A 72089-nucleotide genomic window follows, 5' to 3' on the forward strand; every position below is an offset into this window, starting at 1 on the left:
TATATATATATATATATATATATATATATATATTACAAAGTGATAAAATATAATATAAATTTAGATTTAAAACGATTTGTTATAAAGACTTAATATATTATTAAATGTATTTTAATAAATAACGAGAAGGTAATTTAAAGAAGCAAATGACCAAAACACTCGAACGTACAAGATACATTTCGGGTAATATGGTTATTGGTAATGTAAGTCTATATTTTGACAAAGGTACGAGTCACGAAACGTAAAGTACAAGTTTTCTTAGCGTACGAAAGGATGTTCGAAAAACCGGAACCGGGATATAAACCGGGCATCAACGTACAAGACAACGGAGCAATTGTTACAAGTCAACTATGCACGAGAATAGAATATAATATATAATTAATTAAAATAAATTATATATATATTATATATAAATATAAAATTATGTCAACAAGCTAGTGAACAAAAATGTGTGAGCTGAAAATGCGCACCTTCGCGATCGCGGAGCTGTAAGGCACAAAAACTCCACGATCGCGGAGCTGTAAAAATCAGAAAAAGCCTATAAAAGGCATGAGCCTCTGCTCTCGATTCATTCTTCAATCTATCTATCCATTCTTACTCTGTATTATAATTATATTTATATTATTATTATTATTATTATTATTATTATTATTATTATTATTATTATTATTATTATTATTATTATTAAGAATAATATTATTATTAATCTTATAGTTAGGAGTATTATTATACATAAAATATTACGACGAGGTTATGCCCAAACGATTTCGAAACAAGCTTTTCAAGCGGGATAGAACTAAGGAAAATATGGGTTATAGCTATGGAGGTTATGGGTAATGTTCGTGGGTATTGTTCGCAAGTCAAACCTAGTGTTTATCATCTCCGTTGCATCTACGTACTTTCCTGCAATATTGAATCACAATATTGATACGTGAGCATTCATATCTTATCTTTTATATATTAATAGTGTATCAATGTCTAGTGCTCGAGTATATATGTTTATGCATGCTTGTATGCTTTAATTTTGTCGTTAGACAGTTTATGATGAATCACGAATTTGATACATATGCTACTGATATAAAGTATATGATATGCATGTCGTTGGAAAGCTATCGGAAAATTAATAATTTTTCATTTAGAAATCGCGTGATTTCGATGAACGGATTAAAAGATATGGTCAACTGAATTATGTTTGACGTTAATTGAAATTGTGTTTGAAACTGTAAATTAATATTTAAACAACTTGTCTATGAGATTGATAAATTGAATTTTTAGATATTACTAATCGAGTAAATGAATTCTTATATAAGACACGTCTCGTTTTGTTGAACAATTGTCAAAGTTGACTGTCTTATCATGTTTTAAAGCTTTATAAACACTATAATCTGATTTTACAAGTATTGGAAAACTATGTGAAATAATAAAACATTTTCGATTGCCGTGATAATTCAAATATAATATAGCTCCTGAAATAAATACTATTTTGAGTTTGATAAACTATAAATTCGTTCAATTATCAAGACTTATATTATGTTAATATAATAAACATGTATAGATTTAAAGATCATATTGGGTCAGGTGACTTTTGAGATGACTTTTGTTAACTTTTGCATGTCGGTCTCGAGCATTAGGATTGTGATACACTATGACCCGACCTAGCTTGTTAGACATGTATTGACCAACATATGTTCTCTAGGTTGAGATCTACGGTTATTTTGCATTCCGAGTTTCGGTCACATTTTGTAACACCCTGTTTTTTTTTAAATCACAGCGGAAGTCTTAATTCACATAAATACCCTTAGTTAATTACGAACATGATTATCACAAATCATTAGCTAGTTACTTATTACAAACAACCGGTGTTACATTAAACAACTAGTTACATATTTATAAAAGTTAAGACATCAGAGTTCGTCTTGTCAAACATATCGTCAAACCCAACTCCCGTCCCTACCAGCACTAAGATCGAAAACCTGCAAGGGATGAGGTGAGGGGGGTTAGCACGAGGCTAAGTGAATAGAATCATCTAACAGATCTAGCATACAGTACCAACTTGTACAACTACAGCAACTACAACAATCCATAACAGGCAACTGACAACTAATAACTAGCAACTATCAACTGGCAACAATCAACTAGCAACTATGCTCCAACTAGAGACTCGGCAGCTTGTACGAGCACACGACCACTAGCTGATCAGTCTAGCGTCTACCGAAAGTCCTTACTACTGAATCCCCAGTATAGTAAATCCACACGCAGGTGATGCGTCATTCAGCACTATACTCAACAAACAGTAGCCAACTGGACCCAACCACAACAAGGTTGACCTCCCTGAGCTGAACCTAACAACAATAGGTTCCAACAGGCAACTACAATTTGTGCACACAACTGTTAAGCAACTACCATTATGAACAACTGTTCCTACGACTAGCATGGCAACTCTACGATGATCATTATTACAACATATCTACTAAACATAGAAACTATAACAGTATAATATAGTAGCACAACTTGCTACTCTATACTACACCCGGAGATAATCCCACTCACCGATTACCAGCTACAGCTCAGTTATCTTACTTCTGAGCTTCTTCCTTGTTCTTATCACCTGAGAACAACACAACGAAGTCAATATACATATCTCAATCAATAGTATAATCAAATCATACTATAAACTAGGTCATAACACCATATATTCATAATTTTATGAGTCTACATCATGACTCCATTCAATAATGGCATACAGGTGCGTGCAAAACACGACATACACACTAAAACTCCTTTTCCGACCCAAAAACAGTTTGATCTAGTTTCTTAAAAGTTCACCATTGAAAAGTATTCTTTATTACGATTCTAACGATAGTTTATTCATCAAAAACGGAGTTACGGTTTGAAAGTTACGCCCGTTTCAATTTCATAAAAAGTACTGTAGCAAATAGTGATTTCCGAACACTGCAGCAATTCGGTACTGTAGCAACACGGTACTGTAGCAACTCGGGGTTACTGTAGCAACTCGGCACTGTAGCAACTCGGGTACTGTAGCAAAATACTGTAGCAACTGGTTCGAACACATTCGCTGATTTCGTATTTTTTTTCCCCAAAAACTCGATTTCTAAGTGTTTTTGACCAAATTTTAAGCACAAGAAAGTTACTAAACATATATACAACCTATTTCTAACATCAATTAAGCATAACTAACACAATTCATGAAGATTCAAGCTAAAAATCACACTTTTGCTCAAGAACACAAAAACCCAATTTACACAAGATTCAAGCAATGATTCAAGCATGCTAACCTGGTTTGATGATTACAAAGATGATATAAATCAGTTCCTAAAGCTCCACAAACCAATTTCAGGCTTGGATCAAGTTAGGGTTTCAAGGTGAAAGAGTTTAGGTACGGTGTGTATATTTTTTCAATTAGGAAAATGATCAAGAAGTGTCCAGAACATACATATAAATGGGTTATAAACCCATACCTCATAACACACGGGTATTTACCAGTTATCTAATATCTTTCGTACATCGTTAGGAGGCCCTAACGGAGTCCAAATTCAACAAACGAACCTGTTCTGTGACCCTTGTCACAAACTGGTCTCAACTAAATAACCAAATAATTATAAACATATAATTATTAAAATCACTAATTACACCATACCCTAAGGGTACAATGGTCATTTCATCTAGGCCCAAAACGCGGGTGTTACACATTTCGGTGAATGACCTTATGTGCTGCTAAGGTGAGTTTCATTTGCTCCCTTTTTAATTGCTTTTGCAATCTATATTTTTGAGCTGCGAATACATGCACTTTATTTTAAACACAATGGACACAAGTAAATACTTAATTCTACACTGAGTTTGAACCGAAAATCTCTTAGCTTTGGTAACTAGTAACTGCCGGTTATAAGAACTGGTGGGCGCGAGTAGTTATATATGGATCCATAGGGCTTGACATCCCCGTCTGTTTCAGGTATAGAAACCCTAGCCTGAACTATAAAACAGACGTATGCTATTTGAGTTTAGTACACGTTGGTTTGCGTGTATTGTACATGTTGGTTGCATGTATGTTAAAACAGGGGTACTTATTATAACGTTAAAGTTTAGTTACCAGGCTGCTCAATTTCGTAGAATATTTTGATAAACGTTTCTGGATGAAACAACTGAAATCTTGTGATCCACCTTTATATACAGATTATGCGCAACATTAAAACTATGAACTCACCAACCTTTGTGTTGACACTTTTAAGCGTGTTTATTCTCAGGTTCCTAGAAGTCTTCCGCTATTTGCTTATACGTTATACAAGCTATGTGCATGGAGTCATACATGCTTTATTCGAGAAAACTTTGCATTCACAAAATCATCACCATGTATCTTATTTGACTGTATTATCAACGGATGTATTGTTAAAAACTATTATATACGGTGATTGTCTATACGTAGAAATTATCAGATGTCGAAAACCTTGGATTTATATATTCATTTATGATGTGCCTTTTCAAAAGAATGCAATGTTTACAAAACGTATCATATAGAGGTCAAAACCTCACTATGAAATCAATGAATGATGTATTCGTCAAAATGAATTTGGACGGGTCAACACAGAAATGTACATGAAGTTTAGCTTTCGCAAATGAAAAAGCCTTTATGAATTCTCAAAGCTCCCACTGACATGACGCCACGAGCTCTGTGATGCTACCAATCATGGCTTCATCTCCATGACACATATTAGGTAATTAATTTTGCCGCAAGGATGTATATCTCTTGTAAACTTGCACATTATAAAACCTTGCAGGTAGAGATAATAGTGTAACAACATTGTACACTTTTAAGTGTCGGAGGGGATCCATCCACCCACCCTCATCAAGGCCCATCCTTAACAGCAAAAGTATGTTTCCTATGTTATGTCTAAGCTGTTTAGCATAAAATGCAATCACAATTCGCTTCGACATATGGTCACAACAACCAAATAAGTACAAACGTGTTGGTTAGCATGCCCCCAAAGGGAATGCATTCTAACTACCAATTGGCATATATCCGCCCTCAATCATTGTAAACTGCTTGGGTGAGACCAATTATATTTGTTACATTTAGGGTCGTCATGTTAATTTTAAGGGCCCTGTTCAATGACCAAAATAATGCTCTTTTGCATACGAAAGTTTTTTATATATATAAGATTAAGTTTAATAATATTGAAAAATGTAATAAGTACTAGCATCGATAAAAACAACGATTGCAAAAAAACGTTATATATTTAAAACCTTATAAATAAATGTAGCATATATATATATATATATATATATATATATATATATATATATATATATATATATATATATATATATATATATATATATATATATATATATATATATATATTGTTGGGTTATATTTTTAAGCCCATTCATATCTTGAACCATATGCAATTACACACATCAAAATCCGGCTCTGACTTAGACCGAGTTGTGACTCCATCACATACCAACTCATAATCTAGTCTAGAATCTCCAATATTCATGACATAAAAGATTAAAAACAAAAGATACAAAGTGACAACACTTGCTAAAGTTACCGAACTTATTACAGGCTTGAGTGTAAAACACTCAACGAATATATACGATATATATCAAAGGGCTTATGGCTTAGCATTATCGAGGTAACTCATCAACTTTCAGGTTGGTGTGAGTTCGATTTCTGTAGACTAGCTAATGGGTGTGTGTTTGTCGTTCAAAAATATAAAATGAAAGATCTGATAAATAATAGGGATTATCACTTAAATGCCCATTTTTCTATCTTTTTTTTTTTTTTACCTCAAAACCCTAAAAAAAAGTTAACAATTTGCCCTCGCAAGGCGCAAAGTCGCAAGCTGTCTCTTTGCAACTTTGCTCCCTGGTGGAAGGAAGGACTCAAGATGCCCCTTGCTACCTTGCTCCCCGGTGTAAGCAAGGACGCAAGGTGCCTCTTGCTCCTACCTGCATATCATACTCAATGTTTTCCTTCAGACATTTCATCAAACACCTTACGTGCACCTTAGGTGCTTAATGGCATTGTCGAACAATGTACATAAGAATGACCTGATTTTAGTTTTTGTTTTGGTTTTTGCACGTGTTAGATCTAAAAAGACATGTTAAATGGATTGAAAGTCGTTCAAAATATATTCTCAATACAAAGAGAAAATAGTGTTTGGAATGGTTGAAATAGTGCACGTAAGGTGTTTGATGAAATGTATGAAAGAAAACATTGATTATGATACGCAGGCAGGCAAGAGGCACATTGCATCTTTGCTCCTTGGTGGAAGGAAGGTCGCAAGAGGCACCTTGCGTCCTTGCTTCCACCGTGGAGCAAGGTCGGAAAGAGAGACTCCTTGCGCCTTGCGCGGGCAAATTGTCAATATTTTTTTTTATGGTTTCTGAGGCAAAAAAGGTAGAAAAAATAGGCATTTAGGTAATAATTCCTAAATACTATTGTGGTTTCGGAGAAGTTGCGATTTCGGTGGTTTAGTGAATTGAGTCATGCCATCGCAAAATGATAAACTCAATGTGATACTTGAAAAGGCTATCATACATAGCTGGAGGGGAGGGGAGGGAAGGGGAGGGGAGGGATGATGTACTACCCGAAACCACAAAAGCATAACATTAGTCTAAGATTTCCATATGGGAAGTGTTGTTATTCCCAATAACACTACTGGAAAATTCACACACATCACATGAATATTCTGCAAACCAATTTGCCAGTGACAGGAAGAAACTTAATCATCACAACTTCATAAATAACTTCCTCATCAACTAAGAATCTTAATTTAGACCAAAAAAACGTTATTAACATGTCAAGAGGCATTTTTTTCCTTAACAGAACAAAGCAATGTTAACTCACAAAACTCGACTGACTGAATAAGACAAGTTTCAAAAACTAGAGCAAGGGGTGAGAAAGGTTCGCTTGACAATGTATCATACAACCGAGAAAGATCCATGCTTCACCATGTTCACAGATCATTCAGTTACCGCTGCACGAGAACCTGCAGTAGAAGGAAACAATTACCTGATCAGAGTGGATAATATAATAACAAACAGCAGGTTTAAGATCTAGTTGGTAAGTCCAAAAATACAGAGCATCTGAACAGTTATTACATGAGATACTAATATGTGATTGAGAATGTCCGGTCAAGTATGCATCGAGTGACGTTTGCTTTTGTCAACTAAACAAGTATACATTGCTCATGAGTCATGAGACATTATGTTATTTTAATCACTAATGTCAGTATATATCATATAACTTCCACGAAATATCCAGTTCAATACTCAATAAGTATGTCAAGCAATATATAATTGCCAACAAAAATAGATATATGAATATATCCGTGTACACTCCAATGGAAGCAAAGCTGCAAAAAAAAGTATAAAATCCCATCTAAAAATGTGTAGCGTCAGGCTCATTTCACACCTTAACAAAAATATACAAATTATCAGGCAGATGATCAGCGAACGTGTTTCAATTTATGGTCAATGTATCATTTAGAAAACCAAACAAAGTTTTGTACGTTTTTTGTAAGCCTAAGAAGGACATCAGAAACTATGGAGTTACAATATGCTATGTATTATCCTAAATTAGTTTGTGAATGTATAATATGAGTGCCTTATAAGTTCTTAGCAGAGGCAAATAAATAATTCCTTACAGGTGAATGTTAGGCTCTAAACATCACAGCAGTAACTCACTAGCTAATACCTATCAAAACGAGATGACAGTAGGCCAAGTTTCTGATATCTACGTATTGACAATGGATTTCAATGGCCTAACTAAAAAAAATAGCAATATAGATAAGGGGAAATTAGTTGTAGTTAATAGTAAAGTTTGATTACAAAACATCTGCATATGCTAACAGCAAAGTTACATGCTTGTTTCTTGGATAGATAGTTGGCCAAGGTGCATTTAAGTAGCTAGCTAGTAAACTTTCTGTTTCACACAAACAAAACAAATAACGACATGAGTAGACCTAGATGTATTACTGTTCTCACCTCTTCTTTTAGTTCGGCCAACAGCAGAACTGGCCTCAGCAAAACCAGTACTGCTTGTACAACCAGGAAATCCATTAAGTAACGCATTTTGAGTGCCCATGCAATGCAGATTCTCAAACTCACAGCCATTAAGAGGAGCTGGATCAAGTATCGATGCACCTTCCCCAGTTTTCCCATCTACATTCGGATGAAGACAATACACTTGATCCCCACACTGCATATTGCAAGGATTCATCACGTACCCACCCGTCATACTAGCGTTCACTATGTTTTGATTAGCCGTCGGCTGCTTCTGATAAGGAAATGACCCAATTTCACCTTCGATTCTCCCTCTAATATCCACAAGCAAGCACTTCAATCTTGCCACCTCAGCCTCTAACCCTGCTTGGCTCTGTATCCTCTTCATTAACTGTTGATTCAATGCCCGTAGTCTAACAACTTCATCCTCTAGTGAAGCAGCACGTGCCTTCTTCTTCTCACGATACTTTCTAACCGCTTCACGATTCCCTAATGGACGTCTTTTACCATTCTTCTCCTCAGACTCAGCATTGTCATCTGTAGGTGTCTTGTCATCATCACCGGTCACAGTGGGTACGATCTTAGTATGCACATGATAACAAGTGTGCGTGTGTGAAGAATCAGGGCCCGGTGGGTTACATGTATGTGTGTGGGTACATGCATGTGTATCCTTGAAAATATCATCAAAGAAACTATCAATTGAATCGTTGTTAGGCATATCAACCATATTTGCATCCGTAAACATCTCGTGGTTCGAGAAATCAAGTTCTCCGTCCTCCATTGGCAACACTATTAGCTACAAGTATCTTTACTGATACTGGATACGATTATCTTGTTATAACTTTCGTAACAGCTTTAACCTATGGTCTCCAATCAACTTGGCTTCTTCCTGTTTATCACAAAAATAACAATAATAATTCGTTAGTTCAACCAAATGCACGAAAATATTTAAATTTTTACATAAATTCGTCCAAACCCTAATCAAGACTTAACCTTCAGGCAATTAGCTTATCATCCATAACTATAAAGCAGAATAACTAAATAAATTCCATTTACCAGAAACCCTGAATATTTGAATTGAAAAAATAAAAATTCAAAATTTTATATTATATATAGAAAAAGACCTTCGACAATTGTCCGGGTAAGCAGTACAACCTGAAAACAGGGATAGTAAGTTTCCATACATACAATCATACATATACATACAAAAGAGAGATGTATACGCATATACTTAAAATTAGCAAACCAAATGATCAAAGAAGCATAATTTATAAGCGAATTCTACTGATCGGACTGCAATTAATTAAATACTTGAAATATTGGTACACAATTGAGATAACTGAAAGAAAAAGAAAAAAAATCACCTTACGGGAAGGCCCTAAATTTGTTGAATTGCTCTCAATTAAGGTGTAAAACCTGAAAGCAGAGAATGTAAGTTTGGAGAGAAAAAAACAAAAGAAACCCTAGAAGAAGAGGAAGTGACAGGAATTGGGGAGATTAAAATGATTGAAGGGCCATTCGTATAATATGGATTTTTTTGTTATCATTGATTTCATGTCAATTTATACTTGACTTGAGTGGTTCCCATGTAGTACGGAGCAATTTCTTTTTTTTATTTTTTTTTTTTTCTTTTTTTTTTTGCCAGGAAAACACTTGGACTATTTATAGCAGCGTAGAGAAACGCCAGATTGTATCGATGTGGAGCGAATGAAACGCCACCTTGTAGCCTAGTGGTGCGTTTCTTCCAGGCGTTTCATACGCTCCCGTTCGATTCCAACGTTTGAAGAAATTTGCGTTTCTTTGTTTATATATATATATATATATATATATATATATATATATATATATATATATATATATATATATATATATATATATATATATATATTTGTATCTCTTTTTTAATATTTACCCAATTATATTTTAATATATCATCACAATACTCGTAACAAACACCAAAAACCAACATCACCACTACTCCACCCAAAAAAGAAACACGTCATTGTCACCAAAAAAAAAATGCAAAAAGCAAGAAGCATGAATAAGAAACGCCACTTACCACTACAAATGGTCTTAGAGTGCTCCCAACCAACATACAATTTCTCCCCAGGACTAGCAGCCACATCAGCGTCATATCAACATTTTCTTTCCAGGACTAAACACTACCAACAGTGACATAGTTCCTTAAATAAATTGGGATCCACTTAAATTATGTAATTAAAGATGTTTACATGCTTTAATGCTAATAGTACAAGTAATATATATACATTTACATCTGTCCCTCCGTCCATAAATCTTTCAAGAAAGCACGAGCAACGGAACGAAGAGGAGGGTGGCTAGCTGGGCGGCATGTTGGGCGCACCGATGCCATCGGTGCCCTCCTGGGCGAATGGGTGGGCGAGCCTCAAGACAGAGACGTTGGGAGCACTCTTACCAAACACGATTTGATCATCTGAAGGTAACCGGATGTCAATGACCTTTTGATAGTTCATTAAAGTTAAATTTCTCATAAATAACGTAAATTGTACTCTTTACATCATAAATTTCATTTTATTACTTTTATACTTATCTTATACTTGTAATATAATATATGATGATGATTACGTAGGGTTTACTGATGTGTGCAGCGGTATATACAAAATACTATTTTTTTTTTACGAAATACGATACAAATTACACAAGTTTTAATTATTTATTTACAAATGGGATATACCTAAACTCTGCTACAACACTATAGGCAGTGCACCTAATCGTAGAGTAGTATAGTTTTTTAGTAAGTCCGGTTCGTTCCACAGGGAGACGGCTTATTTTACACTATATTTTAAACAATTATATTTGTACAAAATATATATATATATATATATATATATATATATATATATATATATTACAATTATTATTATTATAAAAGGGGGTTTTACCGTTTAATGACTGGTTTGTCTTTTTAGCTTTTTCTTTTTAATTTAAACAATAAGATAATAAATTTAAACTAGATTATAGCAATGAAGTAAATAAAAATTACTGCGGTAAATAAATATTACTTTAACTAAACGAGATGAAGATACAATAAAAGAGTATTATGCTTATTTAACTTCCGTAGTTACGATGTTTGACTTTTACTTTTTTTTTACCCTGGGTTAATTTTCCTTGCACCCGTAGAATATTTAAGACGTCTACCTGAAGTTATCCAGCGCAGTCTTATAATTACAAGCATCAAATGCGAGTGTCCTCGTCATTCTATCATGTAACCACAGTTAAATATTCTAACTAATTACTATTTAGATGATTTGACGCGGTTGTCACGTATGTCAATAATTACACCAGTTGTCACTGAATGTAACCCACCTTAATTTTAACTAGTCTTTTAACCATTAACCCATTCACGTGTCCGTTTCAATGAATAATTTACCATATATATAAATAACCCGTCTTCCGTATCCGGTCAACGCATGTGATTATTTATACATATAGTAAATTATAAATAGTGGTAATTTAACAAGTTGTCACTCAATTATTTTACCATACCCATTAATAGTTAAAACCTCAATCTCTCTTAAGGTCGTTCTTTATCTAAATATTAATCGTTGTACAAATTAAATCGACCCATTTTCTATTTTTAGTCAAACATAATAACTACTTTGGTTAAATAAGCATAATAACAACTTAGTTACGATACATAAATTTAAAAAGGAGAATTTAACTTATAATGATTATTAATCGCATAGCGTTAAACGGACAGAGTTCCGACTTTAAAACCCGTAAAATAACCGTTACATTACCAAAACTAACTAATATAAAACTAAACTAATATATATATATATATATATATATATATATATATATATATATATATATATATATATATATATATATATATATATATATATATATATATTATATAGAGGGAGAGTAATATGATTTTTTGGTCTCTCCATTTCTTCAATACGTAGTACTATATATAGTACTTGAAATGCACTGTTGTTGAGTGGAAAGGTAGTTGATACCATTTGGTGAGAATTGATGCAGTAGTGTTGAAAGCATTTTCAATCAACAAGTTGTAGATTATGGAACGTGATGTTTTCATTTTTTTAATATTATTATTATTATATTATTATTATTTTAGCCACCGGTTATTATTATTATTATATTATATTTATTATTAAATTATATTATTATTATGAATTATATATATTATATTATATTCTTGTGCATAGTTGACTTGTAATTTTAGCTCCGTTGACTTGTACGTTGATGCTCGATTTATGTCTCGGTTCCGGATTTTCAAACGTCCTTTCGTACGCTTAGATATCTTGTACTTTGCGTTCCGCGACTTGTACTCTTATCAATTTTTTAGACGTTAACCATCAATAAATTGAACCACCTGGAGTTTAACTTGTACGTTTGAGCATTTTGGACGTTTTCATTTTCGTCTTCCTTCTTCGCACTTATTTAATATAAACGATTATAACTTAAAAATAGAACAATTACAACTAAAAAATTTACATATTGGAAGGATATTGTGACTAATTATATGATTATTTGGAGCACTATCAAATATCCCCACACTTGAACGTTGCTTGTCCTCAAGCAATACAGAACTTGAAATTAAATCACAGTTCACTCGAATCACTTTTTTATTCTCACACTTTATACATCAGTGATTTTGATACGGCGGTATAAACAATGATAGTAACAATGAGGTTTACAGTCCCACATGACTATGAAAATTTAGATCCTTTAAGGAAATTGGATCTTTATGAAAACATTTGATCTTTTGAAAATTTATTCTAGCTTTTACCCTAGATAAGTTTTCCGGAATAACTCTTCACCGGTGTTTGCAAAATATTTTTGTGGATTTTGTGGGTTTCAGATTTTAAAATTTTAGCTCAAAACTTGCGATTTTTGTGTCACCCACTTGCTAACCTTGTATTAGGAAAGCACACGTCCAGTTTACTTGTCCCGTATATTACCTTTCAGTAAACTACCGTCCGGTTATAAAGGAAAGCGTTGAACAAGCAACTGTTAAGGCAATGTCTAATGACATGCAGATAATCATGGTTCAAAAACGTGTCGGATGCAATTACTATCCTTTGTAGGAGAAATAGTAAAGATCACCCTATAGTTTTTCGGTCTGGCACAAGGTCCTGTCTTCGACCATGCTATGCAACCACCGTTCTCACAGTTGACATCTGATAATACTAAAAACGAACATATATTTCATAGCATTATTCCTCAAGAAAGACAAGCTTTTAGTTGCAATTGTTCTATTTACAAGTGATATTCGTTTAAATAATAAAAGGTGAAGACAAAAGACAGATTCGACGAATTGAAGACGCAAACGACCAAAAAGCTCAAAAGTACAAAAGACAATCAAAGAGGTTCCAGTTATTGATAAGAAACGTCTTGAAATTACAAGAGTACAAGATTCAAAACGCAAAGTACAAGATATTAAATTGTACGCAAGGACGTTCGAAAATCCGGAACCGGGACCAGAGTCAACTCTCAACGCTCGACGCAACAGACTAAAAATTACAAGTTAACTATGTATATAAATATAATATAATATATAATTAATTATATAAATTATATATATATATATATTATATTTATATAAGAAACCGTCGGTAAACAAAGAGCCAAAATGGAGTGAGCTGTAATTACAAACTCCGCGACTCGCGGAGTTTGAAGAAGGAATGGGCCGCGAGTCGCGGAGCCCCAAAAACTGAAACTCCCTATAAAGCCCAACGAATTCTGATCAATTTTTCATCCAATATCCATCAATCTCTCTATCTATATACGTAATATTTATATTTATAATTTATATTTTAATTTTAATTTTAATTTTAATCCTAATAATAAGGGTATGTTAGCGAATGTTGTAAGGGTGTAAGTCGAAATTCTGTCCATGTAACGCTACGCTATTTTTAATCATTGTAAGTTATGTTCAACCTTTTTAATTTAATGTCTCGTAGCTAAGTTATTATTATGCTTATTTAATACCGAAGTAATCATGATGTTGGGCTAATTACTAAAATTGAGTAATTGGGCTTTGTACCATAATTGGGGTTTGGATAAAAGAACGACACTTATGGAAATTAGACTATGGGCTATTAATGGGTTTTATATTAACTAAACAATACCTTGTTAATTTAATATACAAACTTATAATTCGACGTATTTATATATAACCACATACGCTTGACTGGGTACGGTGAACGGGATATCTATAAATACCAATAATTATTCATTTTACCGGATACGGAACTGGATTAATAGTTAATAGACTTGTTGAAACAGGGGTGAATTACATTCAAGGGTAATTGGTGTAATTGTTAACAAAGTAGTAAAACCTTGGTTTACACGCAGTCGATAACCTGGTGTATTCATTAAACAAAGTATTAAAACCTTGTTACAATTCGAATCCCCAATTAGTTGGAATATTTGACTTCGGGAATAAGAATAATTTGACGAAGGCTTTCGCTCTTTATATTTATGACTGATGGACTATTATGGACAAAATCCGTATGGACATATTAAATAATCCAGGACAAAGGACAATTAACCCATGGGCATAAAACTAAAATCAACACGTCAAACATCATGATTACGGAAGTTTAAATAAGCATAATTCTTTTATTTCATATTTAATTTTCTTTATTTAATATTTAATTGCACTTCTAATTATAGCACTTTTATTTATTGTTATTATATTTAATTGCACTTTTAATTATCGTACTTTTTAATTATCGCAAGTTTATTTTATCGCACTTTTATTATTCGCAATTTCATGATCGTTATTTACTTTACGCTTTAAATTAAGTCTTGTATTTATTTATTATTTTACATTTGGTTTTAACTGCGACTAAAGTTTTAAAATCGACAAACCGGTCATTAAACGGTAAAAACCCCCCTTTATAATAATAATATTACTTATATATATATATTTGTATTTTTATAAATTTAAACTAATATAGCGTTAAGCTTTGTGAAAAAGATTTCATGTGAAACGAACCGGACTTACTAAAAACTACACTACTGTACGATTAGGTACACTGCCTATAAGTGTTGTAGCAAGGTTTAATTATATCCATTCTATAAATAAATAAATATCTTGTATAAAATTGTATCGTATTTAATAGTATTTCCTGCTAAAATTTAAAAGCTATTTTATATACACCTCGCATAATATCAAGTATTTTTGGTGCCGCTGCCGGGGATTCTCTTAAAAGCCGGAAGCGCAACGCTAATATAAAAAAAAGATTTTTATTTTTAGTTTACTTTTATAAAAATACGTTTTTGTAAAAAATACGTTTTTAATTATTCGAAAATATAAAAAGAAAACAAAAATATAAATATTTTTAAGAGTTTGTTAAATATTTAAGTTTTATAAAGTTTCTTTATTTTTATTTTATAAAAATATAAGTTTTATTTAAATATTTTATGTTTATTTAGAACATAAAAAAAACCGAAAAAAAAAATTTAATATATATATAAATCTATTTTTAAGATATTTTTAAAATTATAAAGTAGTTCTATTTTTATTTTAGTTTTTAAATATAAGTTTTTATTATATAAATATTTTGATTTAAACAGAAAATATAAAACAAAAAAAAAATGCGTCGAATTTTAAACTGTACCTGAGTTGAAAATTGGAACCCCGCGACTCGCGGAGTTTGCAGCCTCGAATACCGCGACTCGCGGAGCCTCCCTGACACACGTGATAGAACCCTAATTTCGCATTAATTACGGATTTTATTATTATTATTATTAATAAACCCTAATTACTTAATTATTATTATAATTAGTTTAAGTTTTTAAATTAAATTGTATTTTAAATTTTAATTAGTTTTATTATATATAAAAGTAATAGTTTTATAAAATAAATAATATAAAAATAATATTTTTATAAAAATTGTACTTTTTACAACTTTTAGTATATTTTTATATTTTGTCCCTTTTTAATTATTTTAGCGTAATATTTGTATTCTTCGCTAGTATTTAGTTTTAAACTTAGTATTTTCCATAGTTATTTTTACTTCTAGATTTTTAGGCTTTGCCGTAAAATCTCTTATGTACTTTTTCTTTAGACTAAGATTTAGGTACTTTAGAATTTTGCGACGCCTTTTTAAGTTTTAGTTTCTTTTTAAGTTATTGCCATTTGGGATTTAGTTTTTCCTGTAAGCTTTAATATTTTTAGACAACTTTTACCTATGTATCAATTATCATTCCAATTAATAATCTCAATTTGCGATTATAATTTTAAGTTAGTTGTGGTAATAAGGTTAGGTTAGTCGAGTGTTTTTTAAGTCATTTTTTTTCTTTTTCTTATTTTTCGACGCCTTTTATTTTTCACCCCTTCTCTTTTTCGATCTTTTTCGACGCGCTCTTTTTCTTTCTTATTTCTCGCTATTCTAGTTTTTAGGACATAGATTTTTATTCTACTTCTTATCTAAATTTCTTAAAATTACGAAAATTTATTTTAAGTGGTTAAATTGATAGACATCAAAATTTTCTGGTTCGTAGTAATAGTTGGATTTGTACGTGGACCGGGTTATTGGAGCCAAACCGTCCTCAATTATATTGAGACCAAACGAATCCTGCCCCTCTGCTGCATCTTTTGGCTATTCGAAACGTGGGCAAAATCAGAAAAGTCTATTAATTGGATAACTTATATAATTTTTTTTTAAAAAAAAAAACTAATAGGATATTCAGTGAATGCACCGAGCAAGACGTTCACCACATTTTGTACGTTCACCACCTGTAACTAGATCAAGACATTTAGCAAATATTACCGCCGTTGATTTTTCTTTAGAATCGTCATCCAGTCGACCAAGTACTCCAGTTCAAATTTTCGATAATCCATTTTTTGAACCCGACCTCACAATTGAGAATCCGGAGAATATTCAGGGACGATTCGTAGATCCTGAACCATTAAATTTTCCTCCGGAACCACCAATCATTCAAACAGAGATTGTTGAGGAACGAACCATTAAATCAGAATCCTCTAGTGATTCCGATTCAACAAATTCAATTATGGAGAATCTGGAACCTTTAAGTATGAAAGACCGAATGAGAGCTAAACGCACTGGCCAAGGTCACGCAATTACTCATCCAGACATTAATGCGCTAGATTATGAAATCAAAGGACAAATTCTACACATGGTGACTAATCAATGCCAATTTAGTGGTGCGCCGAAGGAAGATCCAAATGAACATCTTCGTACCTTTAATAGGATCTGCACACTATTTAAAATCCGAGAAGTGGAGGATGAACAGATATATCTCATGTTATTTCCCTGGACTTTAAAGGGAGAAGCCAAAGATTGGTTGGAATCGTTACCTGAAGGGGCGATTGATACATGGGATGTTTTAGTTGAAAAATTTCTTAAACAATTCTTTCCGGCATCTAAAGCCGTAAGACTTCAAGCAGAAATTGTTACGTTTACACAGAAGCCAAATGAAACTCTATATGAGGCGTGGACAAGATTTAGAAAGTTATTAAGAGGATGTCCGCAACATGGTTTAGACACCTGTCAAATAGTACAAATATTCTACCAAGGATGCGACATCACTACAAGGAAAGACATAGATATAGTAGCTGGTGGTTCTATTATGAAGAAAACCGAAACTGATGCTTATAAAATTATTTATAACACTGCTTCCCACTCACATGAGTGGCACCAAGAAAAAGATATCGTTAGATCATTTAAAGCAGCTAGAGCCGATTCTAGCCATGACTTAGATTCCATTTCCGCAAAAATAGATGCTGTTGAGAGACGAATGGAAAAGATGACTAAAGATATTCACTCAATACGAATTAGTTGTGAGCAGTGTGGAGGACCACATTTGACAAAAGATTGTCTCAGTATTGAACTAACAATGGAACAAAGAGAGAACATTTCATACATAAACCAAAGGCCTGGAAATAATTATCAGAATAATTATCAACCGCCAAGACCTATTTACAATCAAAACCAGAACTATAACAGAAATATTCCATACAACAACCAACAAGGTCCTAGCAATCAACAAGTATCCAATAATAATTACAATCAGCAAAGACCTAATTTTCAAAACAAACCACCACAACAAACCGATGATAAAAAGCCGAATTTAGAAGATATGATGACGAAGCTAGTTGAAACTCAAACGCAGTTTTTCACATCTCAGAAACAAACTAATGAACAAAATGCTCAAGCATTTAGAAATCAACAAGCTTCTATTCAAAATCTGGAACAAGAAGTAAGTAACCTAGCAAGGTTAATAGGTGAAAGAAAACCGGGAAGTCTACCTAGTGATACAAATGCTAACCCCCGGAATGAAACAGCTAAAGCCATTACCACAAGAAGTGGTACAACACTTAAACCACCTGAAATACCTGTAACTTCTGATGAAGCTATTCCTACTCCACAAGAACCACAACCTAATCAAGATAAGGAAAAAGAACCGGTAGTTGAAAAGGTTAATGAAGATAACACAGTTAAGGCTAAACCTTATGTTAAACCATACCAACCACCACTTCCTTACTCGAGTAAAATGAAGAAAGAGAAACTTGAAGCCGAGCAATCCAAATTCTTGGATATGTTTAAACAGATAAATGTAAATCTTCCTTTCATTGATGTGATTTCAGGAATGCCTAGATATGCTAAATTCTTGAAAGATCTAATCTCAAATAGAAAGAAAATGGAAGAACTCTCGGCTGTTACCATGAATGCTAATTGTTCAGCAGTGCTGTTGAATAAGATACCAGAAAAACTATCTGATCCAGGAAGTTTCACAATTCCATGTTTTCTGGGTAGTCTTAGTTCAATAAAAGCATTGGCAGACTTAGGTGCTAGTATAAATCTAATGCCATATTCACTATACGCTAAACTAGACCTTGGAGAATTGAAACCAACCAGAATAAGCATACAACTAGCCGATAGATCAATAAAATATCCTAGAGGGATAATGGAGAACATGCTAGTTAAAGTTGGTACTTTAGTATTTCCAGTAGATTTTGTTGTTCTGGACATGGAAGAAGATTCTCAAGTTCCTCTCATATTAGGAAGACCATTCTTAAACACGGCTAAAGCAATGATAGACGTGTTCGGTAAGAAATTGACCCTAAGTATAGAGGATGAGAGTGTTACCTTTTCAGTTGATAGAGCAATGCAACAACCATAATCTGCAGATGATACATGTTATTATATTCAAACTATAGATGCACATGCAGAATTATTAGAAGAATTTCCAGAATTACAAGGAACAGGAGAATGTTCTTTAGGAGAAGGAACAGAAGAAATTGATGAAGCTGAAATGTTAGCTACACTTATAGCTAATGGATATGAACCAACAACAGAAGAAATTCAAATGCTAAAAGAAGAAGACAGATATCGATATAAATCATCGATAGAAGAACCACCGAAATTAGAGTTAAAGCCACTTCCAAACCATTTGGAATACGCTTATTTACATGGTGAATCTGAATTACCTGTAATAATATCATCTTCTCTTACTAAAAATGAGAAATCACAACTCATTTCTGTGTTGAAAGCTCATAAACCAGCCATTGCATGGAAGATTCATGATATTAAAGGAATAAGTCCTTCGTATTGCACACATAAAATCCTTATGGAAGAAGGTCATAAAACGTATGTGCAACGCCAACGAAGACTAAATCCTAATATGCAAGATGTAGTTAAAAAATAAATTATTAAACTGCTAGACGCAGGTCTAATTTATCCAATTTCTGATAGTCCATGGGTAAGCCCAGTTCAATGCGTGCCTAAGAAGGGTGGCATGACTGTCATTACAAATGAGAAAAATGAGCTTATTCCTACTAGGACTGTAACAGGATGGCGTGTATGTATTGATTATAGAAAATTAAATGACGCCACCAGAAAAGATCACTTTCCCTTACCTTTCATTGATCAAATGTTGGAAAGATTAGCCGGAAATAGTTACTATTGTTTTCTAGATGGATTTTCCGGATATTTTCAAATTCCAATAGCACCCGAGGACCAAGAGAAAACCCCATTCACGTGCCCTTATGGTACTTTTGCTTACAAACGCATGCCATTTGGACTTTGCAACGCCCGTGCAACCTTTCAAAGGTGTATGATGGCGATTTTTCATGACATGATAGAAGAATGCATGGAAGTTTTCATGGATGACTTTTCAGTCTTCGGTGATACATTTGAAACATGTCTAGCTAATCTTGAACGAATGCTTATTAGATGCGAACAATCAAATCTAGTACTTAATTGGGAGAAATGCCATTTCATGGTTAAAGAGGGCATCGTTCTTGGACATAAAATTTCAAAAGAAGGAATTGAAGTGGATAGAGCTAAAGTAGATGTAATTGCTAAACTTCCACATCCCACCAATGTTAGAGGAGTTAGGAGTTTTTTAGGGCATGCCGGTTTTTACCGACGTTTCATAAAAGATTTTTCTAAAATTGCCACTCCTGTGAATAAACTCCTAGAAAAGGATGCTCCATTCATCTTTTCAGATGAGTGTATCAAATCTTTTAATATTCTTAAAGAGAAACTCACTAATGCGCCGATCATGATAACACCAAATTGGAATCTACCATTTGAACTAATGTGCGATGCAAGTGATTTTGCAATGGGAGCTGTTTTAGGACAAAGGATTGAAAAACGATTTCAACCTATATATTATGCTAGTAAGACGTTACAAGGAGCACAAACGAACTATATAACTACTGAAAAAGAACTCCTTGCTATTGTCTTTGCTTTTGACAAATTTCGATCATATCTCGTTCTAGCAAAAACGGTGGTCTATACCGACCATTCTGCTCTTAGATACCTATTTTCAAAACAAGATGCTAAACCAAGATTAATCCGTTGGATCTTACTCTTACAAGAGTTTGATATTGAAATCCGCGATAAAAGAGGAGCAGAAAATCTCGCCACTGATCATCTTTCTCGTCTTGAAAATTCCGAATTAGAAGTTCTAAATGAATCGGCCATACAAGACAACTTTCCTGATGAATATCTATTGAAGATAGATTATAAAGAAATTCCATGGTTTGCAGACTATGCAAACTACTTAGTTTGTGGATTCCTTGAAAAAGGATTATCGTACCAAAAACGAAAGAAATTCTTCAGTGATATAAAATACTATTTTTGGGAAGATCCACATCTGTTTAAAAGTTGTCCCGATGGAATAATACGCCGATGTGTATTTGGAGATGAAGCTAGTAAAATTTTAGACCATTGTCACACAGGACCAACAGGAGGGCATTATGGGCCTCAACTAACAGCAAGAAAAGTTTATGATGCTGGATTCTATTGGCCTACAATTTACAAAGACGCACACCTTCTTTGCAAATCCTGTGATGCTTGTCAAAGGGCCGAAAAAATAAGTCAACGTGATGAAATGCCACAAAATATCATCCAAGTATGTGAAGTATTTGACATTTGGGGTATTGACTTTATGGGTCCATTTCCAAAATCTCATAATAATCTATATATACTCGTAGCCATTGATTATGTATCTAAATGGGCGGAAGCACAAGCTCTCCCAACTAACGATGCACGAGTTGTAGTCAACTTTTTAAAACGTCTTTTTGCAAGGTTTGGAACACCGAAAGCTTTAATAAGTGATCGGGGTACTCATTTCTGTAATAATCAACTTGAGAAAGTTCTTAAAAGATATGGAGTAACTCATAAAATCTCCACCGCATATCATCCACAAACAAGTGGACAAGTTGAAAATACCAACCGAGCTTTAAAATGTATTCTAGAGAAAACCGTAGGATCAAATTCGAAGGAATGGTCCATTAAATTAGAGGATGAACTCTGGGCTTTTAGAACAGCCTACAAAACTCCAAATGGAACCACACCTTTTAGACTTGTTTATGAAAAAGTATGTCATCTTCCAGTAGAAATTGAACACAAAGCATTTTGGGCTTTGAAGACATGTAATCTTGATTTACATGAAGCCGGACGTCTACGATTAAGTCAACTAAACGAATTAGAAGAATTAAGACATGAAGCATACGAAAATTCGTTAATCTATAAAGAAAGAACGAAGAAATGACATGATAAAAGAATCAGAAGTTTAAAAGAATTTAAAGAAGGAGACAGAGTTCTTCTTTTCAATTCACGATTCAAGCTATTTCCTGGAAAATTGAAATCAAGATGGTCTGGACCATTCATAGTCAAAAGAGTTTTCCCATACGGAACGATAGAATTAATAAATTCAAATGGGATTGAATTTAAAGTTAATGGTCACAGAGTTAAACATTACATACATGGTCCGATGGAAGAAGACAATGAAGTTAATCACAATTTCGATACCACAGCTAACTAAGTATAGGGGGTTTATGTATTTCTGTTAGAGTTAGATTGTCTGTTTTCATATAGTTCTCGAAAATGGAACCCGAACGGTCTTTCCCTAGCAGACCCTAAAGAACTAGTCTTCTCTCCCCATTCTGAATTTTTATTTTTTTTAGGAAATGAAGACTGCCTGTGAACTAAACCATGGTCTAATGCTACACGCTTTGATCACTAAACGTAATAATGACACACTTCCGAGTGAAATAGTATCAGTAATCAGAGAAAGATTGGACGGAGTTAGAAAAGAATCCAGATGCGAAGATAATAAGTTACAATTTGGTAAAGGAAAATCAAAATCCGCAGCGAAAAGAAGAGCACGACACCTAGAAAGATGTCACAAATGCGGAAAATGGTCACATGGAGGTAAATGTTCAAAAAATCAAATCTATTCAAACACCGAATTTGTTACTTTATGCAGAGACGGACCGTTCATATGTTTAGAAGAAAAAACACTGAATGCTCGAGGTTACGCCTATGTAGCCATGGAAAACCAATTAAACCGACTATCTTATGAATGGGATAGATCATATAACTAAGAAATCTATTTCACAGGTATGTTTGTACAGTTTTTATTTTTTTTATTTTTATTTTTAACCTTTTGATAATAAACGCTAATTTGTTCGCTATAAAGTATTAAATTGGTATTGAATAAAATTAGGTTTGGCGACCGAAATTATTGATATCATTCAAAAATTTATTACATCACTGCGAAATTTAACGTTTATTCTTAAGGTATAAATATCTTTAATCAATCAACCCAAAATATTTCAAAAATTCGTCATGAGTTAAATTAGGTCATGGAACCGAAATTACTTTACCGAAAAGAGGGCGCATATTTTTGATAATATTTGATTGATTAAAGTGGGATAAAAAGCCAAAAAGATTTTTAATTTTATTTTTACCATGTTTTTAAAATTAATATATAAATCTTAAATTAATATTGTAAACTTTGTAAAATCAATATATTTAAAATTGTAAATATTTGAAAAATTAATATAAGTTTGGTGTGAATTTATAATATGAATTTTTAAATTAAGTTTGGTGTGAATTTTTAATTTTTAAAATATGAATTTTTAATTTTATGCATTTCAAATTTTAAGTTTGGTGTGAATTTTTAATATTAATTTTGAATTTTATATTTAAGTTGTGTGAATTTAAAAACAAAAATTTACTTTATCTCATTAAGTTAAAAATATGATTTTTAAAATTCGTCGTAAGTTGAAGACTAGGTCGTTGAACCGAAATTGCTTTACCCGAGGGAGGGACGAGAACTTTTATTATCATTATTTTTAATCTTATTGAATTAAAGTATGCCAAAAACATTAAAAAACTAAAAAAAAATCTAAGCTTTTAAAACAATCGCTTGAAAAAGACAAATTTTAAAATTTTGTCGAAGGACGGACTAGGACATCGATCCGAAACGACCTCGTCCTAAAACAAAGGAAAACAAAATTTTAAATTTATTTTATATTTGTTTTACAAGTTAAGGTTTGTGTAAAAAAAAAAAATAATACAAACTCCTTGACTCGCGGAGTTTGAAAGGGAAAAACACCGCGACTCGCGGAGTTCCAAAAATACCGAAAAAAATAAAAGGGGCAGAACTGATCAGTCCACAACCCACACCCACGAAAACACTGCGATAAAACCCGCAAAAACCCGAAAAAACACCCCCAAATTCACAATTTTTGACCGTTAATCATCAAATCTTTTACTAAAATCATGTTGAGAAGGATGCTATCAAGGAATTACTCAAGAAAAACGGTAAATTTCTACACCTAAACAACATTTAATCCGAAAATTAGTGTTCTTGAGCAATTTTTTTCCCAATTTGATTTTGATGCTTTTTAGTGTAATTATGCTTAAATTGTTTATGTATTATGCTTGTATAACCTAGATTGATGCTATTTAACATGATTAGAAGCCTTAAACTTCAAATTTTGAGTAATCTAGGGTTTGTGTTCTTGAGCAATTTGGGGCTTTTTGATATAAACAGGTTATGGCCGATTTTTGTCATGAATTGTTGCTAAATTAAGTAGTGTAACATGTTTAGGTAGTTAAATGATCCAAACTTTGAGCCGAAACATGATTTTGAGAATTAAAGTGGACTTTTTCAAGTCTAAAATTCATGAACTTGATTTTTGAGAGATAATGCCATTTGAAACTTGTTTAATTGCTAATAATGATTATTTTGACATGTTATTTGAGTTGAATGCTTATGAACTTGGCGAACATTTTCGTATATGCTTATTTGAAAAAGTGTAGATTTGATGAAAATATGAAAATGAGCTTAAGTTTGATATAAATTGATCATGTCATTGTAATTATTTTGATTGATGATTTTGTTGACACTAATGCATATTTGGATGCACAAAAATTGTGTTTGATGTGTTTTGCAGACTGAAAGGGGTGAATCTTCATCCCAAGCTCGCAATGCTCCTGCTGAGAATGCGGAACAACAGGAGGTGGATAACTACTACAAACAAGATATACCTCATCCAGTCATTACATTTTCTGATATGCACTTGGAAGATTTGCACCCGAACCTGAAATTTGACAGACTTTGGATAGATTATCAAAAATACCAAAGGGGTTTGCATACTCTTCATTCTAAAGTTGTTGAGGTACTTAGGGTCATAGAATGGGGACCATTAGAAGCTGTAGAATTGGCCGGGCCAATTAGGGAATTACTTGCACAGAGGTATGGTAATTCTACTTTTAATGACTGGGTATGTTTATTCACCATGCGTAGACCTGTATATAAAGTATGGTGTGAAAATTGTTGTGTAGTATAGAATTAAATGATCGGGTAGCTAGTTTAACCGATTGATCTTTTATTAGATTTTTGTTAGGAGGTTCGATGCGCCACATGTCTTTACTAGACATGGCTCAGGCTTTACGTATATATACGCCTGAGGAGTTAGCATATGCCGATTGTAGAGGGTTGATACTAAATGGTAGAAAGATAGATGAAAATTTTGATACACATGGTGTATGGAGTCAAATGACAAGCCATCACCGATTCAAAGGGGGAAATTACTCTTATTTGGATATAGATAGAGCTGAATTAAGAGTAATTCATAGGTTTTTAGCTAATTCGATTACACAAAGAGGTAAGAACAAGGAAAACGTAAATGAACAGGATTTGTTTTACCATATGTGTATTCGAGACCCACAAAATGCTGTAAGTATACCTTATTGTGTGGGTTATTATTTATCAGCTATGGTTAGGGGGATGAGACCGCATAGCATAATAGGAGGTGGTATATTTATTACTTTGATTGCTGAATATCTCGGTGTGGATATAAGTCGGGGGGGATTATTAGTCGAAGAACCAGAACCCCGCGATACAATAGGTTTAAATGTATACCATGGTGCGAAAGTTTTGAAGAGGCGAAATAATGCCGCAGTACAATACCATGGTAGACATCCACAAGTTGAGAGAAACCAACAACAAGGTAATGTAGGAGGGGGAAATGAAATGCAAGAAATGCAAAGGTTTATAGCTTCACAGGAGTACGAAAATGCTAGACATAGAGCATTTTAAGATTGACAAGTTTATCAAAACCAAATAATAGCTTATTGCCAACATATAGGTAGAAACTATATTCCTACTCCATCGCCCATATTCCCTCCCTGGTCTATAGAGATTCAACCACCGTATCCTACGTATAATCCAGCCGAAGCATTTTATAGCACCTATGGTTATGCATGGAACCCCTACTGGTATCAGTATCATCCCTAGTCTACTTAGTTTTATTTATTTTGTAATTTGTAATGTTGATACGTTTAATACTTATTTAATATTGTAATAGTTTTTATAATTTTCTAACTTTTATTCTTAGATTTTAATAATTTTTGAATGTGGGGTAATATACCAAACTTCAAAAATATGTATATATGTATGCAGTTTATCTTATGTACACAACAGGGTAAAACAACGCATTTTCAAAGACTGGCATTAAGTTCAGCAATAGCAACTAATTTTGACGATAAGATGCAAAATATATGTGAAATAACAACAAGACGGAATGAACAAATGATGTGCACCATTTATCATTCAGCAAACAAACACAAATATGTTTGGAAACTTTGGTAAAATTTAATCATTTTCACACAAATCACCCTCAATAATTTAAATTGTTACTGATTTCTTGCAAATGAGGGCATTGCAAGATCTTAAGTGTGGGAAGGGGTTAAATTCTTTCGGATTTTAAAATTTTTACTTTATACACTTGGTTACCATTAGAAATACTAGTAAAGTAGTAGTTGTATTAGAATCTAGTGCTCTCTGATAATAAAGAACAGCCCTAGTATTATATACTGACTACCCAATTCTAGTAAAATTTTTCAAAATTTTCAATTAAATGAACTCAAAATCATGTTTATACATATTTATGAATGATAAAACTAGGTTTTAACACCGAAATTATTGTTACCTCGAAAAGGACATAAATTGAGAAACAAACCAAAATGTTAAAATTCATTTAAAATGGAATAGAGGACAATAAAAAGGAAAATAAAAGCCAAGTGTGGGAAAATTTACCAAGATATTTTAAACATATGTCACATATTTTTGTACAAATAACTGAAAATACTTTTGCTTTGGACTAAACTAAACTGTTTTACCCGATGAAAGAAAAGAAGAGATGGATCTACACGATGAATCAATTCCATCATTAAAAGGAAGTAAAATCTTCAGAAAAAGAAACACGCTTCTTGATTTAGGTCAGGAAGTTGTCATCCAGACCAACTGTAGGTTGACGAAAAACCTAGAAAAGTCATCACTAAAATCAGCAGGAAATCCATGGACCTCAGCATTAAACAGGGTCGCCAAGTGGTCAGATTTATCCTAACCATGAGAAGGATTTATCTCGTACAATGGGGGGACACCATGCAAATTAGCTGGATAAGACTAATGAATCAGATCCCCAGAAAGGATAATCTCCTTAAAAGATCAAAAATCAGCTTTTAAGCCTGATATTACTCAATTCTTGAGATTGACCTTAAAGATTGAGAATTACAAACTCATGGAATTCAATGATATCTAAACTCGAGCCTGAACGAGAAAATATTTTGATCAAAATTACAAACCGATTTGTTTTCTAAAAATCCATTTTCAATGCGTTCATTACTATTGAACGTAAAATCCTAGGAATTCACCTGGAATTCATTAGGTCACCTGAACCAAATCGGGTGTCAACCGTAAGAACGGTGGTTGCATAGTGGTCAAAGACAGGACCTTGTGCCAAACCTACAAATTGTAAGGGTGAGCTTTACTATTGCTCCTACTAAGGATAGTAATTGCGTCTGACACGTTATAGACCATAATTAAAAGCATGTCAGGGAACATTGCCTTCACAGTTGCTTGTTCAACGCTTTTCTTTACAACCGGACGGTAGTTTACCGAAAGGTAATATACGGGACAAGTAAACTGGACGTGTTGCTTTCCAAATACAAGGTTAGCAAGTGGGTGACACAAAACCATAAGTTTTGAGCTAAAATTTTCAAATCTGAAACCCACCAAACCCACAAAAATATTTTGCAAACACCGGTGAAGGGTTATTCCGGAAAAATTATCTAGGGTAAAAACTAGATTAAATTTTCAAAAGATCAAATGTTTTCATAAAGATCCAATTTCCTTAAAGGATCTAAATTTTTATAGTCATGTGGGACTGTAAACCATATCGTTACTACCATTGTTTATACCGCCGTATAGAAATCACTGATGTACAAAGTGTGAAGAATAAAGAAGTGATTCTAGTATTTCAAGACGATATTGCTTGAGGACAAGCAACGCCCAAGTGTGGGAATATTTGATAATGCTAAAAACGAACATGTATTTCATAGCATAATTCCTCAAGAAAGATAAGCTTTTAGTTGCAATTGTTCTATTTACAAGTGATATTCGTTTAAATAATAAAAGGTGAAGACAAAAGACAGATTCGACGAATTGTAGACGCAAACGACCAAAAAGCTCAAAAGTACAAAAGACAATCAAAGAGGTTCCAATTATTGATAAGAAACGTCTTGAAATTACAAGAGTACAAGATTCAAAACGCAAAGTACAAGATATTAAATTGTACGCAAGGACGTTCGAAAATCCGGAACCGGGACCAGAGTCAACTCTCAACGCTCGACGCAACGGACTAAAAATTACAAGTTAACTATGTATATAAATATAATATAATATATAATTAATTATATAAATTATATATATATATATTATATTTATATAATAAACCGTCGGTAAACAAAGAGCCAAAATGGAGTGAGCTGTAATTACAAACTCCGCGACTCGCGGAGTTTGAAGAAGGAATGGGCCGCGAGTCGCGGAGCCCCAAAAACTGAAACTCCCTATAAAGCCCAACGAATTCTGATCAATTTTTCATCCAATATCCATCAATCTCTCTATCTATATACGTAATATTTATATTTATAATTTATATATTAATTTTAATTTTAATTTTAATCCTAATAATAAGGGTATGTTAGCGAATGTTGTAAGGGTGTAAGTCGAAATTCTGTCCGTGTAACGCTACGCTATTTTTAATCATTATAAGTTATGTTCAACCTTTTTAATTTAATGTCTCGTAGCTAAGTTATTATTATGCTTATTTAATACCGAAGTAATCATGATGTTGGGCTAATTACTAAAATTGGGTAATTGGGCTTTGTACCATAATTGGAGTTTGGATAAAAGAACGACACTTATGGAAATTAGACTATGGGCTATTAATGAGTTTTATATTAACTAAACAATACCTTGTTAATTTAATATACAAACTTATAATTTGACGTATTTATATATAACCACATACGCTTGACTGGGTACGGTGGGCGGGATATCTATAAATACCAATAATTATTCATTTTACCGGATACGGAATTGGATTAATAGTTAATAGACTTGTTGAAACATGGGTGAATTACATTCAAGGGTAATTGGTGTAATTGTTAACAAAGTAGTAAAACCTTGGTTTACACGCAGTCGATAACCTGGTGTATTCATTAAACAAAGTATTAAAACCTTGTTACAATTCGAATCCCCAATTAGTTGGAATATTTGACTTCGGGAATAAGAATAATTTGACGAAGGCTTTCGCTCTTTATATTTATGACTGATGGACTATTATGGACAAAATCCGTATGGACATATTAAATAATCCAGGACAAAGGACAATTAACCCATGGACATAAAACTAAAATCAACACGTCAAACATCATGATTACGGAAGTTTAAATAAGCATAATTCTTTTATTTCATATTTAATTTCCTTTATTTAATATTTAATTGCACTTCTAATTATAGCACTTTTATTTATTGTTATTATATTTAATTGCACTTTTAATTATCGTACTTTTTAATTATCGCAAGTTTATTTTATCGCACTTTTATTATTCGCAATTTCATGATCGTTATTTACTTTACGCTTTAAATTAAGTCTTGTATTTATTTATTATTTTACATTTGGTTTTAACTGCGACTAAAGTTTTAAAATCGACAAACCGGTCATTAAACGGTAAAAACCCCCCTTTATAATAATAATATTACTTATATATATATATTTGTATTTTTATAAATTTAAACTAATATAGCGTTAAGCTTTGTGAAAAAGATTCCCTGTGGAACGAACCGGACTTACTAAAAACTACACTACTGTACGATTAGGTACACTGCCTATAAGTGTTGTAGCAAGGTTTAAGTATATCTATTCTATAAATAAATAAATATCTTGTATAAAATTGTATCGTATTTAATAGTATTTCTTGCTAAAATTTAAAAGCTATTTTATATACACCTCGCATAATATCAACATCCGATTTGGTTCAGGTGACTTAATGAATTCTGATGAATTCTCAGGATTTTACGTTCAATGGTAATGAACGCATTGAAAATAGGTTTTCAGAAAACAAATCGGTTTTAATTTTAATCAAAATATTTTCTCGTTCAAGCTCAAGTTTAGATATCATCGAATTTCATGAGTTTGTAATTCTCAATCTTTAAGGTCAATCTCAAGGATTGAGTAATATCAGGCTTAAAAGCTGATTTTTAATCTTTAAGAAGATTATCCTTTCTGGGGGTCTGATTCATTAGTCTTATCAAGCTAATTTGCACGACGCCCTCCCCATTTTACGAGACAGATCCTCTCATGGTTAGGATAAGTCTGACCACATGGCGACCCTGTTTGATGCTGAGGTCCGTGAATTTCCAGCTGATTTTCGAGAAAACTTTTCAAGGTTTTTCGTAGACTCTACAACTGTTCTGGATGACAACTTCCTGACCTAAATCAAAAAGCGCATTTCTTTCTCAGAAGACTTTACTTCCTTTCAATGATGGAATTGATTCATCGTGTAGTTCCATCTTTTCTTTTAAATGAATTACAATAAACGGGTAAAACAGTTAATTTAGTCCAAAACAGAAGCACCTGCAATAACTTTACAGAAACATGTGATAGATTGTTTTTAATTGAATAACTTGGTACATTCTACCCACACTTGGCTTTTTTTCATGCGTCTTTTTATATCTTAATAAATAAATTAAAGCATTTTAGGTTGTTTCTCAATTTATGTCCTTTCCGAGGTAACGATAATTGCGGTATTAACACCTAGTTTTATCGTCCATAAATATGTATAAACAAGGTTTTGAATTCATTTAGTTGAAGATTTTTAAAATTTTCATTTAATTGAAGATTTTTAAAATTTTCACAATATTTAGAAAATAAGCCAAGTATAAACCAGAGAGAATTTATAACCCTTCCCCACATTTGAGATCATGCAATGCCCTCATTTGCATGAAATCAGACTATAATTATAAATTCATGAGGGTGATTAGTGTAGAAAAGTGATTAAGAATACCCAGTTTGTAATTACCAAGCTTGTCGAATGATAGATGGCGCACCTCATAGTTTATTCCTTTTGTTGTTTTATTACACATGTTTTTCTTCAAAAATGGTTGCTTTTATGAACTGTTTGCTAATCTTTGAAAATACGTTTTTTACCCTAACTTATCATGCATTTTTGTTAACGAGTTATGCACTAACCCGAACCCCTAATTTAACGTTAAGTGGGGTTAGACTTCCCCACACTTAGCTGACAACATGTGAAGTCAGTAGAATAAGTTTCACGAATTAAAATAGTGAGCCAGTTATTTACATCTCGGGTGGTGTTTAATATATCAATGGGTTTAAAGTTTAGACCTCCCCGATCGTCACTACTTAATTCTTTTTTAAGTGTAGCTTTTAGTAAATGGATATGTCTCTCTTCTGGTTCTTGGTCAAATGGATCGTTATATACCGACATATATATTTCTATATGGTGGACAATTCCTAACATTTCTTTCCGTTCATTCTCGGGATCAAAGATTTCACCTCTATTACCCAATTGGGTGAAATCCGAGGTATCATTATCTATTACAGCTCGTAGTTCATCTTCAGTAGATGACTCGTCTATTGAGAATATTGGGTTGGAAGGTCGTGGAATGGTGAATTTCGGGATAGAAGCAAATTCTTCTTCATTAACGGTCCTTATTGGTCCCACCATTTTGGTCTCGGGGGTAAAATTTTCAGCGTTATCGTTTTCCCAAGAGTACCAATTTGTCACCCTTACTTCTTCTTTATCCATTGATGGATCGATGATTTCGTCGGTAGAGGCTAATGTGTCGATATGTTGTGAAATTGGTAAAACTGAATAAAAAGTATCATCGGGATAATTGGTGATTTCGGAGCTCTCGAATTCATCAAAATTCGATGATATGAGATTTTTTTGTACATGACTCCTCAGATCAACAGGTGTGTAGTCTGATAGAGTTTCAGCTTGCCAATTTGCAAACTCTCTTATTTGTTCATTTTGAGCGTCAAATTCTTCGAGTTTGATTTTCATATAATCTAAAAAAATTTCAGACACATAATTTTTCTCGTCCTCTGGTTGTTGAGTTTGGATATATTTTTGGAAATAACCCCAATTTGAATTGCATTCCTCATAAACATTCCATTCAGGTTCCATGGGTGCATAATTTTCCATAGGAATGTAATAATAATATTTCCATGTTGAATGATAATCTTCACAGATTTCACAATCAGTTATTGTTTCGTCATTCGTGATCCAAGATTGACTGAACGAATTGTCATCAATACTTGTTTGAGAGTATTGATTTAATTTATTTTGGATTTCAAAAAGAGTTTCTAAGGCCTTTTCTTCAAAATTTTCCATTTATATTGTTATGACCAAATTTTAGCTACAATCTTAATGTCTATTTTTTTTTTTAAATAAACATTACTCCGTATTATCTTTCTTGTTCCAGTTGATTGTTAAGTGTTGAATTAATCCACCAAAAGAATGAGATTCCCCTTTGTTGAAATTGTCAGGTGGTACTTTTTGTGGCCTCCTTGAGGCGTACAGCAACCCAAAAGAACAAAGAAAGAAATATTAAAACGTATTTTAATCCTAAATGCCTCCTTACATCGACTCCCAAGACCGAAAAAAAAAAAAACAAATTCTAATATATGTTTTTGTCTAATGCGTACGAGATCAATTATATATGGGATTTAAAAATCGACCTTGGTCCCTTCTTTTCTTCTTTTGTCGGTTGATACAACTAGATACATAAAAATTACCAAAAACTCATAGTCAACTGGCCCAACTTCTTTATTTAGTCATCGACTCTTTTTTTTTTTAAAGGAAATTATATATTTTACTCAAGTATAAATTACAAAAATATAGCGCTTCGCGTCCCCGGCAGCGGCGGCAAAAACTTGATGTGTGCAGCGGTATATACAAAATACTATTTATTTTTTACGAAATACGATACAAATTACACAAGTTTTAATTATTTATTTACAAATGGGATATACCTAAACTCTGCTACAACACTATAGGCAGTGCACCTAATCGTAGAGTAGTATAGTTTTTTAGTAAGTCCGGTTCGTTCCACAGGGAGACGGCTTATTTTACACTATATTTTAAACAACTATATTTGTACAAAATATAAATATATATATATTACAATTATTATTATTATTATTATAAAAGGGGGTTTTACCGTTTAATGACTGGTTTGTCTTTTTAGCTTTTTCTTTTTAATTTAAACAATAAGATAATAAATTTAAACTTGATTATAGCAATGAAGTAAATAAAAATTACTGCGGTAAATAAATATTACTTTAACTAAACGATATGAAGATACAATAAAAGAGTATTATGCTTATTTAACTTCCGTAGTTACGATGTTTGACTTTTACTTTTTTTACCCTGGGTTAATTTTCCTTGCACCCGTAGAATATTTAAGATGTCTACCTGAAGTTATCCAGCGCAGTCTTATAATTACAAGCATCAAATGCGAGTGTCCTCGTCATTCTATCTTGTAACCACAGTTAAATATTCTAACTAATTACTATTTAGATGATTTGACGCGGTTGTCACATACGTCAATAATTACACCAGTTGTCACTGAATGTAACCCACCTTAATTTTAACTAGTCTTTTAACCATTAATCCATTCACGTGTCCGTTTCAATGAATAATTTACCATATATATAAATAACCCGTCTTCCGTGTCCGGTCAACGCATGTGATTATTTATACATATAGTAAATTATAAATAGTGGTAATTTAACAAGTTGTCACTTAATTATTTTACCATACTCATTAATAGTTAAAACCTCAATCTCCCTTAAGGTCGTTCTTTATCTAAATATTAATCGTTGTACAAATTAAATCGACCCATTTTCTATTTTTAGTCAAACATAATAACTACTTTGGTTAAATAAGCATAATAACAACTTAGTTACGATACATAAATTTAAAAAGGAGAATTTAACTTACAATGATTATTAATCGCATAGCGTTAAACGGACAGAGTTCAGACTTTAAAACCCGTAAAATAACCGTTACATTACCCAAACTAACTAATATAAAATAAACTAATATATATATATATATATATATATATATATATATATATATATATATATATATATATATATATATATATATATATATATATATATATTATACAGAGGGAGAGTAATATGATTTTTTGGTCTCTCCATTTCTTCAATACGTAGTACTATATATAGTATTTGAAATGCACTGTTGTTGAGTGAAAAGGTAGTTGATACCATTTGGTGAGAATTGGTGCAGTAGTGTTGAAAGCATTTTCAATCAACAAGTTGTAGATTATGGAACGTGATGTTTTCATTTTTTTTTTAATATTATTATTATTATAATATTATTATTTTAGCCACCGGTTACTATTATTATTATATTATATTTATTATTAAATTATATTATTATTATGAATTATATATATTATATTATATTCTTGTGCATAGTTGACTTGTAATTTTAGCTCCGTTGACTTGTACGTTGATGCTCGGTTTATGTCTCGGTTCCGGATTTTCGAACGTCCTTTCGTACGCTTAGATATCTTGTACTTTGCGTTCCGCGACTTGTACTCTTATCAATTTTTTAGACGTTAACCATCAATAAATTGAACCACCCGGAGTTTAACTTGTACGTTTGAGCATTTTGGACGTTTTCATTTTCGTCTTCCTTCTTCGCACTTATTTAATATAAACGATTACAACTTAAAAATAGAACGATTACAACTAAAAAGTTTACATATTGGAAGGATATTGTGACTAATTATATGATCATTTGGAGCACTATCATTTACCCGGATTAGGGCCACGGGATTGACTTGCCTACAAATCATTTAAACCTTAATTTTCATCTATAAATATGGGGCAAAACCTACATAAAGGATACACTCTCCCCTTATAACAACGCATACGGCTTCATCACCGGATCTCTCTCCTCCCCGATCGTCTCTACGATTGAAGCATCTCTAACACTAAGGCTTTTACCTACGTATCTCGTAGGGTTTTCTCCCTTTCGCCGTCGATAGATTCGGAATATCGGCCGGCGGACAATTCGTTAATCATCTTTCCGCGATCATCATCTCAGCTAGGGTTATCACAGTAATATTATCGGAGGTTAATGACGTTGACGCCTAAAAAACTCGATGGGTGTATTTTCCCCTGGGGAAATATATGCAAGAACAAATGGCGCCAACTGTGGGGCACGAACAATATTGTCCCGTGACCCTACCTTCACACATACGGTTTGAGAAGGTTTGGTTTTCTTATTAAGCTTTTAATTTGTTATATTCGGTTCAAGTACAAGATATCTTCACACAGATGTTCGCGCGCGCGCGCGCAACTGTTCGCACGCTCTCTAGCTTAGTTTTCCCGCGCTTTTCTCACAATTGTTTGCGGTTTTACGTGCGCACTCGGCACTTCATGCAGTTTTCCGCATCGTTTTTTGTGTAGTTATTGCGCACAGTTGTCTGCGGTTTTTTACACGCACTCTTCTTGCGGTTTGGCGCAAAGTTGTGATTTTACACGCAGCTATTTGCGGGTTTTCGCACAGTTATTTGCACAGGTTTATGTGAACTTATCTTTCCGCGGCTTTGCGAAGCTCCTGTCTTTTTATCTTCTACCCAAAAAAAAAAAACTTGACGGTAATTCTCTTTCAAGTTTGAATCACAATACTCCCAAGTTTGGGAGGACATCTGCAGGTGCATAGATTTTCATTTTCCATATACAATATAAATTGAACAGAACAACATTATAATTAAAAAAATCCACCCATTAATCAATCAATGTTAATCGTTAAATCATCACAAATACTACTTTTTTAGAAACATTCTCAGAGAGTTGCAATATGTGAAACGGAGAGAGTAAACCATAGCATGCAAGTACAACGAACAACAAGACTCAACAACAAAAGTAAAACATAAACATTCGACACAACTGGTATCAGGATCAAAACAAAGTGTTAGTGAAAAGATATACAACCTAAACTGAAATAGATAACTGGGACACCAACGTCGAGTTACATTAACAAGGATCCAAGACAATGCCAACATTGAAATGAAATGAAACGAAATGATGAATAAATAGTTAGGTATCTGGGATGCCAAGGATTTCATTATCCACTTGTATGGAAGCTAACTGACTTAACAATACTACTCACCCTCTCACCAAAAGTTTTGGATGTGATCTTTTTACCAGGTACGTGAAATGGGTTTGAGCCGGCGTCCAAATATGCAGAATGGAACCTCCTGAAAAACTAATTATACAAGAACAAAATTAGGTACAGTCCTCGGAAGCTATGTACGTAGTTGTTTTTGTTATAGTCTTGATTGTTCTGCCTACCTCAACTAGTCAAATAGCTAGATGGGCAGGTTGTGTAAACCTCAAAATCATATTTTTTGTATGGGTTTTAACAGCTAGAATTGGGATGGACCCACCCAAAAACAGTTTTTTTTTATCAATCTTTTATACTGACAATTAATTAATTTCTTACGAGAACAATACAATAGTGAAGTAATTTGGAGGTTTCGTGCATTTGAATACCTTCCGTACGACTTTCAACCCCTTCGACTCATAAATCACAGCAGCCAATTTATAGGTTTATGGGTATAATGTGTCAAGTACTGTCACCTTTAAATTTTAATACTGCAGCACCTAATTGAAGTTTTCTCAGCTTTACTTGTAAAACTGTACTAGTATTGTGACCACTTGAACAGCATGTAAGAAAGTAAAAATTGCATAATTTAATAAATATATTTTTCTAGGAAAAATTCAGAAAAACGCCTTCTTTGACCCATGCAGGTCAGTTTATTTTAAGGATATAATCATTGTCTTAGTTGAGTTCTGTTATGCAAGTGGCTCTACAATTCTTAAATTGTACAATTCAAGTCTTTCTTAAGCCATGGCTAGCTTATGCAAATAATGTAGACCAAGTGCCATTTAAAAAGATTTTCTGTTGATGGGAATAAAACGCAGCATGATCACAAAACAACAAACAATAAGTTCAGCAGTTCAATAAGCACTCACATTTCTTACGTCAGCATCACGGACGTCAAGGTCTGTTGTCACTAGTATAAACTTTACCTTTGTGTTGGTTAGATAACCATACCTGCCCACAACATGTAATGTAAGTTAAGTGTATGTACATGTACTGATGTACAGATATAAAGTGTGATTGTTGTACACTAGCCAAGTGACCAAAAAGGAATATTAGATGCCAACGTTTTGAAGGCTCAATAGATGAAACTAAATTGATAAATCTGTAATATGCTCACACTTTGTAATTTTCGGTTGGATATAGGAGGCCAAGAAATGTTTCATTTAACATCATTCCAGATTTTTTTGGGTTGTTCACTGCAAGACAAATATGAGATCCTTAACAACATTGGCCACGTAATTCTAAATTATTCTTTAAAATTGTCAAACAAGAGAAATATACAAACAATTTTGAGATGAGAGGGAATGCTGGTAGCTAGCAACATTTTAACACATTAGGAATAATACTAACAATCTACGGTTTTAGGTATGCAAACCAAGTCATTCAGTATTTTAAACTTACAAAAAAGATCAAGTATTTCATTTCTCCGTATATATTTCTTTTTTGTCTCTAATATCCAATCTCACAACCTCATTATTGCCTTAAGTAAATCAACGACTATAAAAAAATTTGAAACCCTAAAAGCTACAAATTGCACAAAATCAACTAATGCAATGTAAACCAGGCAGTATGAACAATAATCAATACATCAATATAGAAACGTCTACATACAATACCTCTTTCATCAACAACATCAAGTGAGCAATGAACAATATGATGAAGCTTGAGTGCATCATCAGCTTCAGTGAAGCTTTGTATATACAAGGGATTATTCTGTGAATATCAATATCAATCAATATATAAACAGAAAGATAAATAAAAAGCTGAATGTATGATGATGAAATTGAGCAAAATTAAAATAAAACCTGGTGGCCAACAACAGCAATGCAAACGATCATTGTTCCCGTCACGGATGGATTTGATTTGTATTTGATTCCGGTTGTGATCGATTGGGAGGGATGGATGGATGGATTGGGAGTTTATTCGTTGCTTAAGTACAATATTGGTCCTTACACTATTACTCTTTTTATTATATATCTATTTATCTATTTCTATTCGATTTCTATATTATATACTCGTAACAAACTACTTACCTTTAGACTATATATAACCCTGCCTGTGACGTCACAGACAGATTGTTCACTTTTTGGCCAAAAAGTGCAATCTGCCTCTGACGTGGCAGTGTTACCCTCTGACACCAAAATAACCCTGACGCCCCTCCAGTGTCAAATAAGTCCCACCAGTTTTATTTTTTCTTTTTCTTTTTTATTTTATTATGCATACAAATTATATTACATATAATTAAAAAACATATAAAAATTAACCATTACATAAATTATTGAGTTTGATGTGTTAAAAATGATAGGTTTTGATGGGTTTATAAAGAAAAGAATATAAATAATTCAAATAAAAAAAATAAAACAAAACAAAACAAAACAAAAATCATTTGAATGAAAGTGTTAAAATGAAAGAAAAAATTGAGTTTGATGTGTTAAAAATGATAGGTTTTGATGGTTATATATAAAAGAAAATAAATAATTTAAATAAATAAAAAAAACAAAAACAAAAAAAAAAAATATTTGAATGAAAGTGTTAAAATGAGAGAAAATATTGAGTTTGATGGGTTAAAAATGATGGGTTTTGATGTGTTTATATAGAAAAGAATATAAATAATTTAAATAAAAAAAAACAAAAACAAAAACAAAATTAAAATCATTAAAATACGTGGACCAATCAGAAACCCTGACGCATTTTTTTTTTCCGTGAAAAAGTTGACTGACGCCCCTCCCGCGTCAGCCGTAACGCCCCACTAGGGGCGTCAGGGGGCGTCACCCACTGCCAGCGCGTCTGACGGGACCCCTCTGACGCCGCGTTAAAAATGGTCTTAAGGGTATGTTCCAGAGTTATCTCATAAGAAAAAATGAAATGAGGTGAATGAAAATGAAGGGGAAAGAACTTGAATCCTTCTAATTTGAAAGAAAGTATTTGATTGAAAATTACACTGAAACCATTCATCCACTTCCTTTCCTTCCCTTCCCTTCCTATCAAAATTCAGGAACACCAATCCTTTTAAATTTCTCTACCTTCCCTTTCATTTCTTTAAAAATTAAAACTCTGGAGCAGAGCCTAATAGCCGATCAGTCATAATAACATAATTAAGTTTTCTATTACTCGGTGTATAAAAGTTTTCTATTACTCGGTGTATAAAAGTTAAAAGTTAAGGACTATTATGTAGTTAGACCGTAGTTAGACCATTTGTTAAGGTGAGAGGTGATGTAGTTTACGTGAAGTTTTCATGAAAATTTTAGTTCTACCAATGTTAATGTTGTAGGAGAGGGGGTTTGTTATGGTAGTGTTACGGAAATGTGAAATTTAACTTTCCTTTTAAAAAAAATCTTATAATTAATTATATAAATGAATACATATATACTAAAAGTGATGGGATTTGTGGCCGTTTTGGCCACCCCCACCACATGAAACAACAATGGTTCAAACCCAATCGGAAAAAACTCAAAACACTCCCCTCAACTTTTGGACACTTACAAAAAAACCCTGTACTTCAGGGGAGTAAACTGTCAATTCTGAAACTTAAAATAAAAACTTTCCCCAACGCCTTCGACAGCCCATATCTTCCTCCTCGCTCCGATTTAAATTTCACTGAGCACTCCGTTAAACTCGAAATATTCTTGCGAACAAAACGAGACTAACTACGTTCGAAACGGACACTTTTTAAAAAACGCTAAATACGACAGCCCGTATCTTCCCGCTCGCCGAGGCTTAAATTTTTCCGACAGCAGCGACAGACTCGAAATAATTTTATGAACAAAACGATACTAACTACGTTCGAAACAGACACTTTTTAAAAAACGCTAAACACAACGACAACCCGTATCTTCTTGCTCGCCAGGAGTTAAATTTTTTCGGCAGCGCCTTCAGGCTCGAAATAATTTTATCAACAAAAATAAACTAACTATGTTTGAACCGAACATATTTTAAAAAAACACTAAAGACGACGACACCAACAATAACGCATAACACACGGGCCGTTTTTCCTTCTGTCAATAAAACTGCGTTAAATATGAATACGCGGACCGAAATACCCCGCCGCATTTCGCGGGCTGAACCGAACTAGTTATATAAATAAAAGACATTCATTTAATCAAAATAAATATAAATATAAATATGCCGCAAGGATGGTGTGGATTCGCATCTTCGTAGCATAGAGATTTTAGTGTTGTCAAACGAGTGAATCCACTTACTTCGAGATAAGAACCAAGGCAGTTGATTGTCTACTCAAACCCGATATATTCCATAACACTCTAGTCGTATCACAAACAAAGAACGGATGATCAAGCGTTTCAGCATGAGAGGAATTAAACATATGGTCAATTGTCTACTTGTACATGATTGAGTTTTTCACCATAATTTACTACGGATCGGAGTAATATATACACTACTTTCAAAAAAGAATATGATGATATGATACTATTGGTGTGCATATGAGATTCAGATGTTACTTTTGGAACCAACCCTATTACTATGGTTGTGTAGTTTGTAGAAAGGACAACAATTGAAACTGTCCTATTCATGTTCAAAAGGATAATCAAATGATGTAAAAAATTTAACAAGGAAAGAGTCACACGTATGATAAAATTATTAGAACATCGTCAGACTGACTAAGGTTTTGTGAAAAATCGTTTCAAAGTTTTTGTGAAAATTGATTAGCAAGGTCTTTAATAGTCTTGTTGTGTTATATATGTTGGAATGCAATATTATGTATTGTTTATTGAGTTCTCATCATTACAGAATACAATCATATATAAGACATAACCCTAACATAATAACATGGGCTCAGCCCAAATACAAGAACATATGGCCTAATAATGTTGGGCTAACATCCCCCGCAGTTGGAGCGGGAGTACTCCGGATGCTCAAACTGGATCTGAACTCGTCAAAAAGTGCAAACGGCAGACCCTTGGTGAAGATGTCAGCAAACTGGTATCTGGAGGGAACATGTAAGACCCGCACCTGTCCCTGAGCAACTAAATCGCGAACAAAGTGAATATCAATCTCAATGTGCTTGGTTCGCTGATGTTGAACCGTATTATTAGAGAGATAGACAGAGCTGACATTATCGCAGTAAACCAAGGTAGCTGAAGTAAGTGGACAATGAAGCTCGCGTAAAAGATTACGGATCCAGCAGGTCTCGGCAACGGCATTGGCAACTCCGCGATATTCCGCCTCTGCACTGGAACGAGAGTGCGTGGGTTGCTGTTTAGATGACCATGACAGAAGGTTGTTGCCGAGAAAAACACAATAGCCTGAGGTAGATCGTCTGGTGGTGGGACAACCTGCCCAATCAGCATCAGAATAAGCAACCAGTGTGGTGGGAGAAGAAGCATATAATTGTAGGCCAAGGTCAGTGGTGCCCTGAATGTAACGAATGATCCGCTTGAGAGCGTGCATATGTTGCTCTCGAGGGTCATGCATGAAGAGACAGATCTGCTGAACAGCATAAGAGATGTGTGGCCGAGTAAATGTAAGATACTGCTGCGGTAGAGAGTCGGGTCCTTAACAGGGGGACCATGACTAGTAAGTTTGGCACCCGGTTCGACCGGGGTCCGGCATGGATGACATGAAGGCATACCAGCCCGCTCAATGATCTCAGATGCGTACTGTTTCTGGGAGAGGAACATCCCAGACGCAGTACGACTAGCATGAATGCCAAGGAAGTAGTTCAGCGGGCCTAAATCAGTCATGAAAAATTCCTTATGTAAGGAAGCAATAATCCGCTGAAGAAAACATGTAGAAGAAGCAGTCAACACAATATCATCAACATATAAGAGTAGGTAAGCTGTATCCGAACCATGGCGATAGATAAACAGAGAAGTGTCACATCGACTCTGGTGAAAACCAATCCGCTGAGCATAACTTGAAAATCGCTGAAACCATGCACGGGGGGCTTGCTTAAGGCCATATAAAGATTTCTGCAAGAGGCAGACGTGATCCGGGTATCTAGGATCCCGATGTGATGACCCGGAAATTTCTGATCAAATTTAAACTTTAATCTTCATATGTATCCGACACGATAAGCAAAAATCTGTAATGTTGAGTCTCGAAAGTTTTGAAACTATATTCATGTATTCAAGTTACCATTTGACCATGCCTAACGATTCACGAACATCTATGTGTATATAGATATGTGTATATAATAAATACTTAATAAGTGAAGGCGTTAACAAGGTATTAGATATATAATACTTTACAAGAACGTATTTTGTTTCAAAATAAGTTTATTATGCTTATCGATGTTTAGATGAAAATATCAAATGATTGATTTATAAGATACATTGAATTAGGATGAAGAGTCTCTGTTATGTGGTCCACTTTGAATTAGAAAACCCTTACTTTTAACGGTATTCGGAATATTTGGAAAAGTGATTGTATATAAGAACAAAAGTGTTAATTATTGGGGATTAGACAAAAGTTGGTGGATGATTGAATTTCTTAACCCTTGTTATTTGATTCGATCGATACGAAGTTATTTTATTTAGAAAGGTTAAGGAAACTAAAATAAACGTTAGCATATAAAGGAATTATAGGTTTAGAGTGTAAATGTTACGTGTTATAAGATTTTCTAAACGAATTTAAAATAAACTTTGAACTATTATTAGTTTTCAAAAACTAATTATTATACTATTATATTAATACTTCCATGATATACAATAGGTACAAGTTTATATATTTTAAATAAAAAATATATTTATATGTTACAAAAAGATGAATTACAATATCAAACTAGTCATAAAACGTTTTGATTTAAACTAATATTATTATATATGTTTTGATAAACAATGAGACTAGGATTTATAAAAGGAAATGATCAAAATACTTAAAAGATAAAGTTACACTTTAAGTGGGTTAGTTTTTAATTAATTTAAGTCTAGTTATTAATAAAGGTACATGTCACAAAATGTTTAGTTTAAAATAAAATATTTTGACAAACAACGAGTCACTGATTTATAGAAGTAAATGACCAAAACGCTCAATTTTATAAGTTATATTTTTATAAAGGAAATTTATTGTTGAGTAAGTCAAATTTTTGAAAAAGGTACACGTCGCGTAACGTAAAAGGCTAGTTTTCTAAACGTACGAAAGTGCGCCCGAAAAACCGAAAGTGGTACATGAGTCGTGAGACCACGACCGTGTCATTTTTGTAAAAATTATATTTTTACCATGAACGTAAATATAATATAATATTTAATTAATTCTAAAGATTAAATATATTATATATTAAATAATATATAAATATAAAACATATGTTACATAGAATTGTCGGCAGAAGAAGTCATGTGAATTTGAAGCAAGCATGTGACAGACAAACAAACAAAAAAAAAAAAAAAAAAAAAAAAAACGATGGCAAGGGATAAGTGGAAAACAGCTGGCATAGTAGGTGGTGACAAATGCTTTAAATTGAACGAATTATGTTTTGTGGACTACTTCTTTCCTTTATATTTAGTAACACATACACACACATATCACTTAGTTTTCATAATTATATTTATATTTATATTATTGTTATTAATCAAATTATTATTATTAGTATTAGTATTAGTATTATTATTATTAGTATTATTCATATAAAATACTACGACGAGGGTCTGCTCGCGTGATCTAAAAATAAGTTTTATGAGTGGGATAGGACTAAGGAAATTATGAGTTATGGCTATGGAGGTGATGGGTATTGTTCATGGGTATGCTTGTGAGGTCAAACTTGTGTTTGTAAACTCCGTTGTGTCTACGTACCTTTCCTGCAATATTGAATCTCAATATTGATACGTGAGTACTCCTAATTTAATTTTTACATATTAATAGTGTATCCCTGACTAGTGCTCGAGAAAATAGGATTATGCATGCTTGTACTTTTGATATTGCCCTTAGATAGGTTATGATGAATCTTAAAGGTTGTTATACTAGGGATGAGATAAGGTATAAGATATGCATGTCTTTGGAAAGCTAGCGAAAAATTAAAAACTTTTCATTTAGATATCGAATGGATTCGATGAACGGTTAGAAATTTATGAATTAAACAATTAATTTCGTAATTAAAAATGCTGTTAATAATTAGTGAACTAATTTTCTGGGTAATAAAAAGTGGTTATTTGGATTCTACTCGTCGAGTAGATGAATTTTCATATAAAGCACGTCTCGTTTCGTTGAACGGTTGTCAAGTTATGGATAAAAGAAGTTTTGTAAATTTTGATGAAACGTCGAAACGGAAACTGAAATTCTCGATGATCTGCGTTGTTTCAGATTAAAACAAAAATACCACTGAATTGTTTGCTGTAAGGTCTAACAAACGACTCTGGCCGTTTGTCAATTTGAGTCTCGACGATTTTTCTAAAAATCGTCAATGTTGACTGTTTGATCACATTTTAAAATTCTAAAAAGAGCTGAAACTTTTTATTAAAAATGTCAGTTTTGTATCAGTTGTCATGGTCGGCCTGATGTATGTTTACTTTTACCAAAAATCATGTTATATCTTTGTGGTAACGAGAATTTGAAGGCTTTGACCGTTTGTCAATCCGAGTTTCGAGGAATTTTCTAAAAATCTCCAAAGTAGGCTACTCGGTCACTTTTGTAAATTTTATTAAAGCTGAAAAATTAACTTTGAAACGCCGAAACCGCGTTGGCAACTACGAGTTGTCTAGTTTTAGTTTACTTCTGTAAAATTTATGCTTAATCTTTTTGGTAATGTGTAACTTTTATCCTTGGACCGTTTATCAATCGGAGTTCCGATAATTTTTCTAAAAATCGCTGAAGTGGTCGTTTAGTCATGTTTGACCGAAAAATCTTTTTTTTGTATAAGTTATTGTATTTTTGCATGCGACCTCGTTTTTACTTTAACCTTTGACTTTTGACCTAACTGAGCATGGGTAATATAACATGTTACTATACTGTTGAGTCAGACTCGAGCATTAGGATTGTGGTACACTATGACTTGGCCTAAATTGTTAGACAAATATTGACCGTCATATAAATATATATAATTAATATAGGTTCGTGAATCCGAGGCCAACCCTACACTTGTTCAATGATGTTATATGTATTTTTACTACAAAATACAGTATGGTGAGTTTCATTTACCTTTTTACCCTTTATATTTTTGGGACTGAGAATACATGCGCTTTTATAAATGTTTGACGAAATAGACACAAGTAATTGAAACTACATTCTATGGTTGAATTATTGAAATCGAATATGCCCCTTTTTATTAAAGTCTGGTAATCTAAGAATTAGGGAACAGACACCCTAATTGACGCGAATCCTAAAGATAGATCTATTGGGCCTAACAAACCCCATCCAAAGTACCGGATGCTTTAGTACTTCGAAATTATATCATGTCCGAAGGAGGATCCCGGAATGATAGGGGATATTCTTATATGTATCTAGTTAATGTCGGTTACCAGGTGTTCACCATATGAATGATTATTTTTTGTCTCTATGCATGGGACGTATATTTATGAGAACTGGAAATGAAATTCTTGTGGTCTATTAAAATGATGGAAATAAATGATTATGATAAACTAATGAACTTACCAACCTTTTGGTTGACACTTTAAAGCATGTTTATTCTCAGGTGTTAAAGAAATCTTCCGCTGTGCATTTGCTCATTTTAAAGATATTACTTGGAGTCTTTCATAGCATATGTCGAAGAACGTTGCATTCGAGTCATTGAGTTCATCAAAGATTATTATTAAATAAATTTATAGTTGGATAGTGGATATTATTAAATGGTATGCATGCCTGTCAATTTTTGATGTAAAGAAAGATTGTCTTTTAAAAATGAATGCAATGTTTGTAAAATGTATCATATAGAGGTCAAATACCTCGCAATATAATCAACTATTGTGAATCGTTTATAATGTATATGAACGGGTTCTTTCAGTTGGTATCAGAGCGGTGGTCTTAGCGAACCAGGTCTGCATTAGTGTGTTTAACTGATAAGTCGTTAGGATGCATTAGTGAGTCTGGACTTCGACCGTGTCTGCATGTCAAAAGTTTTGCTTATCATTTCTAGTCGAAAATCATCTGCTTATCATCCATAGGAAATTACCTGCTTATCATTATTAGTCTAGACACGTCTTGCTACATTAATTGCATGAGTAGTGTATAGACAAAATTCATATCTTAGCGTATATGCTAAATCATATCTTATCGTATCTGTTACTTTAAACTTTGCCTGACATATCCCGCAAATTCCTCCGTAATCTATGAAATCTTTTGATCTCTATATATAGATATTCTATGTAAATAGAATACCACCCGATAGCCGAAAAATCATTTTATATCGAAAATCCTTTATCCAATCTTACGAAATGGAATTTGTCATCAGTTCAAGTCACTCGGATTCCGAAATGGAATCTCACTCAAGCTCCGAAAGCAGTGTGACCGGAATAGATCAACCAATCAGTCATCACCTATTCTGGATGAATTGGGGATGGGTTCGTAGCCTCTTCAATCATTGGAAACAAGAAGAAGGCGATCCTTTCCATCCACCACATTGCCCTCTTGGCGAAGAACCTGAAGCACTTACCGGCGAACCTGTTCGAGACACCATTTTCTCTCTCATTTCCAGGGTATCTCGTCACGATTATATACTACATCAAATTCTAGATTTTATTTATCCGCTCGTTCCGACCGACAATCATCCTGGAATAATAGAAGAAGTCAACGAACTTCGCGCTCGGGTAGTGGCTTTGGAGAATATGGTGCAGAGATTACAAACACCAGCAGCAGCACCAGCAGCATAACCAGTACCACCATCATCAACGCCAACAGTACCATTACCACCTCCAACCACAACCGCGTTGTAAACCTCAACTTCACAATCTGTCCCACTAGTATCAACGTCATACGCACCATAGATACCAAGGAGTGCCAATAACAATAACTGACGAAGTATTAATTCATAACTTCATTGGAGAAACATTCCGCGGCGATTATGTAATCTCTAAAGTCTTAGAGATTATCTAATCTAGCCCTAACCATAAATCAGTTAAGCGAACCAAAATGATAGAAGGAAGAGTAGAAACCCTGACAAAAATGGTGTGTGATTAACAAGTTAAACTTGTTTTACCAACAGCATCAACGGTACCGTCAACGTCACCAGCATCGTCAGTACAATCAACATCAGAATCAACAACACCTATAATATCACAAACTCCGTCAGTTCAAGAATCACTGTGGACATCATTACGAATCAATAACGTGTATATTGTATCAACAAGTTATGAAGAATTAACTCATTCCCTCTGAAGAAATTATATATATAATTTATATATATATATTTTTTGAAATAAAAAAATAAATCTTTCCGTGCTAAGCTATTGTGTGTGAATCTTAACTACTCGATTAATTCATATTACAAATATGCAATAATGTACGTCCCTCGCCCGTGACTTAACCATCGTTAACTACAATCTCTGTCTCAATTCAACAAATTCCAATTCCTAATAAATCAAGTATATATTTGATTTTACACTTCATCATTGATGTAACCGAAACTTTTCAGATAACATCATTCGTACTTTGCGAAGTTCACAAGAATTTAACGAAAACCAACATCACATCTCAACAAATAACGAAGTATTGATTCATAATTTCAATATTATTGAAGAAATACTTATGTAACCTCTAAAGCCTTCAAGGAATTATTCAATTCTAGTTCTAACCGTAAATCGAATGAGTTTAATTTAGTATTAACTCATTAAAATCTATGTTACATCTGAGGAGAATATATACATATATATTTTCATAAAGACTGTAATAAAATTCTTATGTACAAAATATTAATTGTGAAAATTTTTTAACGGGTAGGTAATACCCGAGAGATATATATAAATTCACAATTAATATGTTACATTCTTCGAATCAGATTAAGCAAATTATCAATTATACTTCCTACTTTCACAATAATATACATTCTTTCATAGAAATCAAAACAACCATACTCATTCAAACCCAATTACATATTCTGATTTTAAAATCTCAGAATTCAATTCGAGATATAACCGGTACCATCACTTTTAGATTCCTACATCTTTCAAAGCTATACTTTGACTTCAAAAGTGTGTTAGAACATCAAATGTATACAAACAATTACAATCTGTGTTCAAACCCTTCGAAAATCTCTGAAGACACTTCAAATAATGAGCAATCGAGATGATGATCCAACCACATATTACCCACAGTTATGTACTTAAAAAGCTCTCGAAACCAAAGTCATAATTCAACACATATCTGTGTCAGATCTTTTGGCATTTATTAGCAAAAATAACTTGCAATTCCTTTGCAAAGTAGCAAATTATATCACAGCTCCAGTAAGACAACTTCGATTTTTCATTTGGAGTAGCCTTATCATAATTTTGATATATGTGATTACCTTTTTGTTAACGGAGAACCTTTCATATTCCACCACATTAGCAATAAACTTACCAACAACTTCATTGATCTTGGGCATTCCAAAGAATCTTTATATTTATCGAAACCTCATCATTTACTCATCTGCCTCTTGTAACGAGAATTGCCATACGAATCATTGGGAATTAGCAATCAGTATTTTGAAATCTCACAGCATGTTGACGCCAACAGTTATACATAACGTCTATTTCCAAGGCTTACATACTTCGAATGTGAAGTTTCTGAAAAACACTCTGAACCGCGAACTAGTTCTCGAAATGCTGATGAAGCAACAAAAACTGTAAATGACCTAAGCAGTAAAAAGTTTGATGATAAAGATTAGTGTATTAATAAAACTCAGAAAAAGAAAAGATTTGGTACTGAAAAACGAATTGAGCAAAGTATGAAGGAAGCAGTGGACAAATCACAAGGACTAAATCTGCCTTCAAAGAATCCAAATAAATCAGTGCCTGCTGAACTCGTTAGCAAACACCTTACTTCTTATTCTAAACCTTCACAGACAGATATTCTTCATCATCATCATATCTTAAATATTATAAGATATCTTCGTATCTTCCATTATACATATTCTCCATATCTTTGGAGATATTTTCACAACTATTCTTATCAAGTATCATTTATCTCTCCATAATATCTGCAACATAAAAGAAACTGTGTTAGTTCCTAAATTCTGAAAAATTTGAATATGAATGTTTTTGAAGTGGTGTTGGGAACTGATGCATGGGCTAGTATAATATAATGACACTTGATCAACGTCATTATATTACGGTAATTCATGCTAAGTTTCTAATGGACGTGATGATTCACAGAATATACCGTCATCATGTACCATTTACACGACTCTTACATTCTACTTAATCTCTAAACATATCAAGGAACTATTTCTTGATGATTCGGTCTTTTTCGGGGTATTCTGGTAATTTAACAAATCAGGATTTACCATTACCCTTACCTTCTTAGAACAATTACTATATTCCTTCTGAAATCCATACATACGAATTCCGGACCATTACGAGAGCTATTTAATCGCAAGAAGAAGAAACGAAAGGACAAAGCTCCGAAATAGAAATTCGGGGTATAAACCGCAGCAAATAGAAGAGAGCATTAACTATGGATGATGATGACTATAGAAGACAGAAGCAGGGACATCGAAATATAAGGGAAGGTGTAAAAAAAAAAAAAAAAAAAAAAAAATTCTAACAACAACCCGGAAATTACAAACCGTATATATCGATGCACAAAGCAACGTAAAGACACGGGAGAACTAGAAACACTATAAACCCAAGAGTATAGTAGAAGTAAATAGATTCTTCTGGTGGCAGATTAAAAAGAAGAATGACAGATATGCAAGTTAAGAGTATATCAAGGATCAGAATGGGATGGAGCATATTGATGAATACTTTAAAGTATGAATTGAGGGAGAAAGAATGGAAGGTGTGAGTTGTAAGGAAACGAAGGAGTAGATTTATAGACAGAGCGATCAGAGCAGATTATCGCGTATAACCGAAGAGGATCCTAATCTCCTTAATTACCGACGAATCAAATCTTATTATGGAGATTTTCTTTTAAATTCCTTAAATTTCGGAAATCAATCTTGACTACGCCACTGGGTTAAGTCAAACCTGCATTTATTCATTTTCACTCCTTTGCGATAGCTTCACTTATACTCTTCGCATAATCAAATTGGGTTATCTATATTACTCGATGATGATAAAACTCTATGTATCAGTTTACATTCGTCATAATAACATTCTTACTGTTAGCCATGACAATCTCTATCAAATTTCGGGACGAAATTTCTTTTAACGGGTAGGTAATGTGATGACCCGGAAATTTCTGATCAAATTTAAACTTTAATCTTCATATGTATCCGACACGATAAGCAAAAATCTGTAATGTTGAGTCTCGAAAGTTTTGAAACTATATTCATGTATTCAAGTTACCATTTGACCATGCCTAACGATTCACGAACATCTATGTGTATATAGATATGTGTATATAATAAATATTTAATAAGTGAAGGCGTTAACAAGGTATTAGATATATAATACTTTACAAGAACGTATTTTGTTTCAAAATAAGTTTATTATGCTTATCGATGTTTAGATGAAAATATCAAATGATTGATTTATAAGATACATTGAATTAGGATGAAGAGTCTCTGTTATGTGGTCCACTTTGAATTAGAAAACCCTTACTTTTAACGGTATTCGGAATATTTGGAAAAGTGATTGTATATAAGAACAAAAGTGTTAATTATTGGGGATTAGACAAAAGTTGGTGGAGGATTGAATTTCATAACCCTTGTTATTTGATTCGATCGATACGAAGTTATTTTATTTAGAAAGGTTAAGGAAACTAAAATAAACGTTAGCATATAAAGGAATTATAGGTTTAGAGTGTAAATGTTACGTGTTATAAGATTTTCTAAACGAATTTAAAATAAACTTTGAACTATTATTAGTTTTCAAAAACTAATTATTATACTATTATATTAATACTTCCATGATATACAATAGGTACAAGTTTATATATTTTAAATAAAAAATATATTTATATGTTACAAAAAGATGAATTACAATATCAAACTAGTCATAAAACGTTTTGATTTAAACTAATATTATTATATATGTTTTGATAAACAATGAGACTAGGATTTATAAAAGGAAATGATCAAAATACTTAAAAGATAAAGTTACACTTTAAGTGGGTTAGTTTTTAATTAATTTAAGTATAGTTATTAATAAAGGTACATGTCACAAAACGTTTAGTTTAAAATAAAATATTTTGACAAACAACGAGTCACTGATTTATAGAAGTAAATGACCACAACGCTCAATTTTATAAGTTATATTTTTATAAAGGAAATTTATTGTTGAGTAAGTCAAATTTTTGAAAAAGGTACACGTCGCGTAACGTAAAAGGCTAGTTTTCTAAACGTACGAAAGTGCGCCCGGAAAACCGAAAGTGGTACATGAGTCGTGAGACCACGACCGTGTCATTTTTGTAAAAATTATATTTTTACCATGAACGTAAATATAATATAATATTTAATTAATTCTAAAGATTAAATATATTATATATTAAATAATATATAAATATAAAACATATGTTACATAGAATTGTCGGCAGAAGAAGTCATGTGAATTTGAAGCAAGCATGCGACAAAAAAAAAAAAAAAAAAAAAAAAAAAAAAAAACGATGGCAAGGGATAAGTGGAAAACAGCTGGCATAGTAGGTGGTGACAAATGCTTTAAATTGAACGAATTATGTTTTGTGGACTACTTCTTTCCTTTATATTTAGTAACACATACACACACATATCACTTAGTTTTCATAATTATATTTATATTTATATTATTGTTATTAATCAAATTATTATTATTAGTATTAGTATTAGTATTATTATTATTAGTATTATTCATATAAAATACTACGACGAGGGTCTGCTCGCGTGATCTAAAAATAAGTTTTATGAGTGGGATAGGGCTAAGGAAATTATGAGTTATGGCTATGGAGGTGATGGGTATTGTTCATGGGTATGCTTGTGAGGTCAAACTTGTGTTTGTCAACTCCGTTGTGTCTACGTACCTTTCCTGCAATATTGAATCTCAATATTGATACGTGAGTACTCCTAATTTAATTTTTACATATTAATAGTGTATCCCTGACTAGTGCTCGAGAAAATAGGATTATGCATGCTTGTACTTTTGATATTGCCCTTAGATAGGTTATGATGAATCTTAAAGGTTGTTATACTAGGGATGAGATAAGGTATAAGATATGCATGTCTTTGGAAAGCTAGCGAAAAATTAAAAACTTTTCATTTAGATATCGAATGGATTCGATGAACGGTTAGAAAGTTATGAATTAAACAATTAATTTCGTAATTAAAAATGCTGTTAATAATTAGTGAACTAATTTTCTGGGTAATAAAAAGTGGTTATTTGGATTCTACTCGTCGAGTTGATGAATTTTCATATAAAGCACGTCTCGTTTCGTTGAACGGTTGTCAAGTTATGGATAAAAGAAGTTTTGTAAATTTTGATGAAACGTCGAAACGGAAACTGAAATTCTCGATGATCTGCGTTGTTTCAGATTAAAACAAAAATACCACTGAATTCTTTGCTGTAAGGTCTAACAAACGACTCTGGCCGTTTGTCAATTTGAGTCTCGACGATTTTTCTAAAAATCGTCAATGTTGACTGTTTGATCACATTTTAAAATTCTAAAAAGAGCTGAAACTTTTTATTAAAAATGTCAGTTTTGTATCAGTTGTCATGGTCGGCCTGATGTATGTTTACTTTTACCAAAAATCATGTTATATCTTTGTGGTAACGAGAATTTGAAGGCTTTGACCGTTTGTCAATCCGAGTTTCGAGGAATTTTCTAAAAATCTCCAAAGTAGGCTACTCGGTCACTTTTGTAAATTTTATTAAAGCTGAAAAATTAACTTTGAAACGCCGAAACCGCGTTGGCAACTACGAGTTGTCTAGTTTTAGTTTACTTCTGTAAAATTTATGCTTAATCTTTTTGGTAATGTGTAACTTTTATCCTTGGACCGTTTATCAATCGGAGTTCCGATAATTTTTCTAAAAATCGCTGAAGTGGTCGTTTAGTCATGTTTGACCGAAAAATCTTTTTTTTGTATAAGTTATTGTATTTTTGCATGCGACCTCGTTTTTACTTTAACCTTTGACTTTTGACCTAACTGAGCATGGGTAATATAACATGTTACTATACTGTTGAGTCAGACTCGAGCATTAGGATTGTGGTACACTATGACTTGGCCTAAATTGTTAGACAAATATTGACCGTCATATAAATATATATAATTAATATAGGTTCGTGAATCCGAGGCCAACCCTACACTTGTTCAATGATGTTATATGTATTTTTACTACAAAATACAGTATGGTGAGTTTCATTTACCTTTTTACCCTTTATATTTTTGGGACTGAGAATACATGCGCTTTTATAAATGTTTGACGAAATAGACACAAGTAATTGAAACTACATTCTATGGTTGAATTATTGAAATCGAATATGCCCCTTTTTATTAAAGTCTGGTAATCTAAGAATTAGGGAACAGACACCCTAATTGACGCGAATCCTAAAGATAGATCTATTGGGCCTAACAAACCCCATCCAAAGTACCGGATGCTTTAGTACTTCGAAATTATATCATGTCCGAAGGAGGATCCCGGAATGATAGGGGATATTCTTATATGTATCTAGTTAATGTCGGTTACCAGGTGTTCACCATATGAATGATTATTTTTTGTCTCTATGCATGGGACGTATATTTATGAGAACTGGAAATGAAATTCTTGTGGTCTATTAAAATGATGGAAATAAATGATTATGATAAACTAATGAACTTACCAACCTTTTGGTTGACACTTTAAAGCATGTTTATTCTCAGGTGTTAAAGAAATCTTCCGCTGTGCATTTGCTCATTTTAAAGATATTACTTGGAGTCTTTCATAGCATATGTCGAAGAACGTTGCATTCGAGTCATTGAGTTCATCAAAGATTATTATTAAATAAATTTATAGTTGGATAGTGGATATTATGAAATGGTATGCATGCCTGTCAATTTTTGATGTAAAGAAAGATTGTCTTTTAAAAATGAATGCAATGTTTGTAAAATGTATCATATAGAGGTCAAATACCTCGCAATATAATCAACTATTGTGAATCGTTTATAATGTATATGAATGGGTTCTTTCACCCGAAACCCTGGTGGCTGGTGCATATAGACAGTCTCTGAAAGCTGTCCGTGGAGAAAAGCGTTCTTGACATCTAGCTGATGAACTGGCCAATGTCGAGATACCGCCAAACTGAGTACAGTGCGTATCGATGCCGGTTTGACAACCGGGCTGAAGGTCTCATCACAATCAATACCAACCTGTTGGCTCCGACCGTTAGCGACGAGTCGAGCCTTATACCTGCTCAAATTATCGTCTGCATTAAACTTGTGCTTAAATAGCCACATGGAGCGAATTATGTTCGTGTCCGATGGGCGAGGCACAAGTGTCCAAGTACCGTTGTTAATTAAAGCGTTATATTCATCAGTCATAGCTTGTTTCCATTTTGAGTCATGAAGGGCCTCAAGGTAAGTACGAGGAATAGGAGAAATGACAGTGGTGTGAAGGTTGAGACGTTGCACAGGTTTGGTGGTTCCAAGGCGAGCACGGGTGATCATGGGGTGAGTGGAGGTGGAGGAAGATGTAGCCTCAGTAGAAGGAGGCTGTGTCTCCGGGGTAGGATTTTGAGGAGGTAATGTAGCCTCAACAGGAGGAGGCTGTGTCTCCGGGGTGGGAATGTGTGTAGGTGCAGTAACGGTAGCCTCAGTGGGAGGAGGCCGTGTCTCCGGGGACGAAGTAGAAGGAGTGGAGGAGAGGTGAAATGATCGAGAAAACAGATTTGGTGGAGGATCTAGAAATTCATATGATGGTGGCTGAGTCGGTGTCATGGAGCCGAATAGGAAAGAGGACTCGTCAAAAGTGACGTGTGAAATGTCCCGTTCTTATTGATTAAAAACGTTCCATATTAATTGATTTCGTTGCGAGGTTTTGACCTCTATATGAGACGTTTTTCAAAGACTGCATTCATTTTAAAACAAACCATAACCTTTATTTCATCAATAAAGGTTTAAAAAGCTTTACGTAGATTATCAAATAATGATAATCTAAAATATCCTGTTTACACACGACCATTACATAATGGTTTACAATACAAATATGTTACAACAAAATAAGTTTCTTGAATGCAGTTTTTACACAATATCATACAAACATGGACTCCAAATCTTGTCCTTATTTAAGTATGCGACAGCGGAAGCTCTTAATAATCACCTGAGAATAAACATGCTTAAAACGTCAACAAAAATGTTGGTGAGTTATAGGTTTAACCTATATATATCAAATCATAATAATAGACCACAAGATTTCATATTTCAATACACATCCCATACATAGAGATAAAAATCATACATATGGTGAACACCTGGTAACCGACATTAACAAGATGCATATATAAGAATATCCCCATTATTCCGGGACACCCTTCGGATATGATATAAATTTCGAAGTACTAAAGCATCCGGTACTTTGGATGGGGTTTGTTAAGCTCAATAGATCTATCTTTAGGATTCGCGTCAATTAGGGTGTCTGTTCCCTAATTCTTAGATTACCAGACTTAATAAAAAGGGGCATATTCGATTTCGATAATTCAACCATAGAATGTAGTTTCACGTACTTGTGTCTATTTTGTAAATCATTTATAAAACCTGCATGTATTCTCATCCCAAAAATATTAGATTTTAAAAGTGGGACTATAACTCACTTTCACAGATTTTTACTTCGTCAGGAAGTAAGACTTGGCCACTGGTTGATTCACGAACCTATAACAATATAGACATATATATCAAAGTATGTTCAAAATATATTTACAACACTTTTAATATATTTTGATGTTTTAAGTTTATTAAGTCAGCTGTCCTCGTTAGTAACCTACAACTAGTTGTCCACAGTTAGATGTACAGAAATAAATCGATAAATATTATCTTGAATCAATCCACGACCCAGTGTATACGTATCTCAGTATTGATCACAACTCAAACTATATATATTTTGGAATCAACCTCAACCCTGTATAGCTAACTCCAACATTCACATATAGAGTGTCTATGGTTGTTCCGAAATATATATAGATGTGTCGACATGATAGGTCGAAACATTGTATACGTGTCTATGGTATCTCAAGATTACATAATATACAATACAAGTTGATTAAGTTATGGTTGGAATAGATTTGTTACCAATTTTCACGTAGCTAAAATGAGAAAAATTATCCAATCTTGTTTTACCCATAACTTCTTCATTTTAAATCCGTTTTGAGTGAATCAAATTGCTAAGGTTTCATATTGAACTCTATTTTATGCATCTAAACAGAAAAAGTATAGGTTTATAGTCAGAAAAATAAGTTACAAGTCATTTTTGTAAAGGTAGTCATTTCAGTCGAAAGAACGACGTCTAGATGACCATTTTAGAAAACATACTTCCACTTTGAGTTTAACCATAATTTTTGGATATAGTTTCATGTTCATAATAAAAATAATTTTCTCAGAATAACAACTTTTAAATCAAATTTTATCATAGTTTTTAATTAACTAACCCAAAACAGCCCGCGGTGTTACTACGACGGCGTAAATCCGGTTTTACGGTGTTTTTCGTGTTTCCAGGTTTTAAATTATTAAGTTAGCATACCATATAGATATAGAACATGTATTTAGTTGATTTTAAAAGTCAAGTTAGAAGGATTAACTTTTGTTTGCGAACAAGTTTAGAATTAACTAAACTATGTTCTAGTGATTACAAGCTTAAACCTTCGAATAAGATAGCTTTATATGTATGAATCGAATGATGTTATGAACATCATTACTACCTTAAGTTCCTTGGATAAATCTACTGGAAAAGAGAAAAATGGATCTAGCTTCAACGGATCCTTGGATGGCTCGAAGTTCTTGAAGCAGAATCATGACACGAAAACAAGTTCAAGTAAGATCATCACTTGAAATAAGATTGTTATTGTTACAGAAATTGAACCAAAGTTTGAATATGATTATTACCTTGTATTAGAATGATAACCTACTATAAGAAACAAAGATTTCTTGAGGTTGGATGATCACCTTACAAGATTGGAAGTGAGCTAGCAAACTTGAAAGTATTCTTGATTTTATGTAACTAGAACTTGTAGAATTTATGAAGAACACTTAGAACTTGAAGATAGAACTTGAGAGAGATCAATTAGATGAAGAAAATTGAAGAATGAAAGTGTTTGTAGGTGTTTTTGGTCGTTGGTGTATGGATTAGATATAAAGGATATGTAATTTTGTTTTCATGTAAATAAGTCATGAATGATTACTCATATTTTTGTAATTTTATGAGATATTTCATGCTAGTTGCCAAATGATGGTTCCCACATGTGTTAGGTGACTCACATGGTCTGATAAGAGCTGACCATTGGAGTGTATATACCAATAGTACATACATCTAAAAGCTGTGTATTGTACGAGTACGAATACGGGTGCATACGAGTAGAATTGTTGATGAAACTGAACGAGGATGTAATTGTAAGCATTTTTGTTAAGTAGAAGTATTTTGATAAGTGTATTGAAGTCTTTCAAAAGTGTATAAATACATATTAAAACACTACATGTATATACATTTTAACTGAGTCGTTAAGTCATCGTTAGTCGTTACATGTAAGTGTTGTTTTGAAACCTTTAGGTTAACGATCTTGTTAAATGTTGTTAACCCAATGTTTATAATATCAAATGAGATTTTAAATTATTATATTTTCATGATATTATCATGTATGAATATCTCTTAATATGATATATATACATTAAATGTCTTTACAACGATAATCGTTACATATATGTCTCGTTTAAAAATTATTAAGTTAGTAGTCTTGTTTTTACATATGTATTTCATTGTTAATATACTTAATGATATGTTTACTTATCATAGTATCATGTTAACTATATATATATCCATATATATGTCATCATATATTTTTACAAGTTTTAACGTTCGTGAATCACCGGTCAACTTGGGTGGTCAATTGTCTATATGAAACATATTTCAATTAATCAAGTCTTAACAAGTTTGATTGCTTAACATGTTGGAAACATTTAATCATGTAAATATCAATCTCAATTAATATATATAAACATGGAAAAGTTCGGGTCACTACAGTACCTACCCGTTAAATAAATTTCGTCCCGAAATTTTAAGCTGTTGAAGGTGTTGACGAATCTTCTGGAAATAGATGCGGGTATTTCTTCTTCATCTGATCTTCATGCTCCCAGGTGAACTTGGGTCCTCTACGAGCATTCCATCGAACCTTAACAATTGGTATCTTGTCTTGCTTAAGTCTTTTAACCTCACGATCCATTATTTCGACGGGTTCTTCGATGAATTGAAGTTTTTCGTTGATTTGGATTTCATCTAACGGAATAGTGAGATCTTCTTTAGCAAAATATTTCTTCAAATTCGAGACGTGGAAAGTATTATGTACAGCTGCGAGTTGTTGAGGTAACTCAAGTCGGTAAGCTACTGGTCCGACACGATCAATAATCTTGAATGGTCCAATATACCTTGGATTTAATTTCCCTCATTTACCAAATCGAACAACGCCTTTCTAAGGTGCAACTTTAAGCATGACCATCTCTCCAATTTCAAATTCTATATCTTTTCTTTTAATGTCAGCGTAGCTCTTTTGTCGACTTTGGGCGGTTTTCAACCGTTGTTGAATTTGGATGATCTTCTCGGTAGTTTCTTGTATAATCTCCGGACCCGAAATCTGTCTATCCCCCACTTCACTCCAACAAATCGGAGACCTGCACTTTCTACCATAAAGTGCTTCAAACGGCGCCATCTCAATGCTTGAATGGTAGCTGTTGTTGTAGGAAAATTCTGCTAACGGTAGATGTCGATCCCAACTGTTTCCGAAATTAATAACACATGCTCGTAGCATGTCTTCAAGCGTTTGTATCGTCCTTTCGCTCTGCCCATCAGTTTGTGGATGATAGGCAGTACTCATGTCTAGACGAGTTCCTAATGCTTGCTGTAATGTCTGTCAGAATCTTGAAATAAATCTGCCATCCCTATCAGAGATAATAGAGATTGGTATTCCATGTCTGGAGACGACTTCCTTCAAATACAGTCGTGCTAACTTCTCCATCTTGTCATCTTCTCTTATTGGCAGGAAGTGTGCTGATTTGGTGAGACGATCAACTATTACCCAAATAGTATCAAAACCACTTGCAGTCCTTGGCAATTTAGTGATGAAATCTATGGTAATGTTTTCCCATTTCCATTCCGGGATTTCGGGTTGTTGAAGTAGACCTAATGGTTTCTGATGCTCAGCTTTAACCTTAGAACACGTCAAACATTCTCCTACGTATTTAGCAACATCAGCTTTCATACCCGGCCACCAAAAATGTTTCTTGATATCCTTGTACATCTTCCCCGATCCAGGATGTATTGAGTATCTGGTTTTATGAGCTTCTCTAAGTACCATTTCTCTCATATCTCCAAATTTTGGTACCCAAATCCTTTCAGCCCTATACCGGGTTCCGTCTTCCCGAATATTAAGATGCTTCTCTGATCCTTTGGGTATTTCATCCTTTAAATTTCCCTTTTTTAAAACTCCTTGTTGCGCCTCCTTTATTTGAGTAGTAAGGTTATTATGAATCATTATATTCATAGATTTTACTCGAATGGGTTCTCTGTCCTTCCTGCTCAAGGCATCGGCTACCACATTTGCCTTCCCCGGGTGGTAACGAATCTCAAAGTCGTAATCATTCAATAATTCAATCCACCTACGCTGCCTCATATTCAGTTGTTTCTGATTAAATATGTGTTGAAGACTTTTGTGGTCGGTATATATAATACTTTTGACCCCATATAAGTAGTGCCTCCAAGTCTTTAATGCAAAAACAACCGCGCCTAATTCCAAATCATGCGTCGTATAATTTTGCTCGTGAATCTTCAATTGTCTAGACGCATAAGCAATCACCTTCGTTCGTTGCATTAATACACAACCGAGACCTTGCTTTGATGCGTCACAATAAATCACAAAATCATCATTCCCTTCAGGCAATGACAATATAGGTGCCGTAGTTAGCTTTTTCTTCAATAACTGAAACGCTTTCTCTTGTTCATCCTTCCATTCAAATTTCTTCCCTTTATGCGTTAATGCAGTCAAGGGTTTTGCTATTCTGGAAAAGTCTTGGATGAACCTTCTGTAGTAACCAGCTAGTCCTAAAAACTGGCGTATGTGTTTCAGAGTTTTCGGGGTTTCCCACTTTTCAACAGTTTCTATCTTTGCCGGATCCACCTTAATACCTTCTTTGTTCACTATGTGACCGAAGAATTGAACTTCTTCCAACCAAAATGCACACTTTGAAAACTTAGCGTACAATTCTTCCTTCCTCAATACTTCTAACACCTTTCTCAAATGTTCACCGTGTTCTTGGTCATTCTTTGAGTAAATAAGTATGTCATCAATGAAAACAATGACAAACTTGTCAAGGTATGGTCCACACACTCGGTTCATAAGGTCCATGAACACAGCTGGTGCATTAGTTAAACCAAACGGCATGACCATAAACTCGTAATGACCGTAACGTGTTCTGAAAGCAGTCTTTGGAATATCATCTTCTTTCACCCGCATTTGATGATACCCGGAACGTAAGTCAATCTTTGAATAAACAGACGAGCCTTGTAGTTGATCAAATAAGTCATCGATTCGCGGTAGTGGGTAGCGGTTCTTGATGGTAAGTTTGTTCAACTCTCGGTAGTCGATACACAACCTGAATGTACCATCTTTCTTCTTGACAAACAAAACAGGAGCTCCCCACGGTGATGTGCTTGGTCGAATGAAACCACGCTCGAAAAGTTCTTGTAATTGGCTTTGTAGTTCTTTCATCTCGCTGGGTGCGAGTCTGTAAGGAGCACGAGCTATTGGTGTAGCTCCTGGTACGAGATCTATTTGAAATTCAACGGATCGATGTGGGGGTAATCCCGGTAATTCTATCGGAAATACATCGGAAATTCTTTTACAATGGGAACATCATTGATGCTCTTTTCTTCAGTTTGTACTTTCTCGACGTGTGCTAGAACAGCATAGTAACCTTTTCTTATTAGTTTTTGTGCCTTCAAATTACTAATAAGATGTAGCTTCGTGTTGCCCTTTTCTCCGTACACCATTAAGGGTTTTCCTTTTTCTCGTATAATGCGAATTGCATTTTTGTAACAAACGATCTCTGCTTTCACTTCTTTCAACCAGTCCATACCGATTATCACATCAAAACTCCCTAACTCTACTGGTATCAAATCAATCTTAAATGTTTCGCTAACCAGTTTAATTTCTCGATTCCGACATATATTATCTGCTGAAATTAATTTACCATTTGCTAATTCGAGTAAAAATTTACTATCCAAATGCGTCAATGGACAACTTAATTTAGCACAAAAATCTCTACTCATATAGCTTCTATCCGCACCCGAATCAAATAAAACGTAAGCAGATTTATTGTCAATAAGATACGTACCCCTAACAAGCTCCGGGTCTTCCTATGCCTCTGCCGCATTAATATTGAAAACTCTTCCGCGGCCTTGTCCATTCGTGTTCTCCTGGTTCGGGCAATTTCTAATAATGTGGCCCGGTTTTCCACATTTATAACAAGCTACATTGGTATAACTTGCTCCGACACTACTTGCTCCGCCATTACTCATTCCGACACCATTTGTTCCTTTCGTTCTATTAACCCCTGGTCCGTAGACCTCACACTTCGCCGCGCTATGACCATTTCTTTTACACTTGTTGCAAAATTTAGTGCAGAACCCCGAGTGATACTTTTCACACCTTTGGCATAGCTGCTTCTGATTGTTGTTGTTGTTGCGGTTGTTATTGTTGTTGGGATGATTGTTGTAGTTGCTGTTGTTGTTGTTGTTGTTGTTGTTGTTGTTGTTGTTGTTGTTGTTGTTGGGCCGTTTGTTGTAGTTGCGATTGATGTTGCGATTGTTGGGATAATTGTTGCGATTATTGTTGTAATTGCTGTTGTTGTTGTATTGGTGATTCTTATCACCGTTTTCCTCCCACTTTCTTTTAACTTGCTTCACATTGGCCTCTTCAGCAGTCTGTTCTTTAATTCTTTCTTCAATCTGGTTCACTAGTTTGTGAGCCATTCTACATGCCTGTTGTATGGAGGCGGGCTCGTGTGAACTTATATCTTCTTGGATTCTTTCCGGTAATCCTTTCACAAACGCGTCGATCTTCTCTTCCTCATCTTCGAATGCTCCCGGACATAATAGGCACAATTCTGTGAATCGTCTTTCGTACGTGGTAATATCAAATCCTTGGGTTCGTAACCCTCTAAGTTCTGTCTTGAGCTTATTGACCTCGGTTCTGGGACGGTACTTCTCGTTCATCAAGTGCTTGAATGCTGACCACGGTAGTGCGTACGCATCGTCTTGTCCCACTTGCTCTAGATAGGTATTCCACCATGTTAACGCAGAACCTGTGAAGGTATGCGTAGCGTACTTCACTTTGTCCTCTTCAGTACACTTACTTATGGCAAACACCGATTCGACCTTCTTGGTCCACCTTTTCAATCCGATCGGTCCTTTGGTTCCATCAAATTCCAAAGGTTTGCAGGCAGTGAATTCTTTGTAGGTGCATCCTACACGATTTCCTGTACTGCTAGATCCAAGGTTATTGTTGGTATGTAGCGCAGCCTGTACTGCGGCTATGTTTGAAGCTAGAAAAGTACAGAATTCCTCTTCATTCATATTCACGGTGTGTCGAGTAGTCGGTGCCATTTCCTTCAAAATAGTCAAATGGAACAAGTTAATCATACAGAATATTAAGAGTAGTTAATAGTATTTCGTAGCATAATATGAACTCACTTATAAAAGCTTTTTCTTCATATTAGCGTTTTATAAGTTTAAATTCGGGTAGTACCTACCCGTTAAGTTCATACTTAGTAGCTAATATACAATTCAACTACTACAATTCTATATGAAAAACTGATTATAATAATATTTCGCGTTCAAACTTTTACACAATATTTTACAAACTTACAATACCGCTTATTTTACATATAGCATGAAATATAGCACACAATAAATTTGATACAAGATGGTTGTGAAGATAATTCTAGCTAGTACACAAGTCGTTCAGCAAAGGCAATAAAGACACGTAATTCATACGTCCAGAAACAAGTCATGCATTCTGGTTTTACTAGGATTACTTCCCATCCTTGGTCTTGTGGAACATAACCGTTATGGCCGTTGATAAGACAGCGTGTTGTAACGTCGTCAAAGGGATGAGGGTTACGTAATGTCCAACAGTCCCGTAACAATCTAAAAACCTCATTTCTTACCCCAATTACCGACTCCGTCACTTGTGGAAACGTTTTGTTTAATAGTTGTAGCCCGATGTTCTTGTTCTCACTTTGGTGAGAAGCGAACATTACTAATCCGTAAGCATAACATGCTTCTTTATGTTGCATGTTAGCCGCTTTTTCTAAATCACGAAGTCCAATATTCGGATATATTGAGTCAAAATAATTTCTTAACCCATTGCGTAAAATAGCATTTGGGTTCCCCGCAATATATGCATCAAAGTAAACACATCGTAACTTATGGATTTCCCAATGTGATATCCCCCATCTTTCGAACGAAAGCCTTTTATAAACCAAGGCATTCTTGGAACATTCTTCGAATGTCTTACAAACTGATCTCGCCTTAAATAGTTGTGCCGAAGAATTCTGACCGACTCTAGACAAGATTTCATCAATCATGTCTCCGGGTAGGTCTCTTAAAATATTGGGTTGTCTATCCATTTTGTGTTTTATACTGTAAAATAGACAAGAGTTAGATTCATAAAAAAAAATACTTATTAATACAAGCAATTTTTACATATATCATAAAGCATAAGCACACTATATTACATATATTACACCACACGAATACAACTATCTTATTCCGACTCGCTTGTTTCTTCTTCTTCGGTTTTGGTTCGTTTTGCCAAGTTTCTAGGGATATATGATGTTCCCCTAATACGAGCCGTCGTTATCCATATTGGTTTAGAAAAACCTGGTGGTTTAGAGGTTCCCAGGTCATTGTTACAACTTAAGGACTTCGGGGGTTGAAGATACATATAAAGTTCATCGGGGTTGGAATTAGATTTCTCTATTTTTATGCCCTTTCCCTTATTATTTTCTTTTGCCTTTTTAAATTCAGTTGGAGTATTTTCTATAACATCATCGAAATTCTCGTCGGAATCCGATTCATCGGAGAATTGGTAATCCTCCCAATATTTTGCTTCCTTGGCGGAAACACCATTGACCATAATTAACCTTGGTCGGTTGGTTGAGGATTTTCTTTTACTTAATCGTTTTATTATTTTCCCCACCGGTTCTATTTCTTCATCCGGTTCCGATTCTTCTTCCGGTTCCGATTCTTCTTCCGGTTCTGACTCTTCTTCCGGTTCCTCTTCGGGAACTTGTGAATCAGTCCACGAATCATTCCAATTTACATTTGACTCTTCATTATTATTAGGTGAGTCAATGGGACTTGTTCTAGAGGTAGACATCTATCACATAATATCAAACGCGTTAAGAGATTAATATATCACATAATATTCACATGTTAAAAATATATAGTTTCCAACAAAATTTGTTAAGCAATCATTTTTCAAGTAAACACGGTTGAAGTCCAGACTCACTAATGCATCCTAACAAACTCGATAAGACACACTAATGCAAAATTCTGGTTCTCTAAGACCAACGCTCTGATACCAACTGAAATGTCCCGTTCTTATTGATTAAAAACGTTCCATATTAATTGATTTCGTTGCGAGGTTTTGAACTCTATATGAGACGTTTTTCAAAGACTGCATTCATTTTAAAACAAACCATAACCTTTATTTCATCAATAAAGGTTTAAAAAGCTTTACGTAGATTATCAAATAATGATAATCTAAAATATCCTGTTTACACACGACCATTACATAATGGTTTACAATACAAATATGTTACAACAAAATAAGTTTCTTGAATGCAGTTTTTACACAATATCATACAAACATGGACTCCAAATCTTGTCCTTATTTAAGTATGCGACAGCGGAAGCTCTTAATAATCACCTGAGAATAAACATGCTTAAAACGTCAACAAAAATGTTGGTGAGTTATAGGTTTAACCTATATATATCAAATCATAATAATAGACCACAAGATTTCATATTTCAATACACATCCCATACATAGAGATAAAAATCATTCATATGGTGAACACCTGGTAACCGACATTAACAAGATGCATATATAAGAATATCCCCATCATTCCGGGACACCCTTCGGATATGATATAAATTTCGAAGTACTAAAGCATCCGGTACTTTGGATGGGGTTTGTTAAGCTCAATAGATCTATCTTTAGGATTCGCGTCAATTAGGGTGTCTGTTCCCTAATTCTTAGATTACCAGACTTAATAAAAAGGGGCATATTCGATTTCGATAATTCAACCATAGAATGTAGTTTCACGTACTTGTGTCTATTTTGTAAATCATTTATAAAACCTGCATGTATTCTCATCCCAAAAATATTAGATTTTAAAAGTGGGACTATAACTCACTTTCACAGATTTTTACTTCGTCAGGAAGTAAGACTTGGCCACTGGTTGATTCACGAACCTATAACAATATAGACATATATATCAAAGTATGTTCAAAATATATTTACAACACTTTTAATATATTTTGATGTTTTAAGTTTATTAAGTCAGCTGTCCTCGTTAGTAACCGACAACTAGTTGTCCACAGTTAGATGTACAGAAATAAATCGATAAATATTATCTTGAATCAATCCACGACCCAGTGTATACGTATCTCAGTATTGATCACAACTCAAACTATATATATATTTTGGAATCAACCTCAACCCTGTATAGCTAACTCCAACATTCACATATAGAGTGTCTATGGTTGTTCCGAAATATATATAGATGTGTCGACATGATAGGTCGAAACATTGTATACGTGTCTATGGTATCTCAAGATTACATAATATACAATACAAGTTGATTAAGTTATGGTTGGAATAGATTTGTTACCAATTTTCACGTAGCTAAAATGAGAAAAATTATCCAATCTTGTTTTACCCATAACTTCTTCATTTTAAATCCGTTTTGAGTGAATCAAATTGCTATGGTTTCATATTGAACTCTATTTTATGAATCTAAACAGAAAAAGTATAGGTTTATAGTCGGAAAAATAAGTTACAAGTCATTTTTGTAAAGGTAGTCATTTCAGTCGAAAGAACGACGTCTAGATGATCATTTTAGAAAACATACTTCCACTTTGAGTTTAACCATAATTTTTGGATATAGTTTCATGTTCATAATAAAAATAATTTTCTCAGAATAACAACTTTTAAATCAAAGTTTATCATAGTTTTTAATTAACTAACCCAAAACAGCCTGCGGTGTTACTACGACGGCGTAAATCCGGTTTTACGGTGTTTTTCGTGTTTCCAGGTTTTAAATCATTAAGTTAGCATATCATATAGATATAGAACATGTATTTAGTTGATTTTAAAAGTCAAGTTAGAAGGATTAACTTTTGTTTGCGAACAAGTTTAGAATTAACTAAACTATGTTCTAGTGATTACAAGCTTAAACCTTCGAATAAGATAGCTTTATATGTATGAATCGAATGATGTTATGAACATCATTACTACCTTAAGTTCCTTGGATAAACCTACTGGAAAAGAGAAAAATGGATCTAGCTTCAACGGATCCTTGGATGGCTCGAAGTTCTTGAAGCAGAATCATGACACGAAAACAAGTTCAAGTAAGATCATCACTTGAAATAAGATTGTTATTGTTATAGAAATTGAACCAAAGTTTGAATATGATTATTACCTTGTATTAGAATGATAACCTACTATAAGAAACAAATATTTCTTGAGGTTGGATGATCACCTTACAAGATTGGAAGTGAGCTAGCAAACTTGAAAGTATTCTTGATTTTATGTAACTAGAACTTGTAGAATTTATGAAGAACACTTAGAACTTGAAGATAGAACTTGAGAGAGATCAATTAGATGAAGAAAATTGAAGAATGAAAGTGTTTGTAGGTGTTTTTGGTCGTTGGTGTATGGATTAGATATAAAGGATATGTAATTTTGTTTTCATGTAAATAAGTCATGAATGATTACTCATATTTTTGTAATTTTATGAGATATTTCATGCTAGTTGCCAAATGATGGTTCCCACATGTGTTAGGTAACTCACATGGGCTGATAAGAGCTGACCATTGGAGTGTATATACCAATAGTACATACATCTAAAAGCTGTGTATTGTACGAGTACGAATACGGGTGCATACGAGTAGAATTGTTGATGAAACTGAACGTGGATGTAATTGTAAGCATTTTTGTTAAGTAGAAGTATTTTGATAAGTGTATTGAAGTCTTTCAAAAGTGTATAAATACATATTAAAACACTACATGTATATACATTTTAACTGAGTCGTTAAGTCATCGTTAGTCGTTACATGTAAGTGTTGTTTTGAAACCTTTAGGTTAACGATCTTGTTAAATGTTGTTAACCCAATGTTTATAATATCAAATGAGATTTTAAATTATTATATTATCATGATATTATCATGTATGAATATCTCTTAATATGATATATATACATTAAATGTCTTTACAACGATAATCGTTACATATATGTCTCGTTTAAAAATTATTAAGTTAGTAGTCTTGTTTTTACATATGTATTTCATTGTTAATATACTTAATGATATGTTTACTTATCATAGTATCATGTTAACTATATATATATATCCATATATATGTCATCATATATTTTTTACAAGTTTTAACGTTCGTGAATCACCGGTCAACTTGGGTGGTCAATTGTCTATATGAAACATATTTCAATTAATCAAGTCTTAACAAGTTTGATTGCTTAACATGTTGGAAACATTTAATCATGTAAATATCAATCTCAATTAATATATATAAACATGGAAAAGTTCGGGTCACTACAACGTGTCGGGATAGGATGATTTTGTTGGTGGTAAGGTCAAGGCATCGGTAACCCCGGTGATTAGACGGGTATCCAAGGAAGATGCACGGAGTGGAACGTGGGGCAAGTTTGTGAGGAGTAGTTAGGTGAGGGTAGCATAGGCATCCGAAGACTCGGAGTGTGGCATAGTTAGGTTTTTGGTGGTATAGGCGTGAGTGTGGAATTTCATGGTTAATAGCGGAAGAAGGAAGAATATTAAGAAGATAGGCTGCCATGTGAAGGGCTTCAACCCAGTAAGTAGGAGGAAGATGAGCTTGAAAGAGGAGTGTGCGAATTAGGTTATTGATGGTGCGTAACATGCGTTCGGACTTCCCATTTTGCTAAGAAGTGTGAGGACATGAGAAGCGAAATTGTATGCCGTTAGATTGAAGAAGCTGATGGAAGGCGGTGTTATCAAATTCGCCACCATTATCACATTGAAAAGCTTTGATTTCTTTGTTAAATTGAGTACGTATAAATGCACGAAAGTGTATGAATGTATTAAGTGCATCAGATTTATTGCGTAATGGAAAGACCCAAACATAATGCGAAAAATGATCAAGAAATATAATGTAATATTTTAAACCACTAAGACTAGAAATGAGAGATGTCTATAAATCCGAATGAATAATATCAAAGGTAGAATTAACGTTAGAACTAGACACAGAAAAAAGGAGTCGCACGTGTTTGCCAAGCTGACAGACATGACAAAGAATGGGGGACGACGAGTTATTACAAATAATAACTTTATTAGAAATGAGTCTTCGAAAAACATCATGTCCGGGATGTCCGAGACGTTGATGCCATGTAACCGGACTGGTGAGAAGAGCCTGTGGAGAAGAGTGAGAGGTGGGTGATGTAAGTGGGTAGAGATCCCCGGTGCTATCACATCGGAGAAGCAGACGACGCATCAGATAATCATTCACAGAAAAACCAAAAGGATCAAATTTGACAGAAACTAGATTATCACGGGTAAATTGACGAACAGATATGAGGTTTTTTACAATGTTAGGGGTTACAAGTACATTATTTAAATGTAATGGTCGGTGGACATTGGGTAACAAGCTATGGCCGGTGTTAGTAACGGGAATGGTGTTCTCGTTACCAACGGCTACTGATGAATATTTGCAATTATTAAAAACAGTACTAAGATTATTAATACATGAGGTAAGATGTGAAGACGCACCCGTATCCATGTGCCACCCATCCTGAGTCACTGTACTGAATACACTAGGAAGAATAGTCTCCTGAGTCTGTGTTTGTGGATCGACCGAAAAGGACCCAAAAGAAGCGGGTTGGGCTGTGTAAAAGCATTGAGCCTGCTGTTGAACCTGCTCTTGAGCTTGCGTAATTTTTAACTGGTCAATAATTTTTTGATTGGTTTCAATGATGTTCCAGAGTATAGCATTGGATGAAGCATACACCATGATGAAAAAAAAAATCGATATATGGAAGCGTAACCTGCTTATTTTGATACTAATAATTTTGATGATGACTTTAAACAAGCAAACCACAAGCTAATTGATATTTTGTTGTAGGTGTCTGCTGAATCGAGAAAAGCAAGTGAGAATATTTATTTGACACACCATGTGTTGTGTTGTCAATTAAATAATTGATGTGCAATACATGTGTCGCTTGGAAACAATTAGGGTGATTGAAGAATTTAGACAAATAATATCGATACGTAAAAAAAAAGGTCTGTAGGAAATTGAAAGAAGAAAATAATAATAATATGTGAAAAAATTAATTGCTATCAAATGATGAAATTGGACGGTGAACCTTTTTGATTACCAGTGGCACCACTACTCACGATGATCGACGGCTTGTGAGAAAGAACAAATAGGGTATTTTTAGGTTAATTCTCTGACACCATGTTGTGTTATATATGTTGGAATGCAATATTATGCATTGTTTATTGAGTTCCCATCATTACAGAATACAATACAATCATATATAAGACATAACCCTAACATAATAACATGGGCTCAGCCCAAATACAAGAACATATGGCCTAATAATGTTGGGCTAACATTCACTGCCAGCACACATGATAACAAAAAAAAAAAAATGGTTTGCAGTTATCCATATTAAATAAATAAATGAAAAGATTCAACCACCAACGCAATACAGATAACAAAGCAAAAGCATTCATTACATGTTCAAGGTTGGTTTTCCTACCAAAACCCCCTTAACATTACACGGATACTTTGTTCGTTTTATAATACTCTACTAGGTAGAGTATGGGTACCAAGTTTTACTCAAAAGCCCATGCATTCTCCCTGCGTACTTCTTCTTCCTCTTCAGGGGTGAAGTCATTCTTGATGTTGAAAGTCTTGCGAATCTCTTCAGGAGTCTTTCCCTTGATCATGTCAGCCACCATTTGACAGGTCAAATCCAATAAGCTCTTAATGTTCAAATAGTTTGCAGCCTGAGATAAACAACAAATCACTTATGTACCAGATAATAAACAAATGTAACACCTATAATACCATTCTAGCACGCTCAATAAACATGACCAGTGTTTCAGACCATATCAATAGCCGATTAAAAGTTCCAACCACAAATTATAAACATGTTTTAATGATTAAAAAACAGCTTAAACGACTTGTACATGTAAGTAATATCATCGATTTCTCTCAGCCTATAAAGCAAGACAGTGTAAAGAAAGTCCATTGCAAGTTAGTCTGAAAACAGCCACTAAACACGTTAACACGAGTAAAACAATATGACCAAGTATAACATCTGACTGTCTTTCTCTGAGTCACATTACAATCTTTTTTTCAAAAACAAACTTGAACACTATCTCCCATATTACGTGTTGTTATAATCAATTATTTGAATTTGAATTTGATTGATATTTGATTTGATTATGATTACTAAAAGTGACATGACCACCTTCAACGACCACAAAACACCCTGATTACTGCATCTTTGATACTTTATTTTGGTTACTGCATCTTTGATACTTTATTTTGGTTCTTTGATTTCTGTATGATAATCCACAAAAAACATCAAGTATCTAAGCATTGTTGTTTAAATCCAAATGACACGCATCTAAGCAGCAAAAAGATTAAGATATTATGTGTGGGAGTTTGAAGATGAATACATAACACAAATGAACAATTATCAAAACAATTAATTATAATCAAACGTCATACCAGAAGTAGTGTTCAAATTTTCCTCCACTAGTAGCTGTAAATAATCTGTAATACTACTTCATATAGTGTTCTACTGCGATTCTTTCTTTCTAAACATAATTATACAGTAATAAATTATTATTATTATAAATTATTAAATACGGAGTAATAAATTAAATTTAGATAAAATAAAAACAGTATATAGTAAATAAATATAATACTATCAAAGAGAAAAGAGATCGAACCAAAATAAGATCAAAAAGAGTTCCTTGATCAACTTTAACAAAATCAGCATCGAAGGATTTGAGATCTTCCTCGGCTGTTTTATCGTCGTTCTTGAGTGATTCAACATGTTTTTTTACAGTACTCGATAACTTTTGATAAGATCTTGCTTGTAACATTAGGAATGGGAATGCTAGTATCAGCGCAATCGTCTTCAATCATATGCTTGATTGTTTGTGACTCTAA

At 33.6% G+C, this 72089-nt stretch overlaps 2 protein-coding genes, 1 non-coding gene and 1 pseudogene across 4 annotated transcripts; all 4 read right to left on the reverse strand.

The window, feature by feature from the left end:
- Nucleotides 1-6781: 6781 nt before the first annotated feature.
- Nucleotides 6782-9554, reverse strand: LOC139855315 (basic leucine zipper 19-like). Of its 2 annotated transcripts, XM_071844551.1 has the most exons (4): nt 9393-9554; nt 9153-9183; nt 8011-8917; nt 6782-7013 (listed from the first exon to the last, which is right to left on the reverse strand). In XM_071844551.1, exons 3-4 carry the CDS (start codon nt 8807-8809, stop codon nt 6988-6990), a joined length of 825 nt encoding a protein of 274 aa, XP_071700652.1. In that variant the 5' UTR covers nt 8810-8917; nt 9153-9183; nt 9393-9554; the 3' UTR covers nt 6782-6987. The 2 variants fall into 2 exon arrangements, with proteins under 2 accessions (XP_071700652.1, XP_071700646.1); XM_071844545.1 differs by lacking the exon at nt 9153-9183.
- Nucleotides 9555-17445: 7891 nt separating this feature from the next.
- Nucleotides 17446-17552, reverse strand: LOC139887380 (small nucleolar RNA R71). Its single transcript, XR_011773215.1, has one exon. It is a non-coding gene; the product is annotated as a small nucleolar RNA R71 (small nucleolar RNA).
- An 18544-nt stretch (nt 17553-36096) lies between these two features.
- LOC139855328 (uncharacterized) lies at nt 36097-38339 on the reverse strand. The gene is made up of 5 exons (XM_071844555.1): nt 38210-38339; nt 38021-38117; nt 37522-37600; nt 37274-37355; nt 36097-36503 (listed from the first exon to the last, which is right to left on the reverse strand). The coding sequence occupies exons 1-5, from the start codon at nt 38240-38242 to the stop codon at nt 36363-36365; spliced, it is 432 nt and encodes a 143-aa protein (XP_071700656.1). The 5' UTR covers nt 38243-38339; the 3' UTR covers nt 36097-36362.
- Nucleotides 38340-70738: 32399 nt separating this feature from the next.
- LOC139855335 (SKP1-like protein 1B) overlaps nt 70739-72089 on the reverse strand; it is a 1430-nt pseudogene continuing 79 nt past the window's right edge.

This window comes from Rutidosis leptorrhynchoides, chromosome 1 (assembly GCF_046630445.1).
Source record: "Rutidosis leptorrhynchoides isolate AG116_Rl617_1_P2 chromosome 1, CSIRO_AGI_Rlap_v1, whole genome shotgun sequence".
NCBI lineage: Eukaryota > Viridiplantae > Streptophyta > Magnoliopsida > Asterales > Asteraceae > Rutidosis > Rutidosis leptorrhynchoides.

Bases quoted from the DNA above. Each gene is read 5' to 3' on its own strand.
- LOC139855315 (XM_071844545.1), bottom strand. From the start codon at position 8,809: ATGGAGGACGGAGAACTTGATTTCTCGAACCACGAGATGTTTACGGAT. The intron at 7,014-8,010 runs GTGAGAACAGTA...CTTCTACTGCAG, and splicing joins TGGCCGAACTAAAAGAAGAG to GTTCTCGTGCAGCGGTAACT.
- LOC139855328 (XM_071844555.1), bottom strand. From the start codon at position 38,242: ATGATCGTTTGCATTGCTGTTGTTGGCCACCAG. The intron at 38,118-38,209 runs GTTTTATTTTAA...TGATATTCACAG, and splicing joins TTGCTGTTGTTGGCCACCAG to AATAATCCCTTGTATATACA. The intron at 37,356-37,521 runs GTGAGCATATTA...TGTTGTGGGCAG, and splicing joins CCAACCGAAAATTACAAAGT to GTATGGTTATCTAACCAACA.